Source organism: Lutjanus erythropterus, chromosome 3 (genome assembly GCF_056507025.1).
Source record: "Lutjanus erythropterus isolate fLutEry1 chromosome 3, fLutEry1.hap2, whole genome shotgun sequence".
Lineage (NCBI taxonomy): Eukaryota > Metazoa > Chordata > Actinopteri > Lutjaniformes > Lutjanidae > Lutjanus > Lutjanus erythropterus.
In genome coordinates, this window is record NC_139319.1 from 24,342,512 (window position 1) to 24,414,600 (window position 72,089).

Below are 72,089 nucleotides of genomic sequence, written 5' to 3' on the forward strand. Positions count from 1 at the left end.
GGTTTCATTGGGGCGTTTCTCTTCTCCATAGAGACTCAGACCACCATTGGATATGGTTTTCGGTGTGTGACTGAAGAGTGCCCAGTTGCTGTTGTGACTGTGGTGGTCCAGTCCATCGTGGGCTGCATTATTGACTCCTTCATGATTGGCACCATCATGGCAAAGATGGTGCGTCCCAAGAAGCGGGCACAGACCTTGCTGTTCTCGCATAACGCCGTTATCGCTCTGCGAGATGGTAAGCTGTGCCTCATGTGGCGCCTGGGGAACATGCGCAAGAGCCACATTGTCGAAGCACATGTGCGTGCTCAGCTCATCAAGCCGCATGTGACAGCGGAGGGTGAGTACCTCCCTTTGGAGCAAACAGACATTGATGTCGGCTATGACGACGGACTGGACCGGCTGTTTCTGGTCTCACCGCTCGTGGTTGTCCATGAGATCAACAAGAATAGTCCTCTGTACAACCTGAGCCACACCGACTTGCAGAAGGAGGACTTTGAGATTGTGGTCATCTTGGAGGGGATGGTTGAGGCCACAGCTATGACCACTCAGGCCCGCAGCTCCTACTTGGCGAAGGAGATCATGTGGGGTCACCGCTTTGAGCCGGTGGTCTTTGAGAAGGGCGACCGTTACCACGTGGACTATTCCCGCTTCCATAAGACCTACGAAGTGCCATCTACACCTCACTGCAGTGCCAGGGAACTTAGCCAGATGAGAAGTCGTGGTGGGCAGTCCTCATCCTCCAGCTCGAGCTGCTCCCGCTCTCCATCACCGTTTGCCCCCAGGGCGGCCCGCCATCTGCTGGGTCCTCACTCCCCCAGTGCTTTCTGTTATGAGAATGAGGTAGCTCTGTGCTGTGGGGACGACGAGGATGAGGAGGGTGCAAAAGACGAGGGAGGGAGCCTGAATGTAAGGAGTGACAGAGAGGTAAAGATGAGAGACGACATTCACTTGGGTTTCAAAGAGACGTTTGTGGAGGAGCAGACGGTGGAGATGTTGTGTGTTCTGGACTCAGAGAATCAGATCAGCCTTGACAGACTACAGCCCACCCTACCTTTATACATCAGCAGAGAGTCAGGAGTCTAATCAATGGTAATGGCCGCCCTTCCATTTGTTTCCTCTCTTTGTCTGTGTGCATCTAACCAAAGTAATGACTTGTGTAAAAAATAAAAGATGGTGGACACAATTTAAACTGTAAAAGGGTGGAGAGCAGGATGGTTGTTGCAGCTGTCACAAAATCCAGCCAGCTTTAGCTCATAATTTGCTCTGGTTTCAGGTATTGTACACTTTTTGTTGTAACATCAGCATCTAGACGACGCACAGCTCATCCATTTCAAACATGGTGACCGGGTATTTCTCTCAGATCATGAGGTATCTTGATTTATTGTTTTATTCAATATGACATATAATATACAATCTACAAGTTAAGTCAAGCCTTTTGTTCTTGATTTCCATTCTTTTTTTTGTAAATATGATATGCTTTTGTTTTCATTTTAAAATGATTATGGATCATATACAGATAAATATTATGAGAGAAAAATCAATTTATGTTAAAGGAAGCATGACACAAATGCACAACTTCAACACTCTTATGTTCTCTGTGTACAAATAAATTATTTCTGTATTTTGAACGTCTGTCTTCCTGCCTGAGTTCTGTTACTTTTCTATGAGTACTTGGGCTGCATTAAGGGGAAAAAAAAGATATGGAGGAACATTTTTTTAATTTCACATTTTGAGAATGAAGTCAAAATGTCTAAAATAAAGTCAAACTTCTCAGTCATTCCCCTCTAATTTATTTTCCTCGTGCCCTGTACTAAAACCGGAATTTTGACTTTATGCTCAACATTTCAACTTTAATTTTGAAATGAAAAATAAAAAAAAAAAACTCTTCCTCATCTATTTTTCCTCTCATGCCTGGCTTTAATACTCTTCCATAATTTTCACATTTAATAAAGAAGCTATTTTTTTTTTTCAAAATTTATAATTTTTTTCCATGATAGACAACAAGTTCAGATAAATTAAATCCTGAATCATGAAGCAGAATTAAAAACGGTTAGTTGAACATGTACAGATGAAGAACAAGCACTTTACTTACTTTTATCAATAGATGCAAACACTTTGCAACAGTGTGTTGTTTTGTATCAATAAAGCACCTAATAAACAACAGTACATACTGTTAACACTTGAAATGTCTCTGTTGAATCTCTATTGTGCATTTTCTCACTGGTTTAATAGTCCAGCCATGCTGATTACTACGTGTTTATGATGAGACAAGATCACACACATCTTGACTTTGGATCAAATCATGTGGTGGCTTTTTCTTTAGCCACGCGAACAGTCTGTTGGTTGGTGGAGAGTGGTTGGTCCCCCACTTACGGCCCAGACTGAAATATTTTACCAACTTTGGGATGGATTGCCATGAAATTTGGTGCAAACATATATGCTCCCTTTGGTATGAAGTGTGCTGACCTTCATCATTCCTTTGTCCTCATCTCGTGCCATCGTCAGGTCAAGATATGTCCAGTACTATGATTTATAACAAGATACCTGCAAAACTAATGACACTCCCATCTGCTTGAACTGTACTTTGTATTTAGTGCCAGTTTACAAGTGTTAGTATGCTGACACATTAAACTAAGATGGCGAGCTTTAACAACACTGCACCTATTAAACTGCATGTTAGCATTGTTACAGCGGGCATGTTAGAATGCCATTAGCCAAGGTTAGCATTTAGCTCAAAGTCTCTGCTAGTGTGGCTGTTGACTCTTTATTCTCTACTTTCACAATGTTGTGTGACAATTCGTTTTACGAGCTGCACGTGTTTATTTCCTGTCATCGCTATAGCAATGATACCTTTGCCTACAAACTTGAATGATTTTTCATCATGAGGTTAGTTACTTCATTTTTCACAGTTAGCTCAATACATACTGATAATGGTATTTGACATTCATTTTGTATATAGTGTTTCTGGGCATTTTGCTAATGACCTAATGGTCTTTGATAACTATTAATAACATTAGCTAGCTAGCTACCATCATTATCTTCATTCAAACTGGAAAGAAATAAAATCAAAGTCACCAAAATGTCTTGGTTTGTCTTTTCACTGCTCTAACAATCACCATCTGGTTTGATCAAAATAAAACTTTAACTGACCAACGTTACATCTAACATCAGCAAACGCTGTTGATGGTTATCTAAGACACTGAGGTCATTATCAAAATGCCCCAAAACATTAAACAAATGGTAAATACTACAGTATGTAACAAGCTGACTGTGAAAAGTAAAGTAACTTAAAGGGACAGTTCACCATCTTCTGACATCCCCTGACCTGTAGAGCTGCTTTTCTTTCTACATTTTTTTTATGCCTGTTGTAGAGTTTTGGAGATATCTGTCGTAGAGATGTCTTCTCTTCAACATAATGGGACTAAATGACACTCAGCTTGTGGTACTCAGAGAGCCAAAAATATATTTGAAAAACTCAACAATAAGTCCCTTTCAAAACAAACATAACGTAGTTACTCAAGATATTTCACAGACCTTGTTGTGAGCAGTTTCATGTAGGAACCACTTTCTTTTTATTTGAAGGAAAGTAGTTCCTACATGAATTTTCTCACAACAAGGTCTGTGAATATTTTGATCAATGAGATCATGATTTCTAAAAAAAGAGACATTGCTGTTGAGTTTTTCAAATGTATTTTTTTGGCTCTTTCAGCACCACATGACTAATACCATTTAGCACATCTGTATCCACTTTTATCTTCTAAAAGGTTCAGTTTTTCAGTTCAGCAGCTTATTTTGGGTTCTTTACCTTGTTGTTAGAGCATCCTGCTAAACAGCAGCTTTTATGCATTTTTCTGTTGTTTGTTAGCAGACGGAAATGACAAGGAGGCATATTTATGCAAAGTCAATGGTGAGTGGTGAATTATTGTTTCTGGTGAGTTCTGACTTCCATATTTCCACTAATAAAGCTGGTGTGTCTGGTGCTGGCTAGCTTACAGCTAACAAATGTACAGTCAATGCAGTGGCTGTTTAGGGTGAATAAAAACTTCCTGCCAGTTAGAGCAGATTTTGTTTTTTTTTTACATGAGATATAATTCACTTTGGGGTTTTACTTTGTGCTCTTCTCACCAGTTTGAATTTCATGTACTTCCATGCACCAATCAGGATTGAGCTAACATGGGAGAAAATCTGTAAGCTAGTGTTTTATTTGCTCTGGAAAATACATCTGGCCTTCCTCCCATTCAAACTGATTTCCACTAGTCCTCGATCTAGCCGGGCCAGTCACAACAGTTTCAACAGTCTCATGAACCATCAGTCATCAGTATTAATCAAACTAGGTGGTGCATTTTTTATGAAAGAACAAACAACAGCTTTTAAAGCTTTTGTTGATGAGAAAGATGTGTTTGCTGTACTTCCAACAGGATTTGTTAACTTGAATTTACCAAAAACACTACATTTCAGTTACTCTGATTGCTTGCAGGTCTATCCAGCTGTGTCCAGAGTCATTACAGTCTGCAGCCGTTCATAACGTCCCTTGGAAAGTGAAAGTTAATTGAGAAATTCCAGACTAATTCGAATATATGCCAGATTCTAATGACATTCGGTTGGTAAGTGCCAGGTAGATATTTTTCTGACTTCCTGTTGTTACTATGTGAACTATGAACTCTGTCGCTAAGCAACAATGATCAGACGTACAAGTAAAGCTGACCTCTAGCGTGCTGCGTCCACTGCACGTTAAAGGAGCAAAAGGGGCCAAACGGCAACATTTGGAGCACCTAAACAGGTTAATCCTGCCCTGAAAACAAGGACAAATACTATAGCGTCCATCCGGCTCAGTTACATTTCCTCTTTTAGAAGACCCACAAATACATGAAGAGTAAATGCACTGCCCCAAATACAAAAATGCTGTCAGGCTATGTCTCAATTCAAAAGTCCCAGAGAGTGAAGGACAGATAGAAATAAATGAATAGCAGATCACAGAGACAAACTGGGCTGAGCAACAGCAGACAGGGATGAAAGGTGAACGGCTGTGGGAGGAATAAGAGGGACAAAATGAAAACAGAGGACAGGAGGGAACTCACCACAAAAAAAAATAAAAAAATAAAAAAATAATCATCAGGAAGCACTAAAGTCCGTCACAGTGTTATGTAGAGGACAGAGTGTTTCTGGCTGTTGTACAAGCTCCCCCATGTGGTTGAACAGTGACATCACAATGAGAAACAGTGCCAAAGTGATGCTGTTGTCTGGATCATTACAGTGTTTTCTATGGCGGTTTGTTGGTTGTAGTTATTTTCATCTGTTCACTAAAATCAGCATCAGGACATCTGAAATATAACTGAAGCTAAAATCGTAACATTTTATGACATGGGTTTATTAAGCACTCAATTCTGATTGGTCAGTTACACTCTAAGGTCTGTTATTTCTTTATAGCAGACTGTTGCTATGTATAACAGACTGTTGTTATGAAGAATACGCCGTTGCTATGGACACAGTCCTAATCATAGACTCCGGTGGATCAGGCTAAGATAACTTTTGAAATTAATATTTTGTGTCAAATCTTTGCCTGTTTTGGTACCTAACCATGAAACGAGCAGGATATTGTACAGTACATGTAAATGTGTGCCATATCTATATATATCTATATACTTTAATAATTAACCATGTAATAAGAGGGATAATGAGCAGTGAGCAAGTCTTTAGTGTGAGATAAACACCTTCAGGACATTACCCCTTACTTAAATAAACACCTTTCTCTGATATTTCTGTGGGTGATAGGCAGCCACTGTGGTAGTACATACAAACACTTTGGGTACTTTTAGTAATTCCCAACCCTGGAGTCAAAGCCTTTCTAAAGGGCCTAAAGATGATCAGTTGAGTAGGAAAAAAACAACATTTTGACATACGACCTTGTTCTTTATTTGTGTGGCCTGTCCTTTTCCGGGTGTCCATGGTGGAGAGGAGATTAATTGGCTCAATATATATATTTTGGGGTACTTCAACTTGTACTTTATATAGTACTTGAGTAAAGGTACCACTGATACTGGCCTTCCTAATGATATAGGGGACAGCCTTTGAAAAATGTGAAACTATCCTTTAATCCCGTCTGGAGAAACTTGTTCAGTCTAACTATTTAGGAGCACAGCACACAGGGATTCAGATCTGAGGCCACTGTTTTGATAGTACTTCTAACACACATACTTGTTGATGTAGAGGAAGTACCTGGAGGAACTCCTCAATTACACACAAAAAGAACCAGTGCTGAGACTCAAACCCTGCAGCGCTAACCTCTGAGCCACCGTCCCCCAGTAATAGAACTGTGACTGATAATTAGGCCGATGTCATGCTCTAATTCCCCCCCTGCTGCTGCTCCTTTTTGTATCTTTACAATCCTCACAAGACCAAAACAAGGTGACAACTTCTTGGCTCAGATCAGCTCAGTCAGAGAGTAAACTCCCTCCATCATCTTCCTCTCCTGTAATCTAATCAGCTGATCTTTGATTTGGTTAGATGTTGTCTCCTGTCCACTCTTAACAAGACATTTCCCCTCCACATCTCTCCCTGCTGTCATCCCATCCTCCTTTTCTGATGCTGTTTAATTAACCGGCCCATCCCACCCCCTGTCATCAGCGTCCGAGAGGCAGAACAGCTGGGTGACCTCTGTGACCTCTGTTCAGGCTGCTAATGGCTGACTAGGATCTGGTCTAATAAGGTGGTGTGTGTTCATCCTCACGTAGGCTAAGTGTGTGAGTGTGTGCGTGTGCTTTCATGTGTGTGACACCCTGTATATCTCCGTGCCCTCTCTGGCCTCACTGGCTGTTTGTGGCCTGGGGCTATGTGACCAGAGCTAGTGACAGTGTGTGTGTGCTCAGCAGGGGACAGTATTTAGGCACTGGGAGCACTGGGAGCACTGGCCAGGGGATCTTTGGCTCTATAATGAGCTGTTGTGTGTTGTGGAGCTGTGAAGCAGCTCGCTGCGGGGACAGAGGAGCATTGTGTGCTGTTCACCACAGCTCAGCACAGCAGAGGAGGCCTGACTGAACCAGGCTGGGAAGCACCACGGGGCAAACATCTTCTGGATATTTCTGTCTGTCCCTGTCTGTCCGTCTGTCTGTCTGCTGTTTCTGCCTGTCTATCTGACCTCTTTCATCTTGTATTTTGTTTTTCCTTTGTTTTGTGGCTGGCAACAGGCTGTCCACACAATCAGTCACGTCTCAGAAGCTAAAGTGTGTCTTGTGGTTTTTATTTAAATAAATACATTAATTAATGAACGTCCCACTCCTCTTGGTGAATAAGACGCTGAGCTTAATCATAGTGTCCCTGCTTTGAGATCTTTGTTACATGTCAACACTCCTCTGTCTCCCCTCATTTCCTGTAGTTTCATGAATTGTTTGCCATCACATAAAGGCAAGATGCTCCCCAAATAAGTACATATTATAATTATCATCTACAATGCCTTATAAACATACTGTACTTACTCTTGGTTTTACTTATAATCACAATCAGAAATTCATCTCGAAGGGGACATTGGGTTATGTTACTGTTGCTCTATTCAAGAACAGCAGCATAGAGACATTGAAATGCTTTATAATCTGCTCATTACACGGCTCTGTTAAATACTTGATTCTGATTGGTCAATTACAGCATCCTAACGCCTGATATTTCTGAATAGCAGACCGTTGCTATGACTAACAGACCATTCCTATGGATGCAGTTCTGATCATAGACTCTGATGGAGCAAAAAATCATTATTAAATTAATAAATTATTTTTAAATTAATATTTTATCAGTATTTTTAAACTTTTTATTTGAGTAATCATATTCTAATTGGGCTAATGTACAGCAAGCAGGTCATCATGGGGTCCTGCATCATTATTATTTCGTAATAATGATCATCAATATACATATCTGATTATAGCACTGCATAATCATAGTAATAAGAACTCATATATGTTCATAATGCAAAAATACATTATAAAATAAACCCTGACAAGGTGGTGCAGGACTGCATATCGGCTCACTCTTACATTATCCCCATTATTACATAGATACTAAAAGAAATCAATAATTTGACACAAATTCTACACTTTTTTTCCTTGCTTCTGTTAAGTCTTCCCCTACCCCTGGTATCTACACTATTAATTAAAGGTGCAGTATGTAATAATTGACCACCTGTTGAATTCATATTTCAAACCAACAGGGGGCAGTATATCACCAGAGTCACTGATAACTGTGACAAACTGTAGCTGCCGTTAGCTCAGTTAGCCATGCAGATAGCAATCTGGATCACTGGGAGAGTGTTGGTGTTTACATGGCTAGCACAGGTACTTCAGATCAATGAGAGGAGGTCCTGACACAAGGGGGACCCAGCTGGGAATGCTGTGGAACCGGACTCCAGAGCCTCCTTCTGAGCGCGACCAGACTAGAACTGAGCACAGCCTCCGAGACAGAGGGAGGCCAGTTTGACTACGGAGAATACATTAACAAGGTGATTTACAGCAGCTCTGACCAGGACTCTGACTCTCTGGACGATGATAAAACTGTGTCAGGAGAGGCATGGAGCAGAAGAGGAGCGAGATGGAGGTCAGCCATCAGCCAGCTTTTTGGAGGCCTGAATGGGGGATGCAGCGGGGTCAGCCTCGGGATGCCAGGAGCCAAACTCAGCAATGAAACCACCTTGGTGATGTTGGTCTGAGGGCAGATTGGAAGCTACAGTGACTCACTATTGCCTCCTGAGGTACAAAGTGGTATTACAAGATTGGACAGACTGAAGCTAGCTGGTTAGCATGCTAACTTTAGGGGATATCTCAGCAACACAACACATGGACATCTTTGACATAACATCAAAACTGTTTTTCATTTTCTGTTGATAATTTTAGGTTTTTAGTATATTTGCAGTTAATATATATATTTTAATGTTTTAAGTGTGGGCCTCCCTTCAGACAAAGCTTGGAAAAAGAAGCTCATCCTAGTTAACTAGCTTAGTTTAGTTCAGTTTCTGGATATCTTGATTATGTTATTTAATCCTATAACTACTCAACAACTGAGCCAATACAACCTAATATTGCTGTTTGATGCAACTTCAGATTACACAAAACACAGAACAAAGATTATCCAAAAGTATTCATTAGTTTTTGACTCTGGGATAGTAGAAAAAACTTTTATAACACAATTGCACAATACTGTATCTCTTTTTTTTTTTTTTTTAATATTTTATTTTAGCTTTTACACAATAAACCAAATATACATACAAAACACATGAATCACCCCACCTTATTATATAAAGTGACAAAAACCTGACAGAAGTCTGACAGAAATCTGGCATAATCACAAAGCTCCCAAAGGTTAATCAGGAGAGACTAGTGCACAACGGTATTAGTATAATGGGAGACTGTCTGTTCCACCAGAGTGATTGGGGGTGTAACAAAAAAAAAAAACAAAAAAAACAAAAACAAAAACAGAAAAAAACAGAACACGTATACGGGTGGAGGATTGTCAAAGTGTTAATCAGTCAGAAGGAAGCAAGACTGACAAATAGCACAAGATACAGCATAGCAGCAAGGCTCATTGATTACACAGTTAGGTCTCATCAAGTAGTGTCAAAAACGGCTTCCACACTTTTTGAAAAAAGTTTTGAGAGTTCCGATTGCCAAAACGAATTTGTTCCATCCTAGCAATAGAAATCATTTCATTAAGCCATCTTTTAAAACACGGGGGTGAAGAAGACTTCCAGTTTAACAATATTAATTTTTTAGCTGCAACCATGCCTGTCCTGAGGGCTTGCTTTTGATGAGAGGGAAGGGCTGCTGTCCTGTCGGAGGAGCCAAATATTGCCAAGTTGCAGTCTGGTTGAATGTTCATTTTGCATTGTTTGGAAAACCAATTAAATATGTCACACCAAAAATTATTCAAGACGGGACAGTGCCAAAATAAGTGTGAAAGCGAGCCCTCAGCACCACTACATCTGTCACATATGGGAGACACAGAATCAAACAGTTTACTAAGTTTAGTTTTAGAGTAATGCAGTCTATGAATAACTTTAAATTGAATTAACCTATATCTGGAATTGATAGAACAACTCTGTATACTGGACAGGCCCTCCTCCCATAGTTCGTCTGACAAGGAGGTGCCCAATTCTTCTGCCCAGATGTCTCTGAGATGACTGGTACTTGCTGGAGGCATAAAAATATCAATAAAACGGGAAATTAAATGTTTAGAATCTGGTTGTGAGAGAAGTATATCATAAAAAGTTTGGCTCTGTGGCTTGACTGGGAATTCTGAGGTATTTTCCTGTACAAAGTGTCTGACTTGTAGGTAGCGATAAAAATGTGTATGAGGAAGATGATATTTAGTCTGAAGCTGAAGGAAAGAGGCAAATTTGTTATTTACATAAAGATCCCCAAAACAGCACAATCCCTTCTCCTTCCAACCCAGAAACACCACATCCATCATTCCTGGTTTAAACAAGTGGTTGTGAGTTATAGGGGCGTGTACTGAAGTATTTAATAAGCCAAGGAATTTTTTTATTTGATTCAATATCTTAAGTGTGTTTCTGAGAATAAAATTAGAGCCAGTTAGTTTATAAGAAGGCTGCACTCTGGAGAAAGTCAGCGCTGGAAGGGAGGTTTCTGAAACTAATACTGATTCAATTTTTACCCAAATCGGGGAAATAGCTGACCAGTCATCATCAGGGGAGCGACACTGCCAGAAAGTGAGAGCCCTTGCATTTGCAGCCCAGAAATAATGTCTGAATACAGGGAGGCCAAGGCCACCCCTGTTTATATGCTTCTGCAAATGAGCTTTAGAAATGCGGGGGGGTTTACCTGCCCAGACAAATGAGAGGATGAGTGAATCCAGTCGTTTAAAAAATGACAGTGGTAGGTAAATAGGAAGATTCTGAAATAGGTATAAGAACCTTGGAAGTGCGACCATTTTAATAGCATTAATGCGGCCAATCATTGAAAGGGGAAGCAGCTTCCAGTTCGCAATATTAGCTTTTAATTTATCCAACATGTCCAAAAAATTTAATTTCAATAGCAATTTGGGGTTTCTGGAAATCTTAAGTCCAAGATAGGTAAAATATATAGTGACTAATTTAAATGGCAAGGAATTCAAGAACGCAGGGCTCAGGTTGTTCGTCAAAGGCATAAACTCACTTTTCTCCCAGTTGATTGTGTATCCAGACAGTCTGCTAAAGGATGTAATATAATTCAGGAGGATCGGAACGGATACTATTGGATCTGATAAGCAGATCAATAAATCATCAGCATACAAATTCAGTAGGCTTTCAACATTACCAAACTTTATACCATGAATACCCGAATGACCCCTGATACCTATTGCCAGTGGTTCCAAAGCAATATCAAAAAGAAGAGGGGAGAGTGGATCGCCCTGCCTCACACCCCGCTGCAAATCAAAAGGCTGGGATTTGTCTCCATTAGTGACAATGAAAGACACTGGATTAGCATAAATTATTTTGACCCACTCAATGAAATGTTCCCCAAACCCAAAATTTTTCAAAGTCTCGAACATATAAGGCCATTCGATCCGATCGAATGCCTTCTGAGCATCAAGAGATAAGACAGCAGCCTGTGTGTCCCTTACATGGGCTGAGTATAATGTATTTAAGAGCTGACGAACATTACTAAATGAAAATCTACCTGGAATAAAGCCAGTTTGATTAGGATGTACAATTTTTGATATATGATTACCCAATTTCAGGGCCAGAACTTTAGTTATCACTTTCTGATCACAATTTAAAAGAGCAATGGGTCTATAACTTGCAGGGTCAGACTCTTCCTTTCCTTTTTTCAGAAGCAAGCAAATATTTGCTTCGTATAATGAACTGGGGAGCCTCTTATTTTTCACAGAATCATTCACCATCCTAAGCATGAGAGGAGCTATTTTTTCATGAAATGCTTTGTAAAATTCACAGCCAAAGCCATCTGGACCGGCTGCTTTTCCATGGGGGAGAGCTTGTATAGCATTCAAAAGATCAGCCTTACAAAATGGAGTATCCATGTCGTCTCTCGCTGCGCTGTCTAATTGAGGAATGTCTAAATTCGCAAAAAAGTTACCAAAATCTGTTTCCGTGACATTCGCTTCGCTGGAGTACAACTCCTTATAGAAGTCTCTGAAGCAAGCATTGATCTCCTTTGGGTTAGTAACTAATTTACCTGATTTGGATTTAATCCTATGAATAGCCTGACTAGCTTGTTCGCCTCTAAGTTGACTTGCCAGCAATTTCTCTGGTTTATCCCCAAGTTCAAAATGTTTTTGTTTAAGTTTTAGAAGAAGGTTGCTGACACGATTGCTGAGAATAGTATTATACTCATATTTTAATTTTAGAATCTTATTATAGTCAGCCTGTAATAGGGAAGATCTATATGTCTCTTCAAGTATCGACAGCATTTTTTCAATATCCCTAAGACGACTATTAAGTTCTCTCTTCTTAGATGATTCAAATGCAATTATATGGCCCCTTATCACAACTTTAAAAGCCTCCCAAAGAGTAGAATCAGAGACCTCCCCATTATCATTTGTTTTAAGGAAATCATTTATACATGCAGTCATATACTCAATGAATGATTGATCTTCCAGAAGAAGAGGGTTGAAGCGCCAGCTGTATTGTTGCTTGGAAAGGATATTTTTAAAGTGTAATGAGACTGGGCTATGATCAGATATTAAAATATTGTGATAGGTAGAATTGGTGACACTGTGCATTAATTCAGATGATATCAGGAAGTAATCAATCCTAGTGTAAGACTTATGGACATGGGAGTAAAAAGAGAACTCTTTGTCAGTTGGATGTTGCAATCGCCATACATCAACCATGTTCCTTGTCTTAATTAAATCATTCAAAATCTGCATTGAAGCTAAAGTAGATGGTGGTTTTGTTGATAGTCTGTCTAAAATAGGATCTATATAACAATTAAAGTCACCCCCAATAATAATATTAACGGTGGAGGTAGGTACCAATTCAAAAACTTTACGAAAAAAATCTGGACTATCAATATTTGGACCATAGATGTTAAGCATTGTTATTGGGAGAGAATTTATATGACCTGAAATCATTAAGTACCTGCCATATGGATCTGCTATCATAGTATCAAGACGAAATGGTATACTTTTCCGAAACAGAATAGCGACACTACTGTATCTCTGAACTATCTTTTTAACCACATTGGACACATTTAGGCTATTCTATGTGACCTCCTTTGAATAACTAATGTCGTAACTAATGCAACAATTTTTCTCTTGTATTTAGAAACTGTTTGGAGACCCCCTGGGGAGGCCCACCTCCCACTTTGAAAACATCTTGTTTTAAACTAAAATTCTTATATATTGCACCCTCCCAACAATGCCCAACAATTCCTGTTACATCTCAAAAAGATTTGACTGTAATACAGGCACAGTAATTTAAGAATAGCAAACACTGCAGATCAATACAGTCACCTTAAGGGTGTGTACTGGTTGTGCTCTTTTTTTGGTATAATCTTGAGAATTAACTGTAACTCACGTACAAATTCAGGATACATAATTAAAGTAAAGCTAGTTGTGCTAGTTGCACAACTTTCACACCACATCTTCCAGAGATATCTGAATTTTGTATTTGTTATGTGACCTACATTACAAGCCCACCAAGCCAAATGCATTACAGTGCTTTTAAATCAGATTATTGCACGCTTTCCCCCATCCGCCTGTCTGTCTGCTCACAAGCTCGTCTCTCTGCTCTGAGTGTCACCTGTCTGTGCTCCTCTCTGCCTGTCAGCCTGGCAGCTTGTCCGTATGCATGTGTTTTACCATTTCTCTGTGAATGTGACAACTTTCTGACTTTTACAAGCTGTGTGACATAAATTAATCTGCTGTCGTCACACAGCGGGACAGTTAGATTCCTCATATTCTTCCACGTCTTCAAAGAATCATTCAAAAGAAGAGAAAAATCAAAATGAAAAACACGAGGAATGTCGTAAATCACCACATTTCTCACTCTCTGGTCCCAAATATCCCATCCATCTTTCAGTCGTTCTGGCTTTTATGTCGCCCTCTGCTCGGACAACAACAGACTCTTTCATGTAGACATCTTTTCCTCAGACCCCTCAGGCTCTTTGCCTCTTTTTGCCTCTCTTTCGTTCACACAGACTAATTAAATGTTCTGAGAAGAACTCATGATTAGAAAGTCTGCACTTTTTCGCCACTGTCTCTCCCTCTCTGTCTGGTAAAAAAAACCTCATAAAATCCATATTTGAGTTATTGTTCCTGATGAAATTTAAATGTTGGTTTTAAAAATGGAGACACAGATGTTTTTTTTTTAATAAAAATGTCACTTTATTTGTGGTTTTAGATTAATTAACAACAAATATGACAACACAGTAGATAAAATGTGTCATTATTTTCCAATTGTCTTAAACTTCAAGGAGACGTGCAGTGGATGACAGGTGAAATGCAAATCTTTTAATAACAGGAGTGCATTTAGTCATTTGTTTTGGCAGAACTGAACTGTGCTTTGCTTTTTAAAAACAAAACCTATATAGTGCTTCACATGAGGAAGAAAAAGGGAAAGATAGAGTTTACAAAAGGCAAAGAGTAACACATAGAAATAAGAATAATCAGAGTGTTCAACCCATAAAATAAAAGTTCTGAAAAAATGAAAAAGCAAAAAACAAATTAGTTTTAAGATGCTTTGTAAAGGTCCAGAGTCCCACAAAGAAAAACATAAATATTCATAAGCAACAGTTTTAGACAACTCATGCCAAACCATTACAGGACCACTGTACTGTTAATGTTTGTCATTAAAGACATCATAATACGCACCGGGATAATCATGCATAAGTAAATGATGCCAGCAACAAATTTCTAACCTTCAGTCTCCAAATTCTGTGGCACCACAGGTTAGTTTGATTTATCAATTAGTCAAGTGACAGAAAAATGACTATTGCCAAACATTTTCCAGTTTCAGCTTCTTAAAGGAAGAATAGGCAAGATTTGTCAGTTGCTGTTGTTGCTGGTGTAGACACACCAGAAAGATGAGTTGCACTCCCAGGGCATCGAAAAATATGACAGTTTTCATTTCATTTTCATTTAATTTATTATTATACAGGAAAAGATTAAAAATAACATTACAGATAGTTAAATCATTTGCAGTTAAACAGGCTAGGCTCAGTTAAAAGTGGTTTACAGCAGGTACCTGTTCTGCAGCACACAAAAGACAAAATCATGTCACAAAACAGAGATATTCAACAGAAACAAGAACAAAAAGAGATCATCCTAGAAAATGAGAAAGTAAGAAAATGCAGGCAGGGAGCTGTCTCTGCAGATACAGACACCACCACACACTTTAAGTGGGTCATGAGTGATGACTGAGAGGGGTTGTTTTTATATAACTACTTGACTGTCAGTCGAAGAAAACAAGACATCTGAGGATGTCAACTTGGACTCTGGAAGTTTTGATGGGCAGTTTCTCACAATTTTATCCATAGACTAAATGATGAATCAAGGAACTGAAAAAAATGGTAATGAAAATCATTAGTTGCAGCCTTAGTGTTATGCTACAGGTCTTAAATGACGCTGTCTAAGCCTCTCACATGCAAAAACTTGCTTAATTTCTCAGTGGGAGGCTGAGGACCTGGAAGTTCACCTGGGTTCATATAGTGCAGTGGCTCTCACTTTGTGGAAAGCCCCTGAGAAAAACTGAAAAAAGTTAATGTCCCAACATTTTTTTTTTACTATCAGCCGTTAACAATGATAGGGAAGCAACTACTAAAAACGTCTCCAAGTTGAATTGTAGTGAAATGAAGGTCAGCATGATAGCATCAGCAAACAGTTTGTTTCCCTACATTAATCATATTTATGAATTAAACTTAGTTTCACCCCACATTTTTCCCTGGTCGTCCACACACAACCACAGTTTAAGAACCACTGAGAAAGTCCCAATCTACTATTCATTTGACTTTTGTTTAATTTATGCAAGATAATACAATTACACGCGGACTAAACAAACAGTACACATATGAAACATTCCGCAAACGTACAAAACACATCAGTCAGGACAAATGTACATATCACATTATATCCCCTGGATTCAGATCTCAGTTCGCAGCACAGGGATTTTGGTTTAGCAACGGGATGTATCATTTTAATCCTGAATGAATGAGACTTGAGAGACACAGAAAATAGAAACAATCCAGTCCCACAAGAGCCTCTGAAAATGTACAATTATCATATTTCTGCAATTATAACGACATAATTTCATATTTATATAGTTAAATATATACAGATATCACATATTTAAATAGAATCTGACAGATAAACAATATCAGCGGAGTAATATTCCTACAACTTCCCACTGCTGATTTGGTCTTCGCACCACTGCAGAGGGAAGAATTTTAAGTGTTGTTTAACAGCCGACACATATGCATGACTAAACAGCGTGCTGGCACGTATGACCGAGGGGCAAAATCGTCATAAAGTCACAAAATGAATGCCACCATTGTCCATGTCACCATCATCCCCATCTTCATCATCACCATCACCATCACCATGTTTCAACATCCTCCTGCATCTGAGTCAGAGGCACTAATATGAGGTCAATTTATGACCTTTTTTCTCACGCTTTTCTCTCACATTCCTCCTTCATCTCTCATCTTTCTCATCAATGCTGCAAATAAAAATCTAAATATCTGTCTGTTTATCTGTTTTCCATTTTCTGTTCCTCCATTTCTCTCTCAGGCTCAACTTGTAGCAAAGAGATGCGGACACAGCAAACCACCGAACAATAGGCCATTCATGATGCCCTGCAATGCAATGATGATCCTGCTCTGCCCTCCTCCACTCCCCCCACCCTGCACCAGCCTCCACAGCTGCACAGGAATGTGGTCCAACAAGTTACCCGCTCCCCCCCCTCTTCCCTGCCGCCGCCACCACCATCGCTACCACCGCCACCACCTCACCAGTGCTGCCGCCATCGCAACCGAAGCCCCTCTCTCCCCAAATAAAAGAGACGAAGAAGGCAAGAAACTATAGAGGGGGGAAACTCTGCAGACGGAGCACAAAGGGAGGATTCATGCTCAGTCACATACACTCCCAGAGAAAAAAGAGGGGGACCCATTTAAGTGTGGTGCAGCTGCACTAATTTACTGGGTGAAAATGGGCAAAAAAAAGGAGTGGCAGAGGTCAGATAGCAGAATCATTTTTTATTCATCCCCATGGATGGCGTGTCACAGCATCATCGACACTTACAAAGTCTGATGATGGATAAATCCAGTGATAGACCTAGAAAACACCTGCAGCGCTTACAAATTTCAAAATAAAAGCAGGGTTGGAAATAACAAATTATAACCATTATTACTGTAATTAAGTCATTTTCGGGGGGTACTTGTAATTAGTATTTTAGTTTTTTTCAAGTTTGTAATTTTGCTTGTATTTAAATATGTATTACACTATGTAACTACTTTTAGATCATAATTTTCTACTGAATAGGCCTACAATTTGAATTAATATCCGAACCTTTGATCTGCATGTTTGTAGCCAGTAGGGTTAGGGAATTGAGAACCAATTCCAAATAAGAATTGATTCAGAAGAAATTTTGATTCTGCTTATTGATACCTACACAATTTAAGTCGTACTAGTTATGCCTCCACATTGGTGACAGCCTTGGCCAGTGGCATTATGTTTTTGGGTTAATTCATTCATCCCTAAACGCAATATTACAAGAACGCCTCGACAGAATTGTTTGTGGAACAAACGTTCACTTGGACTCGAGGATGAATTTCTTCGAATTTCTAGGTCAAAGGTCAAAGTCATGTGTCAGTCTTGTGAATGTGGTCTCTCTCAGGAACCCCTCGATGAAAAAAACGTCCATTTGGACTCAACGATGAATTGAGTACAATTTCGAGCTCAAAGCTCAAAATAACTGTGACTTCACACAACATGTTTTTGGCCATGACTCAAGAATTCATGTGCTAATTATGACAAAATCTCATACAAATGTTTAAAAGGGTAAAATGATGAATTGATGACATTTTATATCCAAAAGGTCAAAGGTCCACTTCACTGTGACATTCTAATATTATGCAAAAACACCTGAAGCTTTCTATCAGCCCGCTGTAGTCCTCTGTAAAAAAAATATCCTCTAATTGAAGGCAGCATGTTCTTTACAGGAATACCTTTTTATTAAATTCCTTCAAAGTCTTCACCACATATATTAGGGTCTGGACAGACATGGGTATAAACTGCTACTTGTCTGCATCATACAACTGTGAGGTAGTAATTCTAATTTCAAATTGCGCTGCAAACATCTTCCATATATCAGTCTGTCTGCACCTATAGACACATGAGTTGAATGTCTTCCTGTCCCCTAATGCATTTGTCTTATTAAATCATGAGTCAAGCATTATTTTCAGCTAACCTACTCAGCTGTTGCTAAATTGCTTGACTAGCAGGTGAAAAAAAATGTGTCTTCTAACAATCACCTCTATTTAGCAAATGCTATGTTACAAAATGCTTGACAAGGACAGGATATTCTCTATTGTTAGAGTAAAGTAGCCTGAATAAAAATCCAAAACATTCAAGAAACAAGATAAGAGACTACCATCGTTACAGTTAAGGAACATTAGCTTAGCTCAGTGTTTCTACTGGTAACATTTATCCATTGTAGTTAGTGTTTAACACACCTCTACTGTGAAAAATGCCGGAGGCTGCTCAGAGAATTGGAAATGAGATTCATTAAGAACAGAAAGCAGAATCAGACTTTCAAATCAGAATTATTAAAATCCAAATGATACCTCACCCAAGAAGCCAATACAGTTACAAGGGCCAGTGAAACTGACAAAAATAAATAAATAAAAATGAAAAATAATTAGTGCAACAGGCACAGGTTCAAACCAGTTAGCTAATCCATATTACATTTGATTGAAAATTTTAGCAAAAAGAGTGCTAACTAGACAGCTAATCTACATCAATCGCTAGCTAGCTAGTGAGCAAGTGTGTTGCTGACATCAGCTAACTTAAAGCTACTACAAAGAATTTTTAACTTGTTATGAAACAGTCTCAGTTTATTACTGATGCCTCAGTATGACTTAAGATAAACAGACTATTTTTTGTTTTTCTGTTTTTATGTAGTTGTTTTTAAGGCCTGCCACCAGGTCAGCAACTCCTTGAAATAAGAAGTGTCAAGCCTGTTTTTACATTTTCCCACACATAGTTACAGCGAGTCGTATATTTGGCAGTTAAATGAAGTAGGAGGAAATTTTTATTAAGATAATTTTGTCTTTGAAATTACATTTTGTGTTAATAACAGTGGAAACACCACATGTTTTGTCCACAGGGGCCTCTAAAATCAACTCAGCATTAACGTTTCTTTTAGTAGCTTTAAGATGTAACTATATATGTCACTTTTACAGGTGCCCCAGCAACATCTTTTAACCATCCTCAAAATTTGTTTTTCTTTTCAACATAGATGAGCTTAGCATATCTAAGAACAGGGAACAGAAATGGAGAACGTTCACGTAGGGGTCAGTTTAACTGTTTTTCCCACTTTGACAGAGGCAGACCTGGTTAGACAGACCTTTGGGTGTAGTCTGACCATCTATAAAACAACAGTATTAGACTATACTGGTTCCGTTGTTGAGTGTCAGGGATAAAATAACTAACTCACGATCCCATAGATATTCAGGAACTGAGCAAAACTAAACAAGTAAACATTTTCCAAGCTGTGTCTGAGGGGAGGTCCACACTCTCAGACTTTGAAATCCCCTGATTTAGACTGAAGACTTGGAAAAACAGAAATCCCTTTCACTGCAATTGATAATGCAATAAAGCAAGTAACACCTGTGAGTTTTCTTTTTTACCTTAATTCCAGATTTTGAGAAATATATTCTGTCCTTTCATTAATCCTAGGGCATTTGTAGTTTTACTTGGAATGAGTAATATTTCAGTACTTGAGTATAGATTTTCAGTACTCTTTCTATCACTTAATAAAGGTGAGATTTTGAGCCACTGCTTGTGATCTCAACAACTAAACTTTGCTTGTGACCTCTGAAGACCCAACACGGCCCCATTTTAAAAAAAAAACATATCTCAGTCCAGGTATAAATAATTCAGATGACATCTAGCCCTGAGGTTACAGTCACATCCACAGTTACCACTAAATGTTCTCAACAAAACCGCTGATGTGGACAGATGTTGTCTTGTGTCTTGTGAAATCACTGCACTGGGTTCTCAGACATTATCGCTGCAGGAGCATTAGCAAGATGTACAGTACAGTGTGAAAGTCTGAGTCACAATATTTGAGTCACATGAGGTTTGGTTTTATTGATAGTCTGGCTTCAGGGCTGGAAATCCCCATACAAAAGCACTGAGCTCAACTGTTTTTTTTCTGCACAAACCCTAAGAGGAGATGGCATTTATGAATTAAATACAAACCATAGAAAACGCAGAGGAAACCCAAAGCATGAGAAAAGCCCTTAAACTCATTTTAAATGGCCATTTTGAACCAAACAGGAGCATTTCAGGTTGAAATCTTGTGGTAAAAAAAAGAAGAAAACATGCTTCTGCGCCAGTCCTCGCCATTTCTGACATATAATTTCAGATCCTTTTGTCAAGTTCGTCATCATTTGGAACAAGTGACGCCATTCATTTCAGGCCCAATGTGCCCATTGACATGGGAATGAATGCTTTCCACCAATTATACATCAGTTTAATGCAGAATGTGACCCAGCATGTGAATATTTGACCGCTGTGCATGCTTCCCTTATCTGCATCCCTCTCTCACACTATCTGCATCTCTCTGTTTTTCTCCTTCTCTCTGTTGCCTTTTTCCCTCCATCCATCGTCAGATTTCAGGAATTTCCCCTGGGAGTTGTTCAAGTATTGAGGCCAAACCAAAAGGCCGTTCTTTCTGCTTCTTTTCTCTCCTACTTCCTTTATCCTTCCTCTTCCTGATCACCTCATTTTCTACCTGTCGACAACAAAATATATTCTTCAGAAATAAGTCTAAATTGAACTCATTGACTCGGTTTCATCCCACATAAAAAATGGCTGCCCAGAGTGTGCACCTGAAGGCTGACTCTTTGACCCCCTCTTGCTGATCATGATCTTTGACCTCCCCACTGATCATGAGACCCTGTCCTACCATCCTCTCCCCCAGGAGCCACAGGAAACGGGCTCTTGTGACCCAGTGGTCTGTGCAGCCATGGAGAGGCCTATTACTGCAGTCACATGGCAGGTTAGCTCAGGGACTGATGCGACCATGTGAGCTCTATTTTCTAACAAGTATCAGCCCTCCCTCCCCCCCTCGAGGCCCATGATAGTTTCACACAAGACACAGATGTAAAAAACGTCTGAAAATGCACTGCAGGTTTAGAGTTAAAGCGAAACGCAAGATTGCTTTGTTTTTATTTGAACATATGCACGAGTCGTGTTTCTTTCTTTAGGTTTTGGGTGACAGGTGGAATAATGCAGCCAGGCACAAGTTCAAACTGAGTTTCAGCAGATTAATTTGGAAAACATATTAAAATATGATGATCAGAATGGGTGCATTAAATATTATGGAGGAGTATACACACATTTGAAAAAACTCTTAAAGAATAAAGTATTTTGGATAACAAGGACCTCTGGGTCCTAATGTAAAAGAGAGATCAGACCAGTTCCCTGAAATCAAAAAGTAACACTGATATAATAACATTTAAATCACTATGGTTCTAAAGCTTGGAACCCATTTGAATCCTAAACTTAAGCTCTGTTAAGGAGCTTCAGATTGAGAGTACAAACATTTAATTTTAACTGGTTGAACTATCAGTGCCCATCCAGGGACTGCTGCTGGAAATTAACTTTAAATTAACTGGCTATCAAACACGTATACAGTACATTAGACAATGCTTATGCAACTGTCAATGTTTTTCTGTCCCTTCAAAGTAAACTAATAAATTATACTAAACAAGCTGGATACACATTTTTTTAAAAGAAGAAGAAACTATGAGCTTGCAGCTCAGAGATATTGATAAATTAGATGTGACACTGAACCTGTCACAGCTGTTACTTTTTTAAAGTCTTCAATAATAATAATAGTAAAAGAAAAAGTTCTTTAAATCTTCTAAAGCACACTCAGAACTTATTAATATGTGCAAAACACCAGTCTCATACTGGAGCATGTAATGTTAAACTCTAAGAGTTCCAGAGGAAGAAATTAAATGAAGAATTAAGTTAGTTGATTATCTCTTATATAGTAAAGAAATAGTTAAAATAGTATATAGTATTGTTTCACTTATTTTATATTCTCTCTTATTTGACTTTTTTACTCATTTTAGAGACAAAAATAAAGTTTGAATTAATTAGAGATTTAACATTTAAAATACGAATAAGAAGAGAACAAGACAAGATAAAAAAAAATAGAGAAAAAACTGGAGTTAATCTAGAGGGGATTATGGACTAAAATTTTGGCTGCGCTCCAACTGAAGAACTGAAGACCTGCAGGCAAACAAGGAAATGATAATAATCAAGAAGCCACATACAATATTTATCTAAATTTATATCTTCAAAGATCAATCAAACTTTTGTTTGTCTCACTGCAACGAAAATATATCGTGAGCGCTTCAGAAAAACTTTCTGAGGCCTGTTGAGATACGCAAATCCATAATTACTATTTTCAAAGACACGCATAAACGCAACACGTAAAATGCGCTTCGTTCTTTGTATTTCATTCGTAACAATAAATAGATTTTATTGTGTAAAACAACATTGCATTTTCTGAATAAAAGACAAGACTGGGTGAAACATCGACCATGTTAAGATGAGATTTAAAGGCCACGAGGCTTTCTTGTCTTCACTTTTTTCGATTATTTGACCTTAGGTTTTAATAATTGTGCGTACGGTGTAATATAATATAATCGTATACATTGTATAATTAAAAGCTTTTACAATTTTGATTTTTGCATGACAATCCATTTGAACTTTTTTTTTTAAGTTCGTTGGATAATTTTCCGGTACTTTCCAAGCAACTGATCATTTAACTTTTTGCGCGCATATAATTATGAAACAAGAAAAAAAGTACTTGGTCAGAATACAAATTGTAGTGTCATACAAATTATAAACATAAGTTGCATATTATGTCTTTCATCTTAAAAGATTTTTCAATCGAAAAAAGGGTTAGTTAAAACACAAAAACATCTCCTGTTCCACAAACTTTCTGTAATTACCAATATCAAGAACAAATCTACTTGAATATAAAACTATACCACTATGCGCTTAGTTGTCAAATTCAACTTTGAATGACAGAAAAGTAGAAATGTTACATCCATTATCGAATAACCACCACGGGGGGAAATAATTGTTTAGTTTTCCACAATTCGGCATTGAATTGAGAGGCGATAGAAAATAATAAAGTCACAGAATTATTACGAAGTCACGGTAACACGCAGATTCATAGTAATATAAAAATACCTAAAGGCCCATGCTAAATTATAAATAAGTCACAGAATATAAATGTTATATATGATTATTTTTGCCTTTTGTAACTCGGTACCCCTCAGATTAATTGCAACGTTGACAGCATTTTAAGGAGTAATTTTCTAAATTATTAAATTTGGAGATGGATTTTTCCAGTAAGGTCACACTGATGAAAGGAAAAAAAAGAACACCTTGCTCTGTCTGTCAGACTCCCTGGGGGCCCATGTTCATCAAGCTGCTCTAACTCAACCCTCTCCGTAAAACCGCAGTTTCCTCCAGTCCTCTCGGCTCTGTCTCGAGCTACAACTGGACCAGCTGAACGAACACTTTCCTACAAACAATAACAGCAACAATCAGACAAAAACACTCACTTCACAAGCCTCGGAGGCCTCATGCAGGATCCCAGTGTTGCTGGTTGGTCGGTGGGGTGCAGCATGAAGGTGTCCCCCACCCCACTCCCCCCCTCACACACACACACACACAGCACCACTAACCCATCACCCCCTGCATCCCCAAACACAGCCCCCTCTCTCCTACCATCAGCACCACCGAGGCCCAGATCCAGGTGCTGTGAGAGTGTTTATAGATAGAAAAGTGTCGGCGCGGCAGAAACACAGAGAGATCCATGTTGTGTCCCGTCCGCTGCAGAGTATTTTCTATGTGTGTGCGACTAGTGTCTATGCTCGGACATAAGGGGAGAAAGACGCACACATCGCTCTCTGTTATCAATTTTTTCCATGTTTGCAGCACAAAACTGCTTTTTGTTCCCCATTTTTTCATTTACGAGGGTTAATGGATAGAGGCTTGGGCGTTTGATCACATGGCTACAATTCACCTGAGCTCGAGACAAAGAGAGCAAAGAGAGCGCAGAGAGAGAGGGAGCCAGCCGAGAGGCAGCCTCAACATGAGAGGCAACGGACACACAGGGGTTATTGTTGCATTCGTTTTCTCTCTCTTTCTCTCTCTCTCTCTCTCTTTCTGTGTGTGTGTGTGTGTGTGTGTGTGTGTGTGTGTGTGTCCGGGTGCGCATCAGATGCTGGTGAAGTCGATTCTCTTCCTTCCCATCAGGCCATGCTTTAACGGCTCAAATCACGGCCTACAAGCGTGCAACTTTTTCATTGTGGCAGTCTTGTTTTACGAACAAAATCGCAGCGAGACGATTAAAAACTTCTATATTTTATGTTAGGACTGATTAAAATTATTGATTAAGATATGCGAAATATTTTTCAAGTGTTTGCCAGTCTGAACGAGCCATTTTACTGTTTACAATAATTTAATTTAGCATAAGTCTTTTATCTCCAACCTAGGCCTACATGTAGGCTAAACTACTGATAAGTTAAAACTATTTTAATAAAGCGATTCCAAACCCATCTGCATCTCTGATGTGATGTCAAAACACCCTTAGTTTAGTTTAGTCTAGTCTAGTTTAGTTTAGTTTAGTTTAGTTTAGTTTAGTTTAGTTTAGTAGGTAAAAACAAGCAAGCTACAGGATTTATGAAACAATGACTTAGCCGAAGGCTGAGTTCAACAAATGTGAAACATTTAAGCATCACATTTCTTTTGGCCATGTTACACCAGTATTTTTATTTTAATGCTAAAATCTTGCCTCAACACCTCTTGTCACTCAACAGTCATTTACGTCTGTGTGACATCATCAATGTGGGCGTGGTGGAAAGTCTGGGTTGGAAATGAATTGGACTCTTAAAAACAATGGAGCGTTTTTAAGTATATATAAGTTATTAGCTTAAAGCCAGCTATTAGAAACATTGTATTTTAACAAAGCTGTGTTGTTGCTTGCCACATTAGAAAATAGAAATGCATAATGTCAGCTTTAATCTTCTTGGAAATCATATTTTGGGCATATTTTGGTCCAAAGTTTTTTTTAAGAGGGTACCTTTCGAAATATCTTTAATTAAACATCCGAAACATCATACATTTTAATTCAAGAATGAACAGTGCAAGATCTGCATAACCTATAAGATTTGTAAATATAATGTAATGTACAGCATATCATCAAAAGGTTAGTGATGATTAGTTGATTGTAATATAAGCTAACTGAATTAAAAATCACTGTTTTACTTTTTAATCATTTGTTGCAGTCATAGTTGAGTAGACATTTTGAATAATGAACGAATCTGTAAGAGGTGAAGTGTTGTCTTCGCTTTAGAATGAACTGTACTGTAGATCAGAGTCTCAGTAAACCTGAAAAACCTGAATGAAGGAAAAAATGGGGTCTTGTTGGATTTGAGACTCTGTAGATTACAGACAGTACATTTGCCAAAAAGCGGGCCACTGCTGCTGAGGTGACACTGTCCTTTCTAATTAAAACCAAAAACTTGGATTAATTGATTACTTCATTTAATGCAGCTTAATATAATGAGAATATAAATATGATAATGATAAATTAATATCATTTTTGACTGTTCTTGGACGATTTTAAGGCTTTCAAAGATTATTTTGTGGTGAGACAGAAAATACCAATGCTGGATTAATTATCATATTTTTATGAAGACATCATTGGTCAGTAACCCAAACGTAGCCATTCCCACACACCTGATTATTTTAGTTTCTATTTCCTTTTCTTTTAAAAATAAAATCCAGCGTTAATTGACTAAACTCTCTAATTGAATTTTGCGAGATTTATTTCTATTGTAAAGATTGTATTTCAGAATGAATCTCTGTTAAATCAGAGCTGAACTTCACAATTCAATGTTGATTTTTTCCCTTTTTTTTCCTGAACGTGACCACACGAGGCAATAACTCTCCTCATGATTGTTTATTTGTTTGATATAACATGTCAACACGTCCAACAAAGCTGGCCTTCTCTTGCCTCTAAATGGGCGCACTGTAGAGTCATTTAAGCCACTCCGATGTAAAATCTCACCTCTTCTCTGTTGGAAACGTTGCACTGACGGACAGACGGGCATTAACAGTGCGCTGCTCCTGTCCAATCAGAGGGCGGCGGGATAATTAGAGGACCAATAGGGGCGCGGCGTGGCCCCTGGGGGGGCGGGGCTGAGTGTGTGCTGGAATGCTGCCTCTCTGGGAATGTTTTCCACTTTCAATCACTTTTTTTTTCTCCCAGTCCTTCTCACAAGGCGCTCTTTAAGCTCCGGTGTTGCCACACAGAGCAGCCATTCATCGGCTCTACAGTCAGCCACACACACTCCCATGTTGGACCACTGGTCATCTAACCTGGTAAGTTATGTAATTTTTAAAAACTAAATTTCTATGATAAAGGGGGATATTTTATATCAATAATTGTATGACAGGTGAATCCTAATTTCTTACAATTTAAAGAGGGTTAGCGTTAATTTGGCACTGAGTAAAGCAGTAGATCGGTAAAATATTACTTTTTGGATGCCTTTCTTTCATCCAAATAACAGCACAATTTTTACTGGCAAGAGATGCAATTTTGGCCGTTATATGGTCACATTCAGTCTGTTAAATCTCTTACTTGTTGAGACTGAAGTAACCCGGGGCACATTTGATTAAAGTAAAACAAAATATCAATATATTTTTCCATTTGTTCACTTTATTAAAATTGATATATTTATTTTAGACTTGATATTATTTTTAGGTGTAGCTGCCTCTGGTCAAACGGATTTCCAGCCAGCGGTGGAGAGGATTTGGAGACTTTTACGCAGCAGAATGGCTTTGCCTGAGAAGAGTCAGCAATAACTGGGATCGCCGTAGACTCCAGAGATCTTATTCAATTAAAAAGATTTAATTACACTAAATACTCTGGACTCTCTCTGACACTAATTTTGCATTCAACGGTTGTCTTGTTAATTGTCGAAAATCAAACAAAATGTCCGGCGAGGAGCACAGCCTGTCCGAGGCGGAGCTGAGTCCCGGGGGGTCAGACGATGGTCACTCACTGTCACCGACTCAGCCCGGAGCGCCACCCGGCCAGGACTCACCTCTGACCGGGCCGCCGCAGCAGCTGGCCGCGCTGTGTGTCGGGGATGGCAGCGGTGAGGATGGAGGCAGATCGGGAGCCAAATCAGAGGAGGAGGAGGATCGATTCCCGATCGGCATCAGGGAGGCGGTCAGTCAGGTTTTGGACGGATATGACTGGACACTTGTGCCTATGCCTGTGCGCGTAAACAGCGGGAACAAAGCAAAGCCTCACGTGAAGAGGCCCATGAATGCCTTTATGGTGTGGGCGCAAGCGGCGAGGAGGAAACTGGCCGACCAGTACCCCCACCTGCACAACGCGGAGCTCAGCAAGACCCTGGGCAAACTGTGGAGGTTTGTATGAGGGTGGTTGTCCCAGACAACGAACAGTGTAGCCATACAGTGGCACATTTCCTGTGTAGCCTTTGATACTGAATTTTAATCTAAAAATTGGTAAATTATAAGTTCAAATTGGTGACTGTAAACAAGGAAAACGGCTTTTTGTTCTGTTTCTTTAATAGTATGTATAACATGTGCTCAATTTAGATTTATACCAACCAAAATTGCGGCTTTTGTCCTCATTTTCCCGTATTTATCCATTACGCACGAAGTTGAATGTTAAATATTTTCAATTTTCAGAAAAATATTAACAGAATACTTAATACACATGAAACCAGACTAAAATCACTCCATGTTTTTCTCTCCTGCAGGCTGCTGAATGAGAACGACAAGAGGCCATTCATCGAGGAAGCAGAGAGGCTGAGGAAACAGCACAAGAAGGACTACCCGGAGTACAAGTACCAGCCCCGGAGACGCAAAAACGGCAAACTAGCGCCTGCTAATGAGTCCGACAGCCAGGGGGAAGGGGAGGCCAGCCACTCCCAGTCACACTACAAGACCCTGCATCTGGAGCACAACGGCGGGGCTGGGTCTCCGCTGGGTGACTTGCACCACCACCATCATCACCACCACCATCCTGCTGGTAAGTAGGACTGTGTATTGGCAAGAGTATGACAGGTATCGCGATACAGGGGTGTCACATTCTCAAAATCCACGATTTGATTTGACTTGAAGGTCAAGATTCAATTTATTTGATTTTTTTCGATTTACATTTAACCATTTTTCCAGCACTCACAGCAATGCCATATTGAGTCTTGATTCGCAAAGGTCAAAGGTTATACATTTACATCATTGTTTCTTTAAAAAGATAAACAGATAAATGTTACCAGCAGAAACACTGAACTAGCTGCTTAATGACCATAGTGAAGGTTTAAAGCAAAGGTCAATCAAAGAATTGGATACATGTCCAACTCCAGGAGTAAAAAATGCAGCTGCAGGCTACTGGTAAACTACACTGTTGTTTTTTCCTTCAGACATTTGGAGGATATGCACAAGAAGTGTGGGGGTCGGGGTTATCAAGAGAATAACCAATCCTGCTTTTAATTTTGATTTATTTAGCTCCAGTTAGCTAAAATCTAATTTTAGGTAATCTAATAATCAAGTATAAAGAACAAAACACTATGTGCATAATATCTGAGTTAAAAGTTCAAACTTTTTTCTGCAAGAACAGTTAAGGTAGGTAACATCACTGCTATCTAGCGGTCACAGGTTTAAACACAAAATGAACCACATACTCTTTGTATGTATCACAGTTTCACATAACATTATTTTGTGAATCCATTCTATCACAATATGGCCAAGTGCCATATCCAAACTTAGAACCAGAACCAAATCACAATTTTTTGAAAAAGGAAAAATGTGTGAGAAAACAGAATTATAATGAGGTACTGCAGTCTTGTTTAGATGCCCTGACCTACAAATCATGTCCTCCAGATGTAAGAAAACATGTTTGTTTGGTACAGACTCTAATACCACATCATCAAAATTAAATTTTTTCTTCCAGTAACAATGAAAATGCCCACTAATCACATGGCATATCACAATTGCAATTTCAGTCCAAATATCCTAAACATAATATCATGATACTCAAGTGTATCAGTTTCTTACACCCCTATATAGGACTGTGTTTTGGCAAGAATGTGGTGATTCCATATGTATCACAATACAGGGGTTGGGATTCAATATATTGCGATACTGTAAGCAAGTTGATGCATTCCTTTTCAGGAAAACTGTCATGGTTTAAAGAATACACCACCATATCCATAAATCTGAGTTTAAAATGTTTACTTTATTATGCGATCAGAACAGTCGGGATAGATAGCAGCACTGCAATCTAGTGGCTGTTTAAACAACACAAAATGTACTAGTGCAATGAGTTTTTGCGGGTATTATGATATCATGATACAGTGTTTTTTGAGAATTGATACAATATCACAAACTATAATATCACAATACTGAAGTTTATTTATATTTCTTACACTTTTGCATAGGGCTAGAATGTGGTGATATGATGTGTATCACGACATAGAGATTCCAATTCAATATATTGCAATATATTGTGATGGTGTAAACAAGGCGATATGTTTCTCATTTTTCAGTTTAATTTTAGGAAAACCTTCATAGTATAAAGAACACACCACTATATGCATAACATCTAAATTTAAAAAGTTTACTTTTTATGCAATCCGAATCATAAAGCTAGATAACGACACTGCCATCTAGTGGCCGGGGTTTCAAACCTTTGGATGTATCACAATATCACAATACAGGGTTTTTGAGATAAATACAATATCACAAAACATAATTTTGTACCGATATTTTCTTACACCCCCTACTGGTAAGTGGTTCATTTTGATTTTGGCATGTCAAGAGGTATTTGGCGAAAAATAAAATTAACATAAACTTGTCCCTTCTCATCTTTCTTCTAGGTCAGGGTCACAGCCCGCCCACGCCCCCCACCACCCCAAAGACAGAGCTCCAGTCTGGGAAACTGTCAGACTCCAAGAGGGAGGGGGCAGCAGGAGCGGCTGGAGGATCAGGGGGGTCCAGGGGAGCCCTCGGGGTGGGAGCTGAAGGGGCGTCCGGTGGTCCGTCATCATCAAGTGCTAAACCCCACATCGACTTTGGCACCATGGACATCGGCGAGATAAGCCACGAGGTGATGTCCAACATTGAGCCATTTGACGTGAACGAGTTCGACCAGTACCTTCCTCCAAATGGCCACCCGCAGAGTGCAACCGGGGCCCCTGCGGTGGGATCCTCGGCCTCGTCTTACGCCTATGCCCTGGCTGCTGCTAGCGGTCACTCCGCCTGGCTCTCCAAACAGCAGCAGCAGCAGCCACAGGCCTCACCGTCGTCCTCTGACCCCTCCAAGGCCCAGATCAAGAGCGAGTCTGCGTCTGGGAGCCACTACGCCGAGGCCTCGTCCTCTCCCTCCTCAGGCACCCACGTCACCTACACCCCGCTCAGCCTCCCCCATTATGGCTCCGCTTTCCCCTCGCTGGCCTCCAGGGCTCAGTTTGAGTATGGAGAGCACCAGGCCCCTGGGGCGTACTATGCCCACTCCAGCCAGGCCCCGGGGCTGTACTCAGCCTTCTCCTACATGGGCCCTACACAGAGGCCTCTGTACACTACCATAGGAGACCCCTCCAGTGTGGCCCCCTCCCACAGCCCCACACACTGGGAGCAGCCTGTTTACACCACACTCACAAGACCTTGAGGGAGACCAGCTGAGCAGAGGGAAATATGGGAAGTGTGTGAGTGGATCTGTGTGTCTGTGGGTGTGTAAATACACTCAACGAAAATATAAACGCAACACTTTGGTTTTTTCTCCCATTTTTCATGAGTTGAGGTAAAAAATCTAAGACTTCTTCTGAGCACACAAAAGTTTTTTGTTTTTCTCAATTTTGTTCACAAATTGGCTGAAGTCTTTGTAAGGGAGCATTTAATCCATCCACCTGACAGCTGTGACACACAGAGATGCTGATTGAACAGCATTTTTGCACAGGTGTATCTTGGTCTGGTCACAGCAAAAGGCTTCTCTAAAATGAGCAGTTTGATCTTGAAAAAAGACATTTATGAGGCACTGAACTATGGCTATTTCACACTGATAGATTTTTTTTCACCCAGGAGGGCAAAGTCATGACCTGCCCTACTCTGCTTCTGATTGGCTTACCCCTAAGTCATCCCAACCAGGGATGTTAATGATTAATCATTAATCACTTATAAGGATTTAATTGATTACAAATGTATTAATTGATAATTCAATAGTCTAGAAATGACAGTAATTGCACCTCATTTGACAAAGTTATGTCTGGTCGAGGCATTTGTTGAATGAGGAAACTTAAACTTAAACTTAAACTTAAAATGAAAAAAGAGGAAAAAACACATTTTGTATCCTACTAATTATCAGTGATTAATTGATAAATCAATTGTTAGCATTTTCAACTATTGCAATCCTCAACCCAACCAACAAAGGCAATGTGTACTAGCCAATCAGAGGCAGCATAGGACAGGTCATGACTTTGCTCTCCTGAAAAAAAAGTTGGTGGTCCTTCGTAAAATAGCCACAGTTTGGTGACTAAGAGATGTTTTTTTCAAGATCAAACTACACATTTTAGAGTGTCCTTTTATTGTGACCAGTCCAAGACACACCTGTGTGATAATCATGCCGTTTAATGAGTGTCTCTATATCCCACACCTGTCAAGTAGATGGATCATTTCGGCAAAGCAGAAATGCTCACTAATACTATTTTTTTTTTACAAAATGTGTTAGCAAAATTTCAGAGAAATAAACATTTTATGTGCATAGAAGAAATCTTAGATTTGTTAACTTCAACTCATGAAAAGTGGAAACAAAAACAAAAGTGTTGCTTTTATATTTTTGTGTATGTGGGTGTATGTGATTATGTTCGTGTGTGTGTGTGTGCATGTGTGCCCGTGCCATATTGATGTTATATTAGAGGTTTTTACTTTTTTAGCCAATATAATGCAAGACGCATCCACGCGGGGGCCTTACACAGTTTAGAAAAAACACAGCCACAAACTCACACAATGTAAATTGTGAATCAACAGCCAATCAAAACTTAAATAAAACCTTAACAAATGTGTGCCATCATAAATTTTATAAGTGGGGATGTACAGAGAAGTGTGTATATGAGAGGCAGATGAGTGGACAAAAGTTGCATTGATGAGTGACTCTGATTTGACCCAGAGATGCCAGGGTTAGATGGACATAATCAGATTTTTATTAACCAAACTAAAGCAGATGTTTTTGATGTTATTGTGTTATTATTTTATATGAGTAGTAAGTTTATTGTTGTCGTTGATATGCTAGGGTGTAACTTTATTGTGACTGATTTGATATTACACTAATACATCTGCACCACTGCTTTGGGAAAAAAGCATATTTTCTTTCAAAAAGATGTTCTCTCCTGGGTTTTTTTTTATTGTGGCCAGAAAAGGATAGTTGCAACCTTTTTTTCTTTGTAGATAGCACTCTGTATTTCTGTCCTTTCATTACACTTCACTGAACTGAAGAATTAAGCATTTAAGGGGAAAAATAGGAATACGAGAGGGAAAGAGAGCTCTTAAAGATGTATTTCACACTTACCTCAACTCTTTTCATTTTGTGCCAATAGCAAAGAAGAAAGACGACTCTGTATACCTGATCTGTTTTTGTTTTGTTTTTTCTTTTGCTTTTTAAGTGACTAACATTTTGTTGAGTCCCCTCTGATTTTATCCAATAACTGAGTTAAAATCTATAAGTACAAAGTCTCAACCAAATCTCCTCAGATAATTGGCGAGCTTTGGGTCCTACTTAAGGATTAGAATCACATGTACAACTGTTCTGCACTGCATGTAGGCCAAAAGCATGTTTTTTTTTTTTTGTCTTTACAGTTTTTATTCCTATGTTGTGCCCAACTAGCCCTCTTCCTCTTCAGCAATGTGAATAATGGTCATTACCACAGGCTTCACCTTTATCACGTGATGCATACTTTATCATTTTATACTGACCCTCTTACCATGTAGTTATTATTTTTATGTAAGTAATAATAATGCATTGTGTGTCACACCTTTGCTTCCTCCATTTTGTATAATTCTGGATAGTTTTGTAAAGTGTTTGCTATACAGTACATTCACTTGAGTATTTTGCTTCCATACAAGAAAAGCAATGTTGAAATATTATTGTTGTCATCTATTAAATCAATTTATTTATAAAAAAAAAAACAAAGTGTAACAGCCTGTGTTATTTTATGCAGCAGCGATGGTCCGGAGATAACACGTGGAGCCGTTGGCAAGTCAAGGGTGAACAAAATAAATTTAAAACATGCTGCTGACGTGTGAACTGTAATAACAACACAATCAGTGCCCCACCAACCTAAGCTGTTTGTGTGTGTGGCAGGCTAAAATTGACTACTAATTCCCCACATTTAATCGGCTGGGGACTGCGTGTTACTGAGGAAGACAAAGAGAGCCATTCAGCGAGGCAGAGGGACAGAAAGAGAGAGAAGGGGTGGGTGTAAAGAGCCAGAGGCAAGGCCAATTTCAGCTCAGTATACCAGCGTACACTTGGACTTTTGTACATGGCTTTCCTTTCACTCTGCCCTCTCCTCTCCACCTGAGGCTCCCTCCCTGCCTCCACAGTCACAGCTGCTGTTAAAGGGGCATCCAAATACAAAATGTCAAGTTTATTGTGCTGGCTTGGAGTCTGAGGAGGGAGAGACAAAACAAAGATCATGTTTTGCAGAAAAAAAAGAGCCAATATCTTAAATGAGGTGTGAAATTAATTTTGTGAGAAAAGGAAAGGTAAGCTATTCACAGAGCTGTGCAGACACGGGGAAAGCATTTCATTTTATAAGAAATACCATAAATGACTTAACTATCAGTTATCTTTTAAATATGGAAAAAAATAGAAAAAAAACACTTACAAGAATTTCCTATTGCCTCCAATAGTAAATGTTTATGGTTTATATGTATAGTACAATACTTACATATATTTCTTATGCTTTATTCATGAAATGGGTCACTTTCACATTTTCTTATACAACATAATGATTAATTAATTTGGAATGAATCAACTAAACATTATGTATTGTGGGTTTTTTTTATGTATATCAGATTCAGGTTCAGGTTACTTATTTGTACTCATAGGTAGATTTGGTTTGCAGTAAAAAGAGAGACAGAACATCCATCTTGACACATTCACAAACATCACAAACAAAAACAAACATTATAAAAGTATTCAAGGACTTAATCAAATTGAGAAATAACATATATTTATATGCATTTCATATCACTTGCCTCTTGTTTTTATACAATACTTGAAAGATTTTGGCTTCACTGACAGTTGCACAACTTACATCAGTTTGATATTACATTAATATGTTCTATGTGGATTGACTGTCATATACTTTCATATTACACAGGGATCTTGTATCAGGCTTCTATTACTTACAAGTTTCAGATAAAACATAAACATTTAGTAAACTGTATCTATACTTTCCCCATATGGGTTAATTTACTGTGGTTCCAGCTTTAGGTGGAATTAAATGGATAAAATAAAACAGTAAAGGAACACATTTTAGAGAATGGATTATCTTATCTTTTCAGGGCCAGATTTATGGTCATTTGATTTCTTGCAAATTTGTTTGGGAAAATGCACCATGAAGCGTAACATCAACCCAAATGTAAAGGGACAAGTGACAAAGAGGATGCCACTCGGAGCCCAGAGCTCATTTTTGCCCAGAGGCCTCTGAACGGGTTATTCCACCCATGTCAGCCTACATCTAAAGTGTCCGTATTTGGCTCAAACAAAAGACATCTTATCTTTGCAGATAGAAAAAAAATGGTATGTTGATTAATGTGCTCTGTCCCCGAGAAATAAATACAATACAAAAAAGTGAAGTATGGTGAAATTATCATAAAGATTGAGATCAAGTCAGCAGTTTAGGAAATGTTTATGTTTTATACTACTATTCATTTGACATATGTTATTGCTACTTTGTATATTAATATTCTACATACATTTCACTGTCACAGATGTATCTAATCAACAATGTAAGAAACTTAAATTATATCCCTTTCAACCAGTTACAACATAAACATGCTGCTTATATGTTAATGCACCACCAATAGCAAATTGATAATATGATACATAGATTATTATAATAACAACATGCGTAGTTCTGTGTAATCACTACTTTGTCATACCAGCTTATATACTTTTAATATTTTTAATGACTTTTACTTGTGGGTATTGTGACATTGCTACTTTTACTTATGGAAAGGATCTGAGTACTTCAATAAATAACATGCAACAGACTACGCATCAGACTGAAAGCAAGATATGCATATAGATTTAAAAATACTAACTAATTACCTGTAAATTGTTTTTTTTTAATTTTTTATGACAGTATGTCTTGCTTTTCCAGGTCAGCTGTGTGAATTTCCAGCTCAGACTCCAGACCAGCTGGTGGCGGTAGTGTGCCTGAAAAGTGAAGAAGAAGAAAAACACGACGCGTTTGACGTCATTTCTGAGGCGCCAAACTTGCAGAAACACAACACGAAGTTGCGGAGAGTTCTGTCACCGTCTGAATAGGTGAGAGTTTAGCTTTATTTTGATGTTACATGTTGCTTTATTGTTCTCTCGCAGCAGCCTAAATCACACATATTTAAACAGACACAGAGGAAATTGTCAGTTTGAGCGGTTTGAACCGTTTGAACAGCGTGTAGTATTCAGCTAACTAACTAACGGACAGTTGAGCTCGTCTGTAACATAAAAGAGCATCAACGACCATCTGTGTGTGTGTCTGTCATTAGTGTGTCTAACATGAAAGTTTAGCAGGAGTTGTTGTAAATAAAGTGACCTCTTTTCAGGGCTCGAGACACAACTGTGTACATCTTTACTTCTGGATCAACTTCTGTATAAAATATGGTGAAATTGTCTAGCCTGATATAGTGTCTTAAAGGCTGCAACTAATGACTATTTTCATCGTCGATTAACCAGATTAACTTTTAGTTGTTTGGACCATGAAATGTCAGAAAATGGTCAGAAGTGTTGGTCAAAGGTAGAGATGACGTCCACAAATGTCTTGTGTTGGCCACAATTTAAAAAAAATTCAGTTTACAGTCAGAGAGGAGTAATGAAACCAGGAAATATTCACGTTTAAGAAGCTCAAGAAAAGATTAAATCGAAGGCGGCTGGACTTGTTTACTATATGTCTTTGAAAACGTTTCGCCTCTCATCCAAGAAGCCTCATCAGTTCATGTGTCTGACACACATGGTAATTTATCCTGTCACAATCTTGTCATTTGAAAAAAAAAGTCCAAACATGTGGAGCACAGGGATGGCTGTCTTTCCTGTAATAATTATTTTCATTATCTATTAATCTGTTGATTATTTTCTCCATTAATCGATTAGTTGTTTGCTCCGTAAAATGTCTGAAAATTGTTGAATGTCGATCAGTGTTTCTCAAAGTCCTCGATGACGTCCTCAAATGTCTTTTTTTGTCCACAATTTAAAGATATTCAGTTTTCTGTCAGAGAGGAGTAAAGAAACCAGAAAATATTCACATTTAAGAATCTGAAATTAGAGAACCAGAGAAGTTTTTTCTTAAAAAAATGACTCAAAATGATTAATCCATTATCAAAATAGATGCGGATTGTATTAATAGTAGATTAACAATAGATTAATTGTTGCAGTTCTGGGTATTTTATGTTTGTTGATAGATTTATTAGTTTTGCCAGCTGCTCCTTTCTTTTTTGTGCAATTTATTGACTGATTGATTCATTCATTGATTTGAAGAACAAAATGGTGAAATTTCCACCCATAGCAGCATTTTCTTCACAAGATGCCAAGATAATGAATTGGTAACTGTTCGCACTGCGCATGGTAGTATAGTATTCTGTATTTTAAAATTGTAATCCTACTCATTCCCTTTTTTACTAAATGTATCTGTGATCTGGTTATATCTTTTTTTTTATCTGTAACTGTAATGGAATATTTTCTTTTTTTTGTATCCAGAGTAAGTAATCGTGTTACATGTAACTCTCCAAGCCTGTTAATTTGTGTCTGTTGTCTTCTCAGCCAGCTGCCATGGACCTCGGACCCTTTGAATCAGACAACTCGGTCAGCTGCCGGCTGGCTTCCCAGATCCCGGATATCTGCCGGACTGAAGACTGTTGTCTGGGAATCGACGAGGCAGGCAGGGGGCCTGTGCTGGGTATGCTGTTACTTACTAAACCTCACAGTGTTTACATATAACTGCATCCTCACATCTTCTGTTGCAGTCATCCATAATTTCTCTTGGGTGACGAGACCCCAACAAACCAAATGTTTTGTGTGGAACACAATACCAGTGCTGAGGGGTATTCTGCCCCTTAGGTCATAACATATGCTATGCCCTTTGGTTGATTCAGCAGCACACAATAGACTATGCAGGAAAACTCTTGTGCTAAGTAACAAAATAAACACATACTTGGATAATTGGGAGTGCTGCAGGGTGGTAAATAGATGTGTATTCAGCTGCTCTATCTTTGGGTTTCAGTAGGAATGCATCCATAGATCAGCACATCTCTTTCTCAGCCACGTGTTTCTTGTGAGACTCACATGTACTGTATATTCCCCCTCATGTGAAACTGAAAGTCTGGACTCAGAATCACACTCTACACAGTCCTGTGATGACAGCTGACTCCGACTCTACCTTCTTCACAGCCACTGGATATAAGCCAGATTTTAGAAAAGTGTCTGTCCTGCAGGTGTTTGACTGGAGCCAATAAAATGCAGGACACTGTCTCAGTGTGGGGGGTGTGGGACAAGGGATAAAAATGCTGTGTAGTCTATCATAAAGCAGGAGACCTGGTCACCTTAAATTTATCATGGAAATAAAGGTTTGATTTACTGCCAGCCACAATTTAAATACATTTGTTTAAGCAGTCACTGTATTGCATGTAGTTTGCGTACTAACAGTATTCATGTTTTCTGGTCCAGGGCCCATGGTGTATGGAATATGTTTCTGTCCAGTTTCCAGAAAGGAGGACCTGAAGGACTTGAAAGTGGCAGGTAATCCTATTCACCTAAATCTCCACCTAAAAAAAAAGATATTGCACAGTCTTTCTAAGTGTGATGCTTTGAACTCATCCTCACTACGATCTTCCTGAATAACCTAGAGAAATGCAAAGTTTGCCAATTCATCTTTTCCTTAGATCTAATGGTTACAAATAAATATAATAAGCAAGACATACTCCTCACCACATCCTCTGTATTATTACATTCTTGGATTTAAAAAAAAATGCATGCCTTTTTGTCACTCCTTTATCAGATTCAAAGACCCTGACAGAGGCAGAAAGAGAGAATCTTTTCGAAAAACTAGATGAAGCCAAAAGTTATGTAGGCTGGGCTCTGCAGATTCTCTCCCCAAACACCATCTCTACCAGCATGTTACAGAGGTATGTGGCACTTACAGTCACACAAACACTTTTTTTGTCCCCATAAATTGTGTTTTATATTCTCACCTTGAATGTCTGCTTTTGTTAGGACCAAATACAACCTGAACGCCCTTTCACATGATACAGCTATTGGCCTTGTACAGTATGCCTTGGACAGTGGAGTACAGCTCAAAGAGGTATGTAAACAAGTAAATCATATAAATATAAAGGTGCACTCCTAATGTTTTTGTTATATTGTCAGAGTCATACAGTCAGCATAGGGTCCTTAGGCAGACCTACACAAGCTGGGTTTTGTGTTGGGCCTTCTCCCTTAACCCATGGTTGTTATTATTAAACTTTGTCTGTGTTTTCCATAGTTTTGCAGCCCCTGTGAAATATGTGCTCTTCATGTGCTGTACGGTGACTGAAAGTTATGAATACATGCAACTGATTCAAGATAGGAAAATTCAACATCAGGTAAGATATTTTCTTTCAATCATTTTCTCTCATTCTTGTTTTCCCTGGTTTTCTGCAGGTATTTGTGGACACAGTCGGTCCAGCAGACAAGTATGAAGACAAACTCTCAAAGCTGTTTCCCGGTATTGAGGTGACTGTGAGGCCAAAGGCCGACTCCCTCTTCCCCATTGTCAGTGCTGCCAGTATCTGTGCAAAGGTTAGTGACTACAAGCCAACTGGATCTTTCACTTGCCATTCATCTTCCTGATTATTGCTATATTTTGGCCTCAAGTACTATATACTGTATACAGTATATTACTGTATCCAGAAGGCTGTGAAGTTACATTGAGTCATTATGGAACAAAAGCCCCTTTTACATTTGACAAAAAAACACTAACACCCATTAACAGCTGGCTTGTTTCTTCAGTAGGAAAGGGTACAATCTGCATTTAGTCCCGGGTCAAATGACTTTGCAGTAGACACGGATATTTATCATCTCCAGCTCCGATTGGCAGGAATGTTAACACCACCTGGGAGGACACGCTATTTTTGCCCCTTTTTGGCCGAGGCAGTGAAGACTTGTTGTCTTGTTTCATCCACATGTGCTGCAGGCTTGACTCAGTGCTGCAGTCCAGCACAGTAGAGTTTGCACCTGCTTGAAGGGTTGTGATTATTGATGAAGCGTTTCTATTTTGTCAAGCGACTGACCAATGGATAAACAGTGCACTATCTATAAATTCTTCACAGCAAGTTATTTTGTTGTCTGAAAGCTGTTATTATGATGCAGCTAAACGCAAACATGAGACATGCATCTCAGAGGACAAACACTGACACCGAAGAGTCACTAAATTTCAAATCACAGAGATTCTTTCAAAATTGGACGTACTGAGAGCTTAACAAAGAGACTTTTAAAAGCCTCTTTCTCTCTGCAGTCCTCCACACACGTGAGACGCTGGCAGTGGGAAAAGGGCCCATCCCCTTTTTCTCACGGGTTTATGCAGGGTGCTTAAAAACTCTCCATATATGCACTAATTTTGGTGTTAAAGTGGTAAAAGTTGCTCTTTTGGTGTGAATAGTGAGGCAAGTGTTTGTTTCTTTTCACATGTCTTTGCCATTGGGTAAAGGCAGGCTGCCAGACCAATGGGCACCGCTGCCAGGCCAAAAAAGCCTTTTTTACATTGCTAAAAATAAAATCAGTTAATTCAGAAATCAGCGCAGTGTTTCCCCCTCCATCGCCTTTGGGAGCACAGCTGAGATGGTTGCATAAGTTCCTTTCTTCTGTGTTTCACGTAGGGTGGGACACACAGAGCAGAGCAGAAGGAGAGACAGGAGAAATAAGTTGAGTTTGCAGATGAGTTATGAAGAGAAGAACAGTTATAACCATAAAGCAATGTGACTTGTTTTTTCCCCCTTTGTTCATCAGACACTAAAGAGAAAAAGAGCGTACCAGAAAAATCCTGCTTGTTTTCAAGTCTGTGACACATTATACACATACAGACACTGAAGCTGTAGTGGAAGGTGTCATGCTGCTGGTATGATGCCGATATGACTATCAACAGATCATTTTTGCTGAGAATCAAGCGAGTGATGAGGAATAAATAGGCAAGATGCTGAAACTCAGGATGAAGTGTTACTGCAGCCACAAATGACAAGCATCTCCGAAGTAGTCGGCGGCTGCCAGCCCAAAGGACTCAACCTAGAAAGTAGGGTTTTGAACACAGTATTCCACAGTGAAACATAGTGACTGTAACCTGTCCAGATATTTAAAGGCAAGTGTAGAGTTTATAAGTTGACTTTAACAAGGTTAATACTTATGTTGGTTAGCAATTAATTAATTAATTTATTAGTTTCATTGTTAATAATATTTTCATTGCTCTGTTGTAAGTAAGATAAGAAACTTTATTGATCTCACACCAGGGAAATTCACGTTACAGTAGCTCAAGGATCAAAAGTACATGTGGATAAGGATTGAGTTGTAAACAGAATTCCTAGAAAATAGAATAAATTCTAGGAGGAGGAGAAAAGAAATATAAAATATAAATTAAAAGACCAACCATATAACAATATAGTGCACATATACATGTTCATTCAGTTGCACGTAAAACAAACAAATAAATAACTGTGTGTCTTTGGCTGCTAAACAGTTAAGGAGGCTTGAATGTGAGTTTCTTTAGTCAGCTGAGTATTAACTGCTAAAGTCATATGCAGTGGGAGATGAGTAGATAAGAGCTCTTGTCATCTTTTTTTCCCCTTTAAACTTCCCAGTCATACCAGTGCTTCATGTGTTTATTCAGTCTTCACAGTTGTCACAACTGCTAACATGTATGTCCTTGTTATTTCAGTGGCATTCATTCAGGATTACTGGGCTAAAATTTGCTGCTGCTGAACAGCTCACCGTCCTATTTTTTTAAGCTTTGTTCAGTGTCAGTCAATAGTTATAATGATGCTGTTTGTTGGTTTGCAGGTGGCCAGGGATCGTGCTGTAAAGGGCTGGAACTTTGCTGAGGACTTAGGGGAGGTGGATACAGACTACGGCTCAGGGTACCCCAACGGTAACAGAAACAAGCAACAGCTATTATAATATAATGGGACACCCACAAGAAACAGTACTGTCTGTGTGCACTTGTACTGTTATTAGGCATTATTCATTTTCTAAGGTGGTAAGGCTGGGTGTCTTTTAAAAAGTTACACACCAGTACCCTTAAAGTGATACCAATCCCACATAGTATGTTCTTCCTTATAAAGAACAATTGTCATGACTGGCAGTGACCAAAACCATAGTCATTTTTTTTTTTCTAGATCTAAGGACTGAATGCAGGTATTGTTTGAATGGAAACGTTTCAATACTAATTGTTACTTGTAACAAGTACTGATACCCAGCCCTAGTCACTGGTAAGGTTACCTAATCAAGAATAAGGCAGTTATCGATGCACATAGATTAACTGATACCAATTTTTCCTGTGTTTTCAGACCCTAAGACTAAAGCGTGGCTCCTGAAGTACCTGGATCCTGTGTTCGGTTATCCTCAGTTTGTTCGATTTAGCTGGAGCACTGCTCAAACCCTCATGGACAGCAAGGGTGTGACTGTCCACTGGTAAAGAGCCTTTAAACTTGATTTAGACCAATCTGCATAAAAGCAGATGCCGATTAAAGGACTTACAGAAGAATACTGTTGAAATCCAGCATTAAAACATGATTTATTTTGCTAATTCAGCTCTAAGAAAATTACTCTCTACTATTTTTTTAACAAGGTAAAAAGAAATGCTTAAAATCATGAAAGTAGCTTCCAACTCAACAGAAATGCTTTTGAAAACTGCTTTGTTGTGTCTGTCTGTTTGTGTAGAGAAGAACACTTAAATATATTGATGTGTGGAAACCACAACTCCTTTGATTTCCAGGTCACACTTAATGCCTGTGCAAATCATTTGATTTTGCGATACAAGTGCTAACCACGTTGTAAAAATCTGTTTCATTTGTTGAACGTGTCCTCAGGGATGATGATGAGGAGGACGGGGAGAAGGCGGCGCAGAAGCAGAACAACAAATCCATGTTGTCCTACTTTAGTGCAGCAACTGGAGGTAATGACCGAAACGCGACCCACCAGACACACCGCTTCTTCACTGACCGCAGGCTGAAGAGCCTTGACACACTCTGAGGACATGCTGACACATACAGGAAACCATAGTCCATATAGCCCAAACAGTTGAGTCTCTGGATGGACTGATGAAACTTAGCAGACTGTCACGACGACTTATCTTTATGTGTCCTGTTTGCACTTGTTTTTTTTTCTTTTTTTAACATAACATAAAAAGTCATGTTTAAAACCCATGCTTTGCTTTCTTTGTCTCAAAAGTTGACACCACACTTGGGGAAAGAAACAAAAGGACATTGTTGTTTCGATCTTTAATGCCAATACCGCCCTCTGCTGGTGATAACACAGAATACAGCAGAGGTTTTAAAAGCTGTGTCAGTGTTCCACAATAACAGTTATTAACAGTGTTCTGATGGGTGACCCACACACAAATACAAAATACTCTCTGCAGTATGACAGCTGCAGAGTGAGAACCACTTGGCAAAGTCTGTCATAGCTCCTCATCAGGTATATCACATTTTTTAGGTTACAGTACCATATTAAGACCACAATTCATAATTTATGTGTAGGGTTGCAATAATGAGTTGATAAGAAGATTAGTTGCCAGATATTTAGATAATCAGTTGTTTGTTTCAGTCATTTTTTCAAGTAAAAATGGTTCCAACTTCTTAAATTTAAAGATTTGCTTGCTTTTCTTTGTCACATATGATAGTTAATGAAGAGTCTTTGGGTTTTGGACTGTTAGTTGGACAAAATAAGCAATATGAAGGCATCAGCTGGTGCTCCGGAAATTTGTGACAAGAGTTTTTCACAATTTTTGACCTTTTATCAACTAATTGATTAATCATGAAAATAATCATAGATTAGTGTGTAATGAAAATAATTGTTAGTTACAGCCCAAATCCTGGTTATCATGTGATACCTGACACCTTTTACCAAGACCAAAATGAGGAATACAAACATGCATTACAACGGCAAAACCTTATTTTTTATTTAATAAGGGAAAAGAAAGTTGTTACATGTTTTTTTGTCTAAAAATAACCATACAAAAGAACGGCGTAGTTTAAAATTATCATTAAATCAGAGAACTGTCTAATTAAACAATAATTTTAGAACTCTCATAATTTCATGTTGCACAAAAACCACCAGCCAAATGCTGGTATAATATGCAAGTTTCTAGTAAGTTTCCTTTGTTCACGACCACAGCCACAATGATAATCTGTTGAGTAACTGGTAGAACTTGAATGTTCACTATCCATATGGCTGGTGGACAAAAAAAAAATAATTTTGCACCCTGATTTTAAAAGAGTAAAATAAGAAAAGCTTTCAATGCCAGCTTTCAATACTACTAGCACCAAAAATACAATAGTTCATTTCCCAGCCCTTGTAGATAAAATAGGATGGTTTTTTTTCTAATATTCCCTTTCATTATATTGTGTCTTTACAACATTGATATATAATTGACAAGAAAATATCACATTTGAATAACTGCGGCGTGTGACATTTCGAACTACAAATCTCTCTAGGATTTCCTTGTTTTCCATTATCTTCACATAGAGACTACTTACTACAAGTATGAGGCTAAAAGGAGGATGAGGTTTGATGGTATTACTGCATACTTTTCCCCTCTTTAAATACCACAGTGTAATCTGTATTAACACAGCAAAGTCCCATCGTTTGATCTTGCCAAATGCTCATCTTCTCAGAAATCACAGCAGTGTTCTCCTGTTGTTGTTCTCCCATTGTTGATCTGTCTCGCATCCGCGACAGCTTCATTCACTTCTGACCGTCCAGGATTTTTCATCAGGCCAACACTTGGACACACAGGAAACTTCGAGCCATAACACCCATCACATTTTGCCATGGGAACACAAAAGGCAGCTGGCTAAGAAGGGGTGTCCGTCATATCATCAGAAAAATAAATATTTCATCGACTAACCCAGCTTACCAAAGGTTAACTAAACAACGAAGGCATATCCATTTTTCTACCGCAGCTAGTTCATGTTGTGTTTGTTTCTCGACTCCTGGATCCTCTTCCCACAGTTCATAGCTAAAGTGGAGACTGCAAATGAGGACAGGATCACAATGGAGCTCCCCACAAAATGAGACGACGCTCCTCTAGGGGTTGCTCTCAGGGCTCTCCTGGGGAAAGTCTCTCTGTCGAAGGCTGCGGCGGCGCTCACGGTCTGGGCCACGGACTCCATGGTTGTGTTGCTTGGATGTAGGGAAGCTGAAGGCAAAGTCCTCAAGCTTGTGTCGCTGTCGGATAGTTGTGGAATCTGCTGCGGCCTCGGCAGGAGGTGTCTGGATCTCTCGGTCTTGACCAGCGCGTTGCAGCTCTTGATCTGTTGTGTTCTGTCTGATTCCTTTCCTGATCTGTTTCTTTACGTCCATTTATAAACTCCACAGGCTTCCCATCTAATCCCCCTAAGTAGCCGGCTCTCCTACTGCGTCAATGGGATTAAAAATAGTGAAGTCATGCCAGCAGAGGACTAAGGGTGTGATCTATTTCAGCGTAAGACTGTCACCTTTAATTCTATTAGCTCACCCCACCATTGTCGCAAAGTGAAAGAACAGAGTTGTTTACGGGATTGAAGCTTGCAAACAGTCAATAACTTCTGTGTGTAAACATATAATTAGGAAAGGGCATGAAGAGGGATGACACTGTTGTAGTAGTAGTTGTCAGTCATCTGAGTGATTTCTGCACGCCTTCACCTGGTAGTTTCAATGCAGCTTCTCTTCATATTCATCACAACTGAAAAGAATATTTTATTTATACATTTTGCATTTATTTAGCATCTCAAAATAACAAAAATCCAGAACAAAACAAAACAAAAAAGGGACAAAAGCAGTTTTGTATGACAAAACGAATTCACCTAGTTTTAAAAGACATCAAGGAACAAGGTGCACATAAGGTGAAGCGAATTCGTAATATTTGGCAGTCAGCTGGTTTTCCACTGATTAGCGACTGTAATTGATAACAGAAGAGCAGCCAGAATGAGTCACTGTGGACTATTAGCCAAGTCTGGATTCTGTTCGCTTAGATGAGATAAGAGAGAAGAGATTCAGAGAGACTTAAAAGAAACTCAATCAAAGATCCAGGTTGAGTACATCTGATTAAGATTAAAGAGCCACTGAAAAAACAGAATTTAGAAATAAAAGTTTAAACTAACTGAATTTACTGAACAATTTTCTTGTCTCCAGGTAAGGACAGTTTGTCATGAGTTTAATTCTTATTCTAAAAGATTAGATTATGTCTACATTATATTAATGTAGTTGTAGTTGTTTTTATTGAATTATAAGTAATCTGTTCTCATTTAGCCAACAGCGTGAGCAATTTCTATCTAAAACACCTTCAAAGCTCACGATTTTCTTGCAGGTTTTTCACATTTATGAGGTAAACAGGAAGATAACTTTGGATGGCATTACATTTACTAACACAGACTAGCTAGAACTGATATAACGGATTAATTAACTGTTTATTATGCAAAGATGCAAAACAAGTTTTACTTCAAGAGTTTGAAATGTGACAATATGCACCTTTCTTTTTGGGATGGGCCATTTTTGACATTTTATACCCTAAAAAAGCATTTATTCAGTAAATAACTGATTATTTGGAAACAAAAAAAAAAAAAAAGATTTCACATTCAAACTTTATTGAATCAACAGCTCTAACTTTTTACATATAGTATTTATATTTATGACAGCCAGTGAATTAGAGTTCTTTGAAAGTAGCAAATAATTTTGTTTTTGTTAATTTGTATAACTTAATGATCTCATTTTATTTTTAATTTATTGTTCAATTTTCAGAAACACAAATAAATAGTTGAATATCAATGTTGTGATGAGTATGGTGTACATAGAGAAAGATACAATAAACAACAAACACATACAAAAAACCTCACACGTTGGTCACCTAATACTAACTAGAGTCGAGTATAAAATTCACATAATAAAAAAAATTGTGTACTTAACATTTCAAACCACCATCAGTACATAAGCAAGCACCATGATTATAGAGCTGTAATTAACTGAATTAATTGCCTATTATTTGAATAACTGATTAATTTGTTTTGAGTAATTTTTAAAGAAAAAAATTAAAAATTGTCAGATTCCAACCTCTTGAAAGTGAATATTTTCAGTTTTCTAATCCTATATTACAGTAAATTGTATTTTTAGGTTGAGGAAAAAAAGAAAAACGAAAAAAATATTTAGGATGTAACCTTGGGCTTTGGAAAACACTGATCAGCATTTTCACTGTCTTCTTACACTTGATAGACCAAAGAAATAATTGATTAATAGAGTAAATAAATGTCAGATTAATCAATTATGAAAATAATCGTTAGTTACAGCCCTACATGAGTATAATTAGAAACATTTAAACAAACATTCAGCATGTGCAGAAAAACGTCCTGAAGTTTTACTAAATTTGGCAAGTTAAACATCTATAGTGCACCTAATGTTTCCCACTTTAACAAAGTAAATAATATCCATGATGATTCATGAGGAGTGAGAGGGGTGCAGTTAATTTCCGCCACACTAAAAATCAGATGTCAGGCTAGTAAGGTAACAAGTGCTGCCGAATCTGCCTGTCATTTTACACCGTTTTCATTATTACTGATGAGAAGACTGTCTTTAAAAAAGTTTTCATCTGTCCACTAAAAACCATCAGTTCATACTGTCAGCTGCGACCGTTTCCAGCACCAAGGACAGCTCCGCCTCACCGTGACCCAGGTCACACGGGTCAGCCGGTCTCTAATCCCCAAGGTTGTTACACGTAGTCCCAGTTTCTTTTCATGGAGTCTCTTTAATTGTGCTAATTGGATTGCGCCGGTTCTTTTCCACCACTGACACAGAAAGCGTTTCATGAATGAATGTGGCGGCAGTACAGCCATGGTAAGGCATGGAGACGTTTCACCTACGAGTCTGATAAAATTACAAGGAATAAATATGCCTGGCGTACTAGGGTTATGTGTTTTGATCTAACTATTTTTTTTCCTTAAGTTATATATGTATTCCCTAACTTATGTGTACAAATCAACATTGGCAACTTATTTAATTCATTAAGCAAGCAAAAAAGGCCCAAATATATTAACTTCAGCTGGAACATATGATACTCAGGTTTTTTAAATATGTTACAGAGGTATAAGCTATTCACTGTGCAGTATAAAATGCTGTAGCCACTGAACTTGCAGTTTAAAAGTCAAGCTAATGCTGCTGATTGTGTTCCGTTCAGTAGAAAATCAAAGACAATCCGCGCCGTCTTATTAAATGTATCAGATGCCAAAATGTATTTTGTAAATGCCATCATCTGTTAAAGTGACCTTTGCAGATTTCTTCATTAGACTGCAGAAATTTCCGCTTGGCATTTCACGCTGGCTCTCTTTAACATCAGATCTTCCTGGGTACCAATTTAAAGATCATTAAGCAATTTCCTCATAAATCATCACTTTTATAATTATTAATCGCAACCATGTGTCACATATTCCCACAGCTTCTGGTCCATATGCAGAGGTCTGATCTAAAGCTGCTGCTTCTCTCAGCAGTGTGAACTGGTCTCCGCAGACTCTGTTGCACCTGCCCTCAGATTCAATTATTTTTTCTTAACCTCCCTCAGGTGTGCTGACATTTTTTCCTCTTGCACATTTCACATATGTTGGCTCGTTTTAAATGGAATAGCAGATGCTTTCCACATGGTGTCCCTATTGACTCAAAATAAAAACAGCTCTGTTTTTATGCACTATCAAAATTTCTGTACATAAATTGAATTTTTGGTGTAGAAGAACGTAATATTCCTTTTTTTTGGAGCAAACTTTCATTTTAAATGCATTTGCTGTTTTCTCTCTTTTGTATTGGTCTCTATTGTAGAGGAGGACAGTCAATATTAGTGTTCAGTGACACTAGAGGGCGTTAGATTTATGAATTCTGCAGGCTTCTCATAAGTCCTGTCAGTACAGTGGTGTTCAAGAGCTACATGAAAATCATATAATGCAACATATACAATAAAATAAAGAACATATACCAGGTTCTGGCATGGCATGTGAAAAGTGATGTGAAGGCCACTGGATCTGTACCACTTTACTCAGTGATATCAACAGTTTCACAGTATTATATCTTTTCTGTGTTACTGCCTGTTGGTGCTTGTATTTCTTCTGTATTCAGTTTGGTATACAGTAATACATCCTGCATGTGTTACTGGAGCAAACATTCTTCCTTTCCTAGGGCTACATACCCTATATTTATAGATATTTTATTTATTCAGAACAATGTCAGGAAAATGCATTTAAATAAAAGTTAATGTGTTGCCCTAATGTGAAATTTTGTACATTCAACTGCCCATAATGTAATTTACTGAGCGTAGTGGCTCGATTTCATCAGAGAAATAGCACTGCTTGTATGTAACCATCGCCTCTAACATGCCTTAACACATCAGATACAGGTACTCATCCAAATGTTCAAACTGACTAATCTCAAATGTAAAAAAATATATTCACATGTAATGTAATAAAGAACACGTGACAACAATTGTCAGGGTGGGCACCTTGGTCCTGACTTTAAAAACCCCTGCTACAGTATATGCTCTGAATTTATAGTCTTATATGAAAGTAAAAATTCACTACCACTTTTTTTGATTTTACTTAATTTAGTCACAAAGTAAGATTTGCTCCCGTTGTTTACATTTACTGATGGCGATTGTAAATCAGAAAAGATACCGTGAAACAAGACTTAAACCAAAGGTACTGTGCATTTCACTCAAACCCTCAAATGTCAACCTGCTTGTGGTGTTAGAAGAAAGTCAAAGAATTACCAAAGTCATTAGGACACCTCGTCATGGAAACATTAATGTCTCTAAACATTTGTGTCAAGCTATGTCACTGAATAAGGAAACATTTTGACTTGTTGATGGAGGACATCCGAAGTGTTTTGAATTTATCTTCTATGGATCCTGCAGGTCTGTAGCAAATTTCACAGCAGTCCAGCCAATACTAGTGAAAATGTTTCACTCTGCACCACAAAGAGGGAGACTGCACTTTACATTTTTAGCCATGCTGTGAGCATGAAATATATGCTAAAGAAGAAACTGGATTCACAAAAATGATTATCAAATTAGTGAGATTATTGCTTATTCCACAAAGAAAAAAGTCAGTTTCACCAGTGAAAGAAGTCTTCACAGGAAGTTCACACAGTAATGCATCTCATAAACATACAGTATGCACATGAATAAAATGCAAAATAATCAACCGAACAGTCAGTTTCAGGAACAAAAAGTACATGGGTAGGTTAAAGAACAAAAACTGCTTGGATGGGTTTATAAACAAGAGCTAGCTGTGTGGGTTTGGGGTTAAAATAGACCATTTCATAATTTTAGAAAGGCTTTCTTGCAGTCACATGGACGCATTGTCGAAGCAATTAGAAGTAGCCAATCACAGCATAGTCGGGCGGAACTAGGACGAATCCTGGCTTCCCTTCAACACTTTTGATTGGTCACAGGTTTGAGAAAATGATGGATGGAGAAATGTCTGTTCAACTGCCAGCCATGGAGCCGTGCCAGTAGGTGTTGCTATAGCAACAAAATGCTCAGCTGAAACTAACTGATGGTGGCGGGACAGAATCCACAGGACACAATACTTAACAGCACACGCCTTATGCTCTTATGATCCATATAGATCAAAAGCACAAACACTGAAAAACTTCACCACTACTGTGACAAACTATCTTCCATTGAACCATCTGTCTGCAATTAAAAGCTTTTATGTATAATATATCATATATATAATACATGCAAGCGGAAATTGCTTTCTATCTTTACAGAGACAACAAGGCCAGCCACCCACTTAACCAATCAAGCTACATATACATTATCTCTTCTGTCTTGAACTCCTTCCCCTCATCTCTCCATCTTTGTTAGGTTCATGTATGTATGATGAGGCACCCCAGAGACCGCTGATCATATAGTGTTTTATTTAGAGAAGCTCTTCTTCCCAGACTAGGCTTTTAGCACAGCTGTAGTCTGTGACCCACTTCTGCACAGACAGAGCTAGAAATGAGGAGAAGGTGGGAGCAGAGAGGAGGAGAAAGGAGGTGTCAGGGTCTTAAGGAAGCAGATTTTTGGGACAAGAAAGATGAGGGTTAATGGATAAGTGAGGATGACAATAGGAGATGAGGAGGATGAAATGCAGATAAGGAGCTATGGGCAAATTGTCCAAAACTTGAAGATAGGAATCAAGTAAACTGTTGTTGCCTCGAATGATTCTATAAATACCGTACTTAAAAGGCAGAAAAATAGACTTGAAAGAACAGTTTTGCAGCAATTAAGGTAGAAAATAGACCTTTGTCACAGCATTTTGACATGTCATTGTGCTTTACCTACCGTGAATTTGTGCCCTGAATGTAATGTTATTGTATTGGATCACTTAAAGAAGTACACAGCAATGTACACAAACATCAAGTTGGTAATTAAAACCTACAGATGGTAAATGTTCCTTTTAACACAATCACAATTACAAGCACTGCTACAGAGTCAGGTCACATTAGGTTGAATACCAATTAGCAGCAGATAGTGAGCTATAGGAAAAATGGGGCTATCAGCACTTTCCTATATTATGTGAATTACCACAGCAACAAAAGAGGGAACGTTGAGCTTCAAAAAGGCTAAATCACTGCTGCACTTTGAAGGAGCTTCTTTCAGAAGACTGAATTACTTATTGCACGAAATGAGGCACTGTTGCTGGTATGCTTTGAATATGTTAACATGATATTTTGTGAGGATTTATCCTGTGTGATGCTGAATTAGATAGGCTCATTACTGGCTGATTTTAAAATGCACATTGGTGGCTTAGTCATAATAAATGAGCTATGTCTGAATTAGCAGACGCAGCCTTCAGCCTCAAAGGCTTTTGGAATGAATTATATTGTAATGCGGCCCTGCCCCTGTATTTAGCTGGGCAGGCTACTTATAAACACATTATATGATGTAGAGCTGAAAGTATCAGTCGCTTAATCGATTAGTCCACTTGTTCTGAAACTGCTGGGTGATGGGTCTACTCTTTGATGCACTCTTTGACTTTGATGCTAGCAAAGCTACTTTGCTGAGCTTTTTTTTTTTCCAGTACAGCACAATTTGGCTCTTTTAATTCGGAGTTTCCCCCAATATGGTTAGTTAGGCATTAGGAAAAATGTGTGAGAATCATGAATTAAAAATTAAAATAAAAAAATTTTAAATCTATTTGCAATCAGTCTGTAAGAATGTGAAGCAATTTAAATGTAAGACTTACTTGTTATGGTCAATGTGTGAAGAGATTGTAATGTAAAAAAAAAAAGAGATCTTCCCTGACTCTCTTAGTTGCCTGTACCAGCCTGTGGACTGATTTCTCTGTTAAGGACTCGGGATGGTTTTTCCAGGAAAATTCAAAGGATGAGAGGTTTATGCACACTCACGAGTACCTCGCCTCCCTTCTGCTCCCCCACACTGCCAACAGTGTGCAACACCAGCTAACATCAGCTTAGAGGCAGAGTCAACAAATGACTGGCACCCGCCACAGCACAGAGTCCAACACAAATTCAAAGTCAAAGCTAAAATTACTGCAACGTATGTGAAATATATTGCTTGCTTGCTTGCTAACATTAACAAATTGCCAGCTAGCCATTGCAGCAAATCACTGTGGATAATGTCAGCTGATTCATCCAGACCGCTGGGGCTGACCTCGCTGGTAAATTGTCTAGTTTACTGTTTACAAATTAGGCTACTTCATCAGCTGATGTTGCAAAGTAACCAACACCAGATCCATGCAGTGTAACAACATCACAGCTAGCTGGCTATCCTTAGCTAGTTAGCTTGCTAACTTTATTGCTGGCAAACTACTGTTTGAGTCTATTTGGCTACCAAGCCAAATTACTAACGTGACCCATGATACTAACTTCTGTGTATGACAAATCCTGTTTCTTTTAGCCAACAATAAACAATGTAACGATACAAAGCAACAACTAACCATTGCTTTCTACTAGCCGAGAGCAATGCAAGCCAGGCGTGGCCAATTAGCTTACTGTAACCTAAGCTAAGGTTAGCCAGCTAGCTGTAACTTAGCTATGCTGCATGAAACTGGCGTTGGTTGCTTTGTCACATTAGGTGAGAAAGTCATTTGCAAACAGCAAGTTAGCTAGTATCATGAAGCCAGTGGTTTCAAATAAAATATAGGAATATTACTGATAGTAACATTATTCTAAATATGATTGTTATTTATTTTCCAGCATTCAGCGTTCATTTTGGTGTTCAGTCTTGTGTATGTCACATCTCTGTTTTGGCCGTTGGCCAGGAGGCTCGCTTGCTCGCTCGTGCTACATGTAAGTGAGAGCAAAAGGATACTAACAGCAGTTCATTCAACGGCCACTGGTGTCATTAAAAACAAAGATTTACTGAAATTTCCACAAAGTGCCTTTTTAAGTAATTTAAAATCACAAGCTTCTAGAGTCTCAAATGTGAATATTCTGTTTGTCTAAGTCTTCTAGGATAGTAAATTGTATATCTTTGGATTTTCAGACAAAACAACCATTTGAAGAAGCGACACTGGACTCTGGAAAATTGTGCATTTCTGTGGCTTTTGACCAGACTGTTCATTGATTAAATGAGAAAACAATCCCCAGATCAATTGCTAAAGAAAATAATTGTTAGTCGCAGTCCTATTATGAGGAAATCCAACACCACAAGCTATTGCCTCAAAATAACCACGGGGCTAAACAAGCATCTCTCTGAAATACTTCATACTGACAAACTATGTTTCACAAAGATAGTATTTAATGGAGGGCTATGAGACTAGATTGTATTGAATTGTGTGGGTATTTTATGTTATTTTGTGTACTTTTATGTCCTAAAAGCAGCTGCACAATAGTGCTTGATGTGATTAATCACTACCAAGAGAAGACTTTCACTTAAAATAATGCCTACAGTTTGACTATGAGGTGAGAATGCTGACTCCTTTCATCAACCTACACACACACACACACACACACACACACACACACACACAGAGAGAGAGAGAGAGAGCAGATGTGAATGCAGGGGGAGGCACTTGTAGTCTATGAAGAGATGTGAGCTGACGTGGCTCTTGTGAGACTGGCTTACCAGGACAGGATATGGGATTGCACAGGCGGCAGGCATATTCCAAATCCCAGCCCTGCCAGGCTTTTGGCTGCAGAGAGCTGACCCCATGTGACCTCCCTCGGGGCATCCTCTGAAAAAGGGTGACATCATTTCTGAGAGGTTTTGCATGGGGCAATAGGAAAAAATCTTTGTTAAAAACTGTGCCTCGTAAGGCTCTTACGCTGCTGCTGCTGCTGCTGCCTCCTCCTTTCCCCAAATCTCACAGCACCTAATGAACAAAAAAGATGTAAAATTCATGTGCACTCATTAATTATTTAATATTAATAAGAAAAGCAGCATAGGCTAAATGTGCTAGAGAAGTCAGACAAGCTGGTAACTGGGTCACTCTGAGAAACATCGTTTTTCACCTGCTGAGACCAGTGCACATTTGGTTCCAGTTTATCCTAATGCTTTCTTTAGTGTTAGACCAGTATGAGCTTGAAAAATGGCCGACGTTTACATGTTTAATATTTAACATTTCACCATGTTCCTGCTGACAAATTCCCCAGCACATCATAGGCATATTGGACAACAGCTAAAGCTTGTTTGAAGTCACGCTCAAGAATTTCCAGATTACCATCACAGACTGTTGCGTTAGATAATTTATAGATTGAAATGTATCCAACACTAAATATATGATTATGCGCTAACTATCTGCTCTCTTTTGCAGGAACGCCCTGATCACAGTCACACAGTTACACATTCACCCCAGGAAGCTGCCCAGTACAACCACAGTCCTATCTGCCGACCGCTGAGCAGCTCCACTGGAGTGGTCGGGGTTCAGGGCCTTGCTCAAGTGGTGGTAATGAGGGGGGGGGGGGGGGGGATTGAACTAGCAGTCTTAAGGTCACAAGCTTGCTTTTATGCTGCATTCTAGTCAAAGCCGGACTTTGAGTTGATATTTCCAACTAGCAAACTCAAAGCCTTCAAGGTACACAAGGCCAAAACCTGGCCGACCATAACAAATGAATCCTTCTTTGGCAAGTGTACACACAATTGAACCCTCAGCTGTTTACCCTGCTTGCATATATAAACAACACAGAGGAGGAAAAATTACACGAGGGAACAGACGCTATTAAACATTTATTTTACAGCGCTTAATAACATCGGTAACATATTTGATATCAGTTTACATGCAGAACTGTACTGCCATTGTACTTTTTCTAGCAGGAGTTCGGGGTCGGGTGCCTCTGGGTGATGAGTTGGATGAGACTAGCGTTCCAGTAAATGTACATGTTGCTAATCAATGAAACAGTTTAAAGCTTTGTAAGTGATTTTGGCCCAAACATGTTTCTGCACCAGAACATTCCCTAAAACCACTAAAATATTGCTTTATCTGACTTGTTATCAGATTTGTTAGAAGTGTTATTTATTATAACACTTCTAATAAATCTAGGTCACTCTACATGGACAACAACTGAACATTCATCCGCCATGCTTCTGCATATGTGACGTCAGCAGCTCAGCAAATCGTGTACCAAAATTTTCCCCGACTGTCCTCATCATCATTGTTCTGACTTGAAGGAGCATTCACATGAATTTTCCCAATGGAGAACAAATTTTTCAGATTATTCCAACTCCACATGAATGCAAGACAATACGCTATCGAGAAGCATCATGGGAAATATAGGATCCAGAATTTTTGGAGATCAAGTCACACTGGACACTAAAAAACAGGATATTTTGGCCATGAATACTTTCATTTTGATCATCATTTTTATCTGTCTCTTCTCTGTGTTCCTCACCTTTAAAAAATGAATACTTAATTGCTGTGTATACTTGAGCATGGTGTGTGAAGAATTTCATGAAAATATACACTTATATGATCACTGTCTACTTAATGTAATTACTACATCATTTTTTTTAACTTCTTAAGTTATTGGAAAAACACACAACTCTCGCACAGCTTACATACAATACTAAACAAGACTACAAAAATGTAACCAGTGACCTCACACATGTTCTTAATGGTTTTTTTTTTTTTTTTTTTTAAATCTATGCCACCTGGAAGGCATTTCGGGAAGTTTGGTTTTATTCCAGAAACTGTATGACTTATGAACAGCCAAGATAAAGGGGATATTTATAAATAAAAAACAAATATTGGTACCAAAGTATTTCTCGGTCCTTTACTTTAGTGGACCATAGAGTTAAAATGATTAGTCATTGATTAAATTATAGATGGACATGAAATTATTGGTCAAGAACTTTGATAATGAATAAATAAGTATAATCGTAACCATATATAATAATTTAAATAATAAAAATAATTGTTCCTGTTGGCCTTAAGCAAACTTAAGGTGGCACAATTCCACAAATCTGTGTGGTGAAAAACAGATTTTGGATAGTAAATATGCAGGTTTTTAAACACACCTTTACCACCTACTGATTGAAACACCTCAGTCCAACTCCTCCTGTAAATGAAATTGATAATTTGAGAGGTTCACATATTTTTTTCCAGCATTTAATTTAAAGATATTTAATGGCAGACAAGTTTGCTAAATGAATAAATGAATGTATTTTTCTGTTTTATTTGTTTAACCAAGCTATGTTTACATGGATAATATCTATTAAAACCGATTGAAATCGTTCTGATTAGAAATTCCAACATAAATTCTAAATAAAGTGAACTAATTATATGTTTACATGCCCAAAAGCATTCATCAGACTAATAATTTATTTGACGCGTAAACTGTTTCCGCCTACAGTGAAGCGTCTAATCTGCTGGAAATATAACAGAAGAAGAAGAAATGTCTCCAATTTGCCAACCGCCAGCAAAGAAATAAGAGGAACAACAAAATGAAGAAGTGTTTCCGCGCAGTAACTTTCAGGATGGACCCACATCGTATCCTAATTGGTATCTTTAAATCTTTTAAGTTTTCTAAGCTGCATCCTTTACTGACCAATTCTGTTTTACTATTGCCATGTTTCTGTCCCTGCTGGAAACTTGTTCACCTTCACACCACCTATCCCCACACAGGGCTGACGCGCACTGAAATAATATATTTATTCCAAAAATGATTGGAATAAGCATTTACATGGTCATTATTTTTCTTTTGAATGGATTATCAAAGCTATACACCACCCCTCCCCTCCTTCTGATCTGGCCAGATCAGGTCTCTTCCCGTTGAGATATTTATATGAGGCACATTTATTACTGATTTTGCCTGGAATTTTATGGTCCATGTATACACAGGCCCTATTTATCAATTTTTTAGGACTAATATGAAGATTCGATCACATTTTAGGTTACATTTATGCAGGAATACAGACAATTCTAAAGGTTTTACAAAGTTTTTAGCATTACTGTATTTACTGCATAGTTCCAGCTTCTTTAATGTGAGCTTTGGCTGCTTTTTTGGTCATATATGAAAATAAATTGAATATTTGAGGGGTCTGGACTGACTGATGGATTTAACAAAACAAGCAAACCTAACACCTCATATTCTGCTTTGAAAAATTGTGATGGTCATATATTAATAATTATCTTGACAATTCAGAGATTAAGTGATTAATTGATTATTCTGGGAAAAAATAGTCTGCAGATTAATTGATAAGGAAAATAATCAATGTGGTGTAGGTCCTTTATTTAATAAAACATATGGCCTTGTTACACCGTTAGATGAGGGAGTTCTCCTTGTACATGTGTGTGGTTGAGAGCGGGAGACTTGAAGTGGCGGTGGAGGAGGTGGGGTGCTGAGGTTGAACCCAGAGTGATCCGTCAGCAGTAAATCACAGGGTGAGAGGAACTAAAGCCTCCCAGCTCTGTCTGCTCAGAGAGACGAGGGAACATTAAGGCCACAATGCTAAAAGCCACTAAGTCTCCCTCTTGTCTCCCGGCCGTGGAGCTGGAGCCGGACCAGCTGCCCGGCCTCCTGTGTGTTTTTCTCTCTCCACATTGATCCATCCCACCAGCCACCTTTGACCATCATTTCTCTTTTTTCTAGCTCTCCTTCTTGTGAGAATGTTTAACAGTGAAACATCATCCACCACACTGTGTGAACACAGTGATGGACTTTGGCCTTAGATGTTTCAGTATAATCAGTGATTAGTAGTGCTTAATTGTGACTTTACTGTTGATCAAGGAATGCATTGATTTTATTGACAAAACATCTACATCTGTTATCAGGCTCAGTGGGGACGGGATGGCTCACTTGGTATAAACATTAGACATGCTGTAGAAGACGTGCAGTCCCAGTTAATATGTGAACAGCACCCCAGATCCTTCTCTTTAAAATCACCATGGCAGGAATTTGTTTCTATGCCAGCGTTCATTCATTAACATTTGGATCAGGGATGCAAGTAACTGAAGGGTGAGGAGCTGTGAAATGTTATGTGGCAGTGAATCCCATGTGTGACAGGTGTGAGTGTTGAATAATGCATAATACTTGATGCCATTTTTCATTGGAATAGCAATGGAAGCATGACGGGAGGCTGTGTCGACTGTTAATTTAGTCCACACGTCCGTTTACGTGTGCCAGTCACATGTACAGTCCATGGGCAGCATAGAGGCATCTCGACAAAGCAAAGTGCTTTCTGGATTGGAAGTAGCTAAGTAACTCTGCAAACACTCTGCAAAGGTAATGGGTCATATTAGGTTGGGTCCGAAGTTAGCAGGATATGTCAACCTCATGGAGATTATATCTTTGGGTTTTGGACAGTTGACAGGACAAAACAAGCAATTTGAAGACATCATCTTAGACTCTGGGAAATAATGATTGGCAGTTTTCATAATTTTATGGACCAAGCAACTAACCAATAAATCAAGAAAAAAGCTGTCAGAATAATCAATAATGAAAGTAAGTGTTTGCTTCTGCTCTCTCAATGAATCTTCTGGAAAACAAATTTAAGACTTGCCCTGCTTATTGGTTTACAGCATTGCTCACAACGGCCTGACACAACTGGATAGACTGAAGGAGAGATACTACAGTGTTAATGGCACAGTTGACAAGCTTATCATCTCAGCTCAATATGGCATATTATGGCTGCAACTAACAATTGTTGTCATTTTCAATTAATCTGATAATTATTTTCTCCACGAATCAATGAATCTCGTCTATGAGCAGTCAATAAATGCTAATGACAGTTTCACAGAACCAAGATGATGAAAAGTGTGTAACCCAGATATTCAATGGGCTAGAGATAAGGTTGTCAAATGCGTCAATACTAAGATACTTATTTTGAAAAGTACAGAAACTCTAAATAATAATAATGATAATTAAAAAATGTAAGTGCTCATTATTCAAGACCCCAGTTCAGTCCAGTCTTTATTCTCCTGCCTGAAGTTCACCGTACAGCCAGAAAACCAGACAGAGTTCAGACTGTACAGGTGTGCAGGTTGTTAATTTAAAAAGAAAATCCTATTTTATGTGCCTAGGACTTTTTTTTTTCTTTTTTGCCATAACCTTGAAAGAGGCATTGAGTAGGAATAGGCAATTTGACCCTAAGATAATATCACAATATTTAAAGTATTTCTGCAATAATAATATTCTTGACAATATGACAAATTACTGAAAAAATATTTTTAGTTTAGAACTCACAGTAGCTGGGATTTTTGGCTCTCCACACACTCAACCAGGTGCTTCTGCTTGAGGTGGTGAAATCAGTTTGATATATCTTGCTTTTACACTCTTCTTGCACTTTTTACACATATTATTGTGCTTTATTGTACATTTGATCTTCTTCCCCACTACTGAAATCACTCCCCTTTTTGGAACAGACACCTTCACTCCAGAGCTGAAGCTGTGTTACATTCACCTTCAGTCATGGTTGTTGTCGTCAGTAAAGTTCTGATGTCATTACGTCAAGAAGTCTAATAATGCCATTATTACTGTATTTTTTCATAGAAAGATGATACCAACATTATGAAACGGTATTGAGTTTCTTTTTTGTTCTAGTACTTATTGTATCAAAGTTTAAAATTTTGGTATCATAACAACATTACCATACAAAACAGTCCCCTTTAGGAAGCTGGAACCTCAGAATGTGTTGCATTTGTCACAATTTTTGCTTGAAAATTACTGAAACAATTAACTGATGTTCAAAATAATTGCTGATTTTCTTTTTTTCTGTCAGTCATCTAAGTGATTAATCAACTAATCATTTAAGATGTGCATCATACCAACACTAGTTTGTCTTATGGTTGCATTATAAGTTGAAATGTTTTGCATTTCTTTTCGACTGATGATGCACCTGAACGTGTGTTAATATTAAGTATATTCTTTTATAATGTGGGCTTAAAAACCTGAATATAAAAACACTTCCGTACGGAAGGTGATGAATGCAAAAAAAAAAAAACAAAGCCTGTGGTCGCTGAAGGGTTAAACATCATTTGGTAGTAGGAAGTGGGTGGCAGGAGCTGAGGATGGAGCGAAGCCTGTGTAGCAACCACAGATCGGTTTTCACGAGAAAAGCAACGTTACAGCAGAGAAGAACAGGGTGAACACATCTCCTGCCTGTAACAGAGCGAACAAAACGGACAAATCTGACGACCAGAGGACCAAAACGTGAAGTTATCATCAACCTGCTTTCACTGCCGATGTGTGTGTGCGCGCGCGCGTGTGTGTATCTCTCACCAGACGGACGTATAGAGTCGCTACAGCTTCTCATTGATCTCGCCTTTTTTTTTTTTTAATGCACAGGAGCCCTGAGCGCGTGGATGTGTCATGTAACGCAGATCTGTAGCAAAATGCAAGCAACGAAGTCATTGTACGTGAATGCACCGGTGCCTCCTCAGCTCATAGACTGTGTTTGAATGTGGACTCCTGGAACATGTAGCGGATTGCTGCAGGGAAAGAGTGTGTTCACCGACAGAGGATCACTGATAGAAGCGTTTTTAAAGGATGACAGGAACTAGACTGCTCGGTCTTGGCTGTTTCTGGTTCAATCGGCGACTTGTAGTTTTGTTTTGAGCCGCGGTGCGTTCGGGTGAAGATGTCTGCAAACTTGTTTGGTTTATCTAATCTGTGGTGTGATAAGCTTCGGTCTGATAGTCTGGGCTGTCCGGGATTTTTCTTCTTCTCTGTCTCCCAGCTGGACTTCAGTTGATCCCACCGTGCAGCCTCTCGCTTATTCAGCAGTTCCCACCACAGATCAGCCTAGTCAGGAGTGTCTGTCAGCGATGGATGCTGGCCGGGGTCGAGCACAGGATAAACGGCACTTTTTAAAATACTTTGGTCATATTTGACAGTGGAGTTTTTTTGGTTGTAAGGCGAGAGAAGATTAAAGCTTATATACCATTATTTCCTGTATGATACGATCTGTCACACTGGCAATAATAGCACCGACTCGTCCTAAGAAAAACAGCGGAGTATTTCGGTTTCGTGGTGAATTAATAGGCAGTGCTGGCTCGCTGAAAGCCACGCGAGACTGGGGCTTGTTCTCGCCCCGTCACCTGGAGACCACAGGAGCCACGAGACCTCCGACAGGTGTGAACCCGGACACGCGCCATGGATGATTCTGGGATCATCCGAAGACGGAGGCTGCAGGTGAGAACTTTTTAAAAAACCTCTTTTTCCATATGAGGATTATGTCACTTAAAAATATGCATTAGAAAGATGCTTTTCAGTTTGTCAAATACAACACAGGACTCGTGCCTTTTTATATTTGAGTAAGTGCAGGTGTTGAGACATTTTCGTAAAACTGGCATACACGCAAAATACCCCAGAATCTGGATCTATCTTTTTAAATTCTTACAAGAATCTGGATCATATCTGGAGATATTTCGATATGCTTTTTACCAGGTCTGATACTCAGTCAGCACTTGCCTCACATAGTATATCGTGTCCAGATCTAATGATGCGTAAATATTTCCTCATGCCATATATTAAACGTATTTGGCTAGAATATGACCAAATCTGTGGATAATTATCACTCTTAGTCATTTAAGCATGTGTGTGGTATTCAAAACACTTGATCAGTCATAAATGAGAAAATTATCTTAACTACATATTCTGATGTGCCAAAGTGGGTCCAATCCAGAGATAAGATATGCTCCAGATTTGACACCTTGCAATGTCATGAGAGAGTACCCAACATGGATTTCATCATATGTGGGTCATAGTTTGTAATGTCCAGGCAAAACCATCACCACATTCTTGGGTATTTTGTGCAGTCAGGATACAGGTGTGAGGGATGTAAATGAAAACAGCCAATGTTATGAATTATACTTTGAATTAATTTTTATATAAACACACTCCTTTAAACAGATTTTACGCAGATATGCATTTTTTTGTTTGTTTGTTTTAATCTTGAGCCAGGCCATACAATGACTGCAATCATATCACACCCCTACAGGGTTTGTAGTATACAGCTGTAAAAAACAAAATAAAGATTTTACCCAGTACACGGGTATCATATCTGTACTCTGTGTCAGATGATTCGCAAAGTTCAGGTATCGTATCAAGATGACAAAATGGTATTGGAATATTTATGTATGTATGTATATATGCTTCGAAGAAATGTCCAAATAGTCATAGCAAACATAGTTACAGTGAGGTTATAAATGTAACATGAACGGGAAAAAAACATTAAAAAATGTGATGCTCTTAAAGATATAATATGCAACATTTTACAAACAAAATAACCAATTCTACTGATTCTACCTTTAAGTGTGGAGTCAGTTGTTCTAGTAATGGGCAACATGGACAATCTTCCATCACAGTAAATGTAATTTTGAATTGTAATATCAATATGATATGCATGATATAGTAAAATTTCTGGAAAATCAAGGAAGAATCTGTTAATGGATTTAAAAAAACAGACTATTTTGGCAAATGAATATTCAACAAATCATAATATTTCATCACATTCATACACAACACATTTAAAAAAAATCTGATTTTGCCATGAAGCAGTCCATCTAATTGATTTTCAACATTGTCCACAATGGACTAATGCAGCCAGAGCTATTAAAGGGATAGCAACCCTGATATAAACAGTAGACAAACTTCCTTAACATATTATTCGAAAAAAAAAATTTCAGTTCAGTCCTTTTATCATCAAAGATGGAAAACTTGACGTGCACTCAGGTGCATAAGGTAAACAATACAAGTACACAAATAAAAGTATGAAGAACAAAATAAAAATCTGTAGAAAGCAAAATTACAGCAGATTAAGCAGGATTATTGCACAGGGAACAACTTGTAGGAAAGGCAGCACCAAGAAGTACAGTAGATGACAGCCCTGTTTTTCATTCACAATAATATGTATATGAGTCTATAATAACCAGTCATATATTGAGCCTGTGCTACTTAAAGAGACTGACTAGATTATTCTATTACATTTGCATGATGTTGGCTAGTCACTTAGCCTTTATCTTGTACATTATGACAGGCACGAGAAGGCACTGCTAAAAGCTTCCTTCGAGGCTCTCCTCTGCGAGGCGGGTGCTCGCGAGAAATTAATCATGGGAGGCAGCAGGCAAAGCTTACTATGCAGGGCCATTCTCTGCCAGTCCTTCTCTGCTTCCTTGTGAATTAATTTACAGTAAAAGTACTCTGTTGCACATTGTGCCAAAGTAATATGCTCTAGATGATCGCTCATCTTTTATATAGACAAGCGAAACTGGATGATTTCCTGCACAAATGTTGTTGAGTTTGTTGAGTGTAGCAGTTACAATGCCAGGTTTCTGCTCTCACAGGTGCTGGACTCCTGTTGTAAAGCCTGGTGGATTAAAGCAGACAGTAAATTAAAGATGTCATGATAAATGAGCCAGTTCAGGGACCGTTTCATTCCTCAGGAATACAAGATTATCTGCTCCCTCTACCACCGGCTCTGCCTTTGTTAAACTGTACTTATTGAACTGTTTGTTGAACGTCTCCCTTCTACTGTACCCTAGTGACATTTAGACTGAGGCTTTAGATAATCGTTGCCTTTTTGAGACTGTTAAACACGAAGGGAGATATACAGTAGTTTGTCTAGGCAGTATTTTTTCTTATCTCCAACTTTTTATAATTTTGAGCAAATGGAAGCAGGGTTTAATTTGATCCAGACTGAGACCACTTTTTTAAGTCAGACTGGCTGGTTCAAATCAAAGTGAAAATCTGAACATCAGGACCAAACCAGATAGGTGTGACAGGGCGCGAGGAAAACAGGCATAAATTTCCATCTGAGAAACTGGAACCAGCAATTTTTTGATGTTATTACTTTACAAGATGTCTTTAACCATTTTTAATAATATTTCATTATCAAAATGGCTGCCGATTAAACAGTTAAACCTTTCAACTCTAGCTCCAACCAACAGTTATTTTTTTGGGTTATTTGATTAGTCGCTGTTCTACGATATGTAAGAAGAAACATGCCAAACAAGAGCCCAAGATTACGACTTCAAATGTCTAATTTTGTTTAGCCAGCAATCCAAAATTCATATACTCAATTCAGAATGAGACTAGATTTAAGAAAAGCAGCAATTTGAGAAGCTTGAATCATTTGCCATTTCTACCTAATTGTTTCAGTTCTACTCTAAACAAGCAAGATCGCCTTTGAACGGCAGTTGAGTTCGTAGACAAACATTATTGCTCATATGAGGCTCTGATCTCTTACATCACACAGGTGAAAATTTTCAGGTAGTTTTATGGGGCTTTGTTCATGTAAAATGAAAAACAGGAATCGTCTCATGCTGAAATGAAAGTTTGGCAGAGTGAAGTGTGTGAATTAGAAGACAATCAGTCACTGCTGAGCTCAGACATATTTTTGATTGAAATATTTTCTCAGACGTTAATTGAAGCTGAAATTTAGACTTCTATATGAATACTGTCAGTGGAAATGGAGCACAGGAGCTGCCTGGCGGGGGACCGGAGACAATTTGACGGGAACATAAAGGTTTGAATGTAATACAGAAACACACATGATGACGCAAAGACACTCATAAAAAGACACACTCACTCACACGGAGCTCAGTGGTGAGTCAAACTTTAGACAGATGCTGAGTGCACATTAATGTGTGTGTGTGTGTGTGTGTGTCCATCCATTCAGTTGTCTGTACTGTGGCTACACTGAGCATCTTGTGTGTGTTTGTGCGTAACATTCATGCTTATATGTACATATCAAATCGACTCCCACCCCCTGCTCCTACTGTCCATTTCCATTCAAGTGGTCGATATCCATATCTCAGACAGAGGAGGTCTAAATGCTGAGGATGTGGCGCAGTTGTCAGGCCCATTAGCAGGACTAATGGTGGCCTAACAGCCCTGTGTGCCCTCGGGGAGGAAGACCATCCACCAGCAGCAGGACGGGCTGAAAGGGCTGGAGGCTAGGAGGAGGGGGGGGGGGGCAGCATAGACCTCAGGCTGGCAGCAGCTGTGGGCTACACTAGACCCCATTTAAGTGGCTATTACAATATGTGGATCCCTTTACTGCCTGGATCTACTTTCACACCAGAGAGACAGAGGCGGGGGAGGAGTGAGGAGTGTGTGTGTGTGTGTGTGTTCATGTATTGCGTGTTTGTATTTCGCACAGACACTTTATTGTTTGTCTATACACTGACAATAATTAGGGCTAAAACTAAGTTAGAACTGATTATTATTTGAATTAGACAATATTGAAACATACATGAGTATAATCACATTTTCTCATTCATTAATTTAATGGTCCATTGTGCAAGATTTAGGGGGATTTCTTGGCAGATAATGGTAGAAATAGAAATTGAACAGAATATTCAGGTTTGTTTTCATTGGTGTATAATTGCCTGAAAATAAGAGTTGTTGTGCTTTCATTATCTGAGAATGAACGGTTTATATCTACAGAGGGTGCAGGCCCTCTGCCATGGAGTCCACGATGTTGCGCCGCCATGCAGTGTCCCAGAACGGATCAAACACTGGCTCTAGCGAGTTTCTTGTCCACTGTAGATGACTTTTTTGCAATCTGCAAACTCACTTCTAAATGCCACTAAATCCTACAACTGGTCCTTTAATAAAAACAACCAGACAGTATCAAATGCATCAGTTCAGTGTTGTATTAACACAAAATGAACTGAAACTTTTTTCAGTTCAGTAGATGTAAAATTAACAAACATTATGGGGCCAGCACCTACTGATATTTGAATTCTAAGACTTAAATGGACATTTTTGAGTTCCCTTAAATCCCTTAAATTTGGTTACTTAAGAACTGCGAAATTACATACTGAGAGGGACAATTTACAACTGAAAGTTAAACTTGTTCGTGCTAGTCAGTTTTGTTTCCTTCTATTGGACAGTTGAAGAACAACAGCATTATTCGTTTCAGCCAATGATCCAAAACCTACTAACCACACTTTATGTTTACATTGTGACAAAGACCTCTAGTGGCCATAGGACTTATCATGTGAACAAATGCATCAAAGTCCGAGTATGAAGGAGGTTGGCGTGGAACAGAAAACATTGGTGTATGCCATGGGAAACTGCTGTTTGTTTCCTGTTTTGTCTTTTTCTTTTCATCATCACTGTGGCTGTTTTCAGAAAACATGCATTTCTTTGGTGGACTTTTTAGCTGTAATATGATAAAGTTACTTGCCGTACCACCATGATGTAAATGGATGCGGGTGGGACAGAGAGCGGCTCACATGCACTAACATGCACACCTTTTGCCCCCCGTCTTAGTAACTACAGCCTCTGGGGAGCTCTGAAAATAAACATGTTGTTTTGGGGCACTAGCTGAAACAACTGATGCTGTTGTTGTTCTTTGGAGGACAGACTCTCTCTCATGGCCACCTGCAGCATCCTGATTGATCTGTCCTGCTGTCATCCTTAAGCCATGAAGTGTTGCTCTTCTCTTCATTTGCTGCCCTCACTTCCTCAGTAACTATCTCCTTATTATTTATGTACTGCTCAGTTCTCCTTCGCCTTCATCACCTCTGTCATTCACCCATGTTTCGGTCCATGTCTCCCCATTTGTCACCATCCTCCTCATTTTCACTCTCATTCTGGCAGTTCCATCTGACACAAGTGACACGTCATTTTAAGGGCATGACATTTGGCATGGGGTTTGTCATCGTTATTACAGGAAATGGTTTACAGTACAATACAGTACATTAATTTAGCAGGTGATTTTGTTTGGAGCTTTTTTTAACCCCGACATGCAGACCTTAACCTTTTGTGGGTCCTTCCTGGCTTCTTCCTTTCTTTTCTTTTCTTTTTCAAGCATTATATTTAGGTTTTTTTTTCTGCTTTCATTTGACAGCTAAAAGGCATAATATGGAGAATTTCAAATTTAAAATATCTAAAAATGACTACACCTTGGTTGAGCTATATACATACATACAAAATGTTTCCAACAATGACTCTATTTCCAACACAGAAATCCATAATTTTATTAATGAACGGTGCATATGGTTGCCTGTCAGTGGCGATTAATGATGATGAAGAGTGTAAGAGAGTGAATAAGAAAGATGAATGATGAAGGAAGATGAATGTGACTAAATGTAATGTGATTTAAACTTTAATATCACCTCCTGTGTGAACATGATTTCTGCCTGAGTCATGTCAGATAGATTTTCATCAGCACTACTTCACGTGTCTTTTGTTAATTTTTTTAATTGAGAGAACCCTAGCAGTTGAAATGACATACTGTATGTTAGAGACAGGAGAAAAAATTGATTCTCCTAAGTATCGTCTTTTTTTTTTTTTTTTTTTTTTTTTTTTTACAATTCTTTAGTAGATTTTTGTAGTGCTGAATCATTTTTGTATATATATAAATAACTACAGTAGTGCTTAGTGTGTCAGCTTACTGCTAACACACAATGGGAATATCCATTAATGCACTAACAGAAATAAGCATCAAGATTGCGGTAAGATTATGTTAACAAACTGATCCATTTTACTTCACATGACGTGTTCATACTTAAAGATATACATTTGGTCTGTTAGAACAAACTAATAGCTGCTGACCTGACATTGTTGACTCAATCTGGCTTCAACACTGCATGTTGACCTACAGCAACCTCAAAGGGTCAAAACTCAAACTGACGGTTCAATTTCATATATGAAGGAATGTTAATTTAAAGGTGCTTTTTGGCCAAACATCTTATTTTATCTGTTATGGGCTGGAATAGGTTACAAAAATATACGAGTAGAGATGATGCTGATGAAATAAAACTCAGAAAGACTGACTGCCATGACGGCCACTGTTTTCAGAAATATGACACATGGTATACAGACTCCGGAAGTGTACGATTCAACTTTTTCCATCGTCTAGTGTTAAAAATGCCAACCCAAATCAATAAATTGTAATATCAAATTGCAGCACTTGTAGAATCAAAATATTTAAGAAGTACAATACATATCAAATCAGCACTCAAGTATTGTGATATTGTATTGGGAGATAAGTGTATCTTCAATATCAGCCCCACTGTGTGTTTAACAGAGAAGGAAAACATGAAATGTAGGGAGAGAGAGAGGGGACATTCAACAAAGGACCCCTGGCTTTGGTTTTAATATTCATATGTGACTGTTTATGGCTCTTAAATAGGTAATGTGCACACTGAATACATTTAAATCACAGAATAGTGTGTGTGTGTGTGTGTGTGTGTGTGTGTGTGTGTCACTGAGATGACTTGTTTTCATCAAAAGAAGATGATCCCACCACCCTGAGCAGTTGTAGGTGTGTGTAGTGTACTTACACTTAACCCATGTGGTCACGCACTCACACACACAGACAAACACAAGTCAAACGACATGTCTCACCTCTCTGTTGTAGGAGTATGGAGTACACCACTGACATACAGCACACACACACACACACACACACACTAGCATAATTTGTCCAATATTTTGTTCTGGGCAGCGTGCCCATTTCCAATATGCTAAGCACAAGGGATAAGAGTGTGATCACTACAGAAGATCCAGCTCTCTGTGCCAAGTCCTGTCACTCACTGCCATGCCCACTGCTTTGTTCTGCCTCGCCACGTCCTTCTGATGTCAGTATTATTCAGAAAGTGTAGGTTTTTGTACTGAGAGTGCAAAGAGTACATCAAAGCAACAGATCTGGGCCAGAATATATTTGGGAATAGCTTCAAATATTTGAACTACTTTAGCTGGGCTTGAATTATAATGCCAGACGCCTATAAAGCACAAAGGCGTGATCCCGACTTAATCCCCAAACAGACAGAAATGGACAAGGTAAGGAAAAAATAGCACTCGTTAAAGTTGGAAATTAGATCCAGTGAAACAAGAAATATAGGTCAAGTCTGTGAGTCAGTGAGACGTTACATTGTTTTCAGCCTCAGCGTGATGACCATTGAATTCAAAGCTTTTAAAGTGAAACTATTAAACTGAAAAATACACTGCATGACATTTGGCTCCCAGTCTGCTGTCAGTTTTGGCAGAAGACACAGAACAGAAGCCTCATGTCTCTGCCCAGAGCAGCAGCATATTAACATTTTTCTTTTCTTTGGCTTCCAGTTGGCCCTGCGTTCGTCCTTGAGTAAATATAAACCAAAAAAAGAAAGATAGAAAAACAAAAATGTGGAAATGACCGTGTGACACCCTTTCTTCAACTCGTCAGACAGAAAAAAAAAAGTCTAATATTTTAATCTGTTCTGAACGTTTCTTTCGCAACAATGCGTAGCCACTGAGGAGAATGAGAATAATTTGCAGTTACTTGTAGCATGGAAGTTTAATGGATTAAACGTGCTGAGAAGGTGTTTGTATGTGCAGACGTCTTTGAAGTGCAAAACCACTTATGTAATGCTGCTGTGAGATTGAATCCTCCTCATAGTGCAGCAACGTCACATCAGAATATTTTCTTACTCGATTTTCAGTTTAACTTCGAGAGAGATGAGCTGTGACATGTCCTCAGGAAAACAACAGAAATGGAAGAGGTGTGTGTGTGTTAGTGTTGGGGGTAGTTAGCTGGTTTGGCTGTAATCACTCCTTTCTACTTTTAACACCTATTTTTCCATGGGCAGGTGTTGATGCATTGTTAACTTAGCACTGTGTAATTTGTGTGTGTGTGTGTGTGTGTGTGTGTGTGTGTGTGTGTGTGCGTGTGTGTGTGTGTGCATGTGAGGTCAGAAAAGGATATGTCAAGACATTCATATGTGTAATAGTGAAGACAGGAAATGGTTTTTAATCATGAGCACTCGCGTATAATGATGGTCCAGGCCTGTCAGTTACATCTCTGTCATGTCACATCATGTTTTCTTTCTTGCAGTATGTAATTCAGCATTTCTGATACTACCAGCTCCACTTATCTGTCCTCTGCATGTCAGCTTTGATCATTTTATGAAATGTCCAACAATGGGAAAGGCTTCTTTTAAGATATAAAGATTAAAGAGAAAAGTAAATAAAGATATAAAATATAAATGTGATTATTACACAGTTTATTTTAGGATTCTAGTGTCACTCTGAGGTATGAAGCTCAAACACATTCAAAGTGATATTTCTTGTGTGTCACTTGAGGCTCCTATGCTGCAGTGCAGGCATCCGATTTGAAATTGCAACACAACAGAATCAGCAGTATTTTAGGAAAATGTCGCTTAGGTTATTACAGATAACCCCATTATTTTCTATTTGATTAATGTGATGTGAACAGGAAACACTACTAATACTTGTTTAGTATTGTTATTAATAATAATTTATTTATTATAATATATAAATCTTTTACCTTTTTTTTAACCAGCTTTGGTCGCTGGGTCCTCATTTGGTGTTCCAAAACTGAAACAAGGTTGGAAAAATGTGTGATGTGCCTCATAATGCTTTTGGTGCCTCAGTGGACAATAGGTGTACTTCAAAACACATGCATCAGATGCTTTCAGTGCATTTAGGCCTTAAAAGTCAAACACAGATGAGGCTGATCAATCTTAATGACAATGACTGAAGACAAATACACTGAAGGAATTGAAACAGGCGTCAAATAAATGTCAACAAAGACTTTTATAAAGCTGCACTTAATGACTGTTTGGAGTATCTGTCCCTTTTATTTTTGATTAATTATTCAATTGATAAAATTTCAGAAAATAGTAAAAAATTGCCCATCATGAGTTTGTTAGAGCTGAAGGCAACATCTAATTGTATAAAACAGAAAATCCTCAACATCACACATTTGAAGAGGAGGAACAGATATTTGGCACCCAAGCCTGATAAATAAAACTTGTTTGCTTCACGTGCTTACAGATTTATTGCAATGTTGCTCTTTTTATTGATGAATGCAATAATAATAATAATAATAATAATAATAATAATAATAATAATAATATGAATCTTGTGAAAGACGTCAATCAGATGTAGGACAGATACCCGAATATGTTGCAGATCTGGAATTGAAAATGGCTCTTTTTTTTTTTTTGCAGTGTACCTGGCTGTTTATTACAGTGTTTTCTTTCTGGCATGATATCTGTAACATACCGGCAAAAATTCCCGGATTTAATCAGCCTTTGGGCCCAGAATTTTGTTTATTAGGGTGCAAACATGAGTACAGGTGTAAACATATCTTACAAAAACCTGTTAAAAAGCTTAATGTGTTGCCAGAAAGTGTATAGCTCTCCTTATAGCAAGATGATCATTAGAAAATGAACAGCTATGTGACGCTTGATCACATTCAGTCTTAGAAAAGAATCTAATACCTTCTTAGAGATCTGGCAGACTTATTTGGATTACACTGACAAGTTGCTCATATTAGTGGTTGGAATATTCTGAAAATGAAAATGTAATTGTCAGCATCTGTCTTTAAAACCTCTTTGTTCTGCAGTAACTTAGTGCCATCTGGAAATATCCTTGATGTGTAATATTTGCACTTCCAGGTTTGTTTTCTTTGCCAGTACCTGAAGGTTTAGTCCTGCAGCATATACAGCTCTGGAAAAAATTAAGAGACCACATCTCTACATGTATGGCAGCCAGTCCATTCCACTGTTTGTTAGATTCAAACTCCTCATTCTACTTAATGAGACACTGATTAGGTGACCACCTGAACCAAATCTTATTTTATGAGGAAGATTATAAAAACCACTGCTGTGATTAAAGATTGAGATTATCCCACCAATATAAAGTTAAAATATTAGTTAAAAGTTAAAATAGTTAAGTTAAAATAGTTAAAATATTAGTGTTGTGTTGTTTAAAAATGAATATGAACGTGTTTTCTTTGTGTTATGTTGTCAGCAGTTTATAGAATAAAACTGAAATGTTCATTTTACTCAAACACATACCTATATATATATAATAAAACCAGAGAAACTGATTATTTTGCAGTGATCTCTTTATTTTTTCCAGAGCTGTATGTTTCAAGGTCTATATTACAAGCAAAGAGGATATTACTGACAACTTTCATAAGTTG

At 38.5% G+C, this 72,089-nt stretch overlaps 3 protein-coding genes across 3 annotated transcripts in view; all 3 read left to right on the forward strand.

Moving 5' to 3' along the window:
* Positions 1-2,142, forward strand: part of LOC146330071 (ATP-sensitive inward rectifier potassium channel 12-like) — a 15,387-nt gene extending 13,245 nt beyond the window's left edge. Inside the window, exon 3 of the mRNA XM_084715530.1 lies at positions 1-2,142. This exon is cut by the window's left edge and continues 556 nt beyond it. Within this exon, the coding sequence (XP_084571656.1) occupies positions 1-1,083 (1,083 nt within the window). The 3' untranslated portion in view covers positions 1,084-2,142.
* Positions 2,143-26,521: 24,379 nt separating this feature from the next.
* Positions 26,522-31,407, forward strand: LOC146330072 (transcription factor SOX-10-like). The gene is made up of 4 exons (XM_084715531.1): positions 26,522-26,634; positions 27,017-27,690; positions 28,047-28,318; positions 30,165-31,407. Exons 2-4 carry the CDS (start codon positions 27,248-27,250, stop codon positions 30,953-30,955), a joined length of 1,506 nt encoding a protein of 501 aa, XP_084571657.1. The 5' UTR covers positions 26,522-26,634; positions 27,017-27,247; the 3' UTR covers positions 30,956-31,407.
* Positions 31,408-37,317: 5,910 nt separating this feature from the next.
* Positions 37,318-42,948, forward strand: rnaseh2a (ribonuclease H2, subunit A). Its single transcript, XM_084715532.1, has 8 exons — positions 37,318-37,460; positions 38,228-38,299; positions 38,559-38,685; positions 38,774-38,861; positions 39,200-39,337; positions 41,585-41,672; positions 42,091-42,214; positions 42,613-42,948. The coding sequence occupies exons 1-8, from the start codon at positions 37,334-37,336 to the stop codon at positions 42,773-42,775; spliced, it is 927 nt and encodes a 308-aa protein (XP_084571658.1). The 5' UTR covers positions 37,318-37,333; the 3' UTR covers positions 42,776-42,948.
* Positions 42,949-72,089: the final 29,141 nt, after the last annotated feature.

Bases quoted from the DNA above. Each gene is read 5' to 3' on its own strand.
- LOC146330072 (XM_084715531.1), top strand. From the start codon at position 27,248: ATGTCCGGCGAGGAGCACAGCCTGTCCGAGGCGGAGCTGAGTCCCGGG. The intron at 27,691-28,046 runs GTTTGTATGAGG...TCTCTCCTGCAG, and splicing joins ACCCTGGGCAAACTGTGGAG to GCTGCTGAATGAGAACGACA. The intron at 28,319-30,164 runs GTAAGTAGGACT...TCTTTCTTCTAG, and splicing joins TCACCACCACCATCCTGCTG to GTCAGGGTCACAGCCCGCCC.
- rnaseh2a (XM_084715532.1), top strand. From the start codon at position 37,334: ATGGACCTCGGACCCTTTGAATCAGACAACTCGGTCAGCTGCCGGCTG. The intron at 38,300-38,558 runs GTAATCCTATTC...CTCCTTTATCAG, and splicing joins GAAGGACTTGAAAGTGGCAG to ATTCAAAGACCCTGACAGAG. The intron at 42,215-42,612 runs GTAAAGAGCCTT...ACGTGTCCTCAG, and splicing joins AAGGGTGTGACTGTCCACTG to GGATGATGATGAGGAGGACG.